The sequence below is a fragment of the Sciurus carolinensis genome, chromosome 5 (genome assembly GCF_902686445.1).
Source record: "Sciurus carolinensis chromosome 5, mSciCar1.2, whole genome shotgun sequence".
In the NCBI taxonomy this organism is placed as follows: Eukaryota; Metazoa; Chordata; class Mammalia; order Rodentia; family Sciuridae; genus Sciurus; species Sciurus carolinensis.
In genome coordinates this window covers 144,713,591-144,765,157 of record NC_062217.1, presented here as the reverse complement: position 1 = coordinate 144,765,157, position 51,567 = coordinate 144,713,591, and the positions used below count along the sequence as shown (strand labels likewise).

Below are 51,567 nucleotides of genomic sequence, written 5' to 3'. Positions count from 1 at the left end.
TAAATCCATCTCAAGTCTCTGTCCCTCTAAGCTGGCAAGAAATTCAATCTCAATTGTTGCTGGAGTCCCCTTATCTCCCTGACTTATACCAGAATCGAGGAAAAGTACAAATATCAAAAAATGGGGGAGGCTTTCTAATTTCTTCTGATATTCTCACTGCCCAATCTTTTTGTTTCAATGCTAAATAGGGATGAGGGGGCCCTTGCCCTAGTAGAGCCTGGAAGTCCTTGTGCTTAGAATGGAGCATCCCCAAGACAACACACAGCTTTCCTTTTTGTGATCATACCCACCATGACAAGACTGCAGAACAAACAAGGGACCCCACTATCCCTGAGACCACCAACTTTCATCCCCTTCCCAGTGCCCCAGAATTTCTGCTTTTTCCTGACCCTCAAAGTTACCCCCTTCATTTTTTCCTGTTACTTTACTGATTTAGGGAAACTTGCCATTTCAACAAGGAGCTAGGGTAGAATTGAAAAGCCACAATAATTAACGTCTGCCACTAATATTTGTGTTGTCATTTCTTCTTATCCCAAATTTCCCTTCACTCCTCACTCCACCCTCCATTAATACCAGATTTAAAATTCCATAGGGAAAGGGCCATTTATTGCTCATTTATATATTCTAGAATACCTAAACCAGGAACTCTCAACCAATGTACTTGAAAGTGCCAAATCCCTCTCAGCAGTCCTTCCAAATTTTTGATGCATAAAGGAAAATTTTTATTTTTGCCACAACTAAGTGTAAATATTGTCACAGTAATGCTTGAGATAAGAAATGAAGCAGATCAGGCAGTCTGGGGAGGAACAATTTTGTTGTAACTGGAGAACTTTGCCTCCAAAAGGAGCACAACCAGGGCAAAATGAGTTCTTCTCACCCTAGTGCTTTTGTTAATATTACAGTGGCAACTGCATTGTAATCATGCTAGCCTAATAGAGTTGCTTTCAAGTATTTAATTATCTCATAATATATATCAACAAATTTTAGTATTCAAACTGTGACTTTGTGGCAGAGACTGTAAGATATTCCCTCCACTTGTTCTCATCTTCCTAACTAAAAGAAGATCCAATGTTTAGTCACCCAGCATAAAAACTACATTGCCCAGTCTGTCTTGCAGCTGTCTGTAAAAGGGATAGTGAATCACTCTGGGGCTAGCAACAGTGTGTATCCATGATTACACCTGGCCTGAAGATCCATGGGGAGGAAGAGGTTCCTGAAATCTGCAGAGTAAGCTATGGTTGTAGGAAGCAGCTGTCTTACAATAGCTGTGGCTTTTGTTGAGATGGGTCACCCAGAAGCCAACCCTAAGATTAGGATTTGAGTACAAACAGTTAATTTGGGTGGCAATTCTAGGAGGCACTGAAAGAGGGTATGGTAAATGAAACGGTGGAGGGATGAAGGCCAATACAGAATATAGACCACTTAGTGCAATTGGGCCTTGGTCTTAACAGGGACTTCTGAGAGATGGTATATAATACAGCTCCTAGACATTCAGAGGAACAGAAGTAGAGGTATTTATCCATCAATTCCCATACTGTCCAGCACCCCTGGCCTGCTCTGCACAAGATCTGAGCATGTTTCCATAACCAGAAAAAAGTCGTCAAGTAGAGAGTGGCAAGTGTCTTCGAAGGGCATCTCATGCATAAGGAACAGGTTACACGGGAGTATAGCCACTACCAGCCCATGGCCCATTAGGGAAGGAATAAATACCAGCCCTCACTTCCATTCCAGCCCTCTAATCTCCTGCTGAACCTATCCAGAAATGCCTTGAATGCACTTTACTCTGGCCAGCCTCCCAGGACATTGAGCAGGGTACAGGAGGATGAAGAGTGAACAGAGACTATCCAGGACGACTGCCTTTAGACCTTCCAAGTTTCAATATTTAAAATCACAAGCAGGGCCGTTTGACTATAAAAAATGATATTTATATGTTAACCAAACCAATGAAACTGGAAAAAGATCTTGAAAAAGCCTGAGAGTCTAAGCAGTTGAAAGAAAAATCCTAAATGAGAAGAGACCTGAGTTTCAGTTTCTGGTTCTGATAAGTACTAATGATGTTATTTTGTTAAGTCCCTAGTATCTGAGGTTGTTTTCTCACTCCTATTATAGGACAAAGTCCCATTGACCTAAAGAAGCTATGGTGAAAATCAAAAGAAAATGAAAATGCTATATAATTACAAAAGTTATTCAAGTGTGAGGTGTTAGTATACCCTCATTGTCTAGATAGGTAAGAAGCAATTCTATTGTTAAACAGACCAGAAAGAAATGCCACTGATTTATTTCATTGTGTTTTTCAATTAAGAAGACATTTACAACCAATTAGAACAAATAAAAAATTTGAAAAAGAAGATATTTACATAAATATTTACCACTATACAACTTTTTTAAAAAATGAGTAAATGTTATTTACTTACCACTAAAAAATTACATTCTAATTATATGTCAGTTTCTAACAAATAGTCATATTTGTTTCTTAAACTTATTTCCTTTTATTTTTTGCACTGTGCTTTAACTCTTTCAACCACTTCCTCTTTTGTGCTTATATGCTTTAACATTTCTGATAATCCATTAACTACACCCAAGATCATGACTCTTTGTCTTTTCTCGTTTCACTTCCTTATTAATGAAGAAATTATATTAAATGGAGGAGGAGCTGTTAGCTTACAGGAAGAAACATCAATAGAATATATTTTGTGTGCAATAACCAAATCCAGTGAATTAGTAAAATTATTATTGTTGTTCCTAAACAGAGATTTAACTATTTATGCCTTATTGTAAATCAGGAATCAGGATACACTAATCCAGAGAAACTCATTAATTGAGAGGCAGTATTTCCTTTAGAGTTGTCTCAACTCATACTGCCTTAAGATTTCAGCCAGTGTAGAGTTACTCATTTGGCTAGCCAAAAGTTTTCAAAAGGAAATTTGGGAAAGGGGAAATTGATTGTTTTTAAATGTACCATCACTAGGAAAAAAAAAAATTGTTGATTCTTATCCATTCAAGACAGAGTAGATGAAGGTGGAGACTTAAAGTCATTAAGGAAACAAAATGAGAAAGTTCATTAGCGTGAGCGTAAAGCTGCCATTCTTATTGCTAACTATTGTTTCACTCTGAAGAGGGCAGGAGCTGGAAGATTTAAAAGCACAGGGAAGGAAAAGGTTTTGCCCTTTTCCTTAATGTAAGTCTACTATATTTTAGTCAGCCTCTGAGCTATTATCTCTTTGCTTCACATCAGGAACACTACCACACCTCATTATCACACCATCTTGGAGGAAACAGATATTGCCCCCCTGAACTTTTGGTAAGAAGCATAATAGATGTAGCAGCTCAGGAATGACAACTCCAGGAAAGAAAGCTTTTGTGTTGACTCTGTTCCCAATAAGGTTAAAGGAAATGACTTTCTAAAAAGTTCTATGAAGTGATAAGCCATTTTCCATATACATAATTTTCACAGTAGAGTGATACATAGTGTGCTTCTCTGAATATTATTGGTAGGAATTCCATTTAAAAAGCTAAAATATTTGATAATGTTTTAAAACAGAGAAAGACAGAAGAATTGAGAGTTCAATAATATAAAATAAACTCAGTAGTCTTTCAAGGTTATTATTTTTATATTCCCAAACTTGCTAAAGATTTCTCTGAATCACAGTACCTAAAATTAAAATTAGCTTATATTAGAATTTAAGTTTTTTGATGGAAATGATACTTAAATAATTTAATTTTCACAGAATATGTGTATACTCTGATGTTTATATACAAGTCACTTCAAATATGAAAACTCAGGATTAATTCGGGTGTTGGCATCATACTGATAGGAATAACCATATAGGTGAACGATTTCATTTCAGTATTTAAGATGCCACTAAAAGGAAATTCTTCTTCAATTTGCCTATTGATATCTTACATTTTTTTAAAACCATACACAAATTCTTTCACTTCACAATTAATTATAAATAACCATGAGAAACAAAACACCAATAGATACCATTTTTAGGTTAAAATAATAATAAGAAAATGTATTCACTTAATGGAATTTAAACACTGATATTGATATGAATTACATATATCAATCTAACCAATACATGGCGAAAGAGAGGGTAGAGAGATTACATTCTTCCCCACATGTTTTGAATTCTTCTGACTACTGATGAGTAAGAGGATTTTGTCCATGAAGAAATAGGTAATAATTTTTTAAAAATATTTATGATTGTAAAATATGAATTGTATATAAATTATCCAAAGGGAATTCTTAGATAACTCTCAAACAGGAGATAAAGACCTTCAGGTCATCTCAAGGTTAAATTTTTACTGCCATTCTCAGATATGGAGAAGAATTTCTAGAGGATAAATATGAAAGGAGGCCCTGTGTTTTGGAGGTTATCTAGATTTGTTAATAAAAGAGTTGCTCTTGATAAATGAGTCTCTCTCTTCCTTTTTCTCAAATAAATCGGAAAATTCAAAGTATCAAAACTATGACTCAAATCCAAAGATCAGGAAACACTCTGAATACCAAATGTGATCCCATCTACAAATCATAGAGCTCCATGTTTTGCCAAATAAATCTCACAACTTCACCAGAGTATTCAGATTAAGCACCAAATAGGACAAATTGTCATCTCATCCACTTGTGAACCTGCAATGCAGCATAATTTACTGAAGAAACATTGTTGAAGGAACTTCAGATTGTTGGAGTCCCCTGGATTATAAACTAAACTGGAGGAAGCTGTGAGTCAGTGACCAGACAGAATCCAAAAGTTTGTTCATCCAGAAAAGTGGTACCACCTTCAAACCCAGGTGAGAGACCCCTATTCTAAGCTTGTACCTTATAACTACCTATAAATTAGAAACCCACAAATGATGAATTTGTCAAAAATTATCATGTCTAAAAAAACATTTCTGTCATTCAGCACCCAGTGATCAGGAATGACACTGGCAACTCATAAACCTAGAGATAAATCCTAGGAAACCCATGCTAAGATACACCAATAATAAAACTTTTAAAAATTAAAGGCAAATGAGAAAACACTTTGAAAGTGAAGAGAGAAACTATTTTCTATAGGAGGAAAACAATTACAATTGTTACAATAGCAGATTTCTCATCAGAAACCACAGAGGTCAGAAGAAAGCAGCACATCATTTTTCAACTACTAAAAGAAAAGAACTATCAACATATAGAATCCTATGTTCAGAAAAAATATTTTTGAGAAGTGAGGAGGAATTGAAGACATTCTCAGATGAAGGAAAATTCAGAGAATCTGTCAGCAGCAACCCCACCATCAAATAATGGCTACAGGATTTCTCTAAAAAGAAAGAAACTTAAAGGATTTTTGGAACATCAGGAAAAACAGCAAAAGTATGAATAAAAATACAGTAGACTTTCCTTTTCCTTTCAAGTTTTCTAAAGATTGTTTGATGAATAAAGCAAAAATTCCCCAACTTTTCATTGTGGACCTAAATATATGTAAAGAATATATTTAAGAAAATTGTATTATAAATAAGGGAGGGTAAAGGGATGTAAGATTCCTATTATCAAATATAACCATTTCAGAGCACTGAGAAAACTGAGCAAAAGAAGGCAATACATTGAAAAGCATTTATTTTTGAAAAATCTCCAAAACTTTGGGTGAGAACAATGGGAACTGTGTGACCTGCTTTCCTGGATGTCTCTCATTTCCTCCCCACCTCAAGCACACACACAGTTTGGCAAGAATGGTAGTTCTGCCAGTACAGGGCTGGCCATGAAAACAGAAGCTTTCCTAAGAAAGCAAGCTCAGTCCAAGGTGGGAGGAGAAAACCAGCTTTGCCAGCTAATGTGGCAGACTCAGTTAGACATGAATGGGGAAAACCGAGTTTTGAAGTCCCAGTTGGGTCAAGAGTGCACCAGCTAGAAATTTAATGGGGTTGTCTGAGTTAAACTCTTCACATCAGTGGCTGACTGAAAAAGTATGCTTTGTATAGCAGAGACCCTAAAAAGATGTTAGCAAAAAGAAAGCCAGAAACTCAAGAACTGGTTGCAACTCTGAAAGCAAATTCTAATATACACACAGGTGGATCAATACAGGGTGGAAGCCCTTTTTTCTCCAGGATTTTTTTCTGCCTAAATACTGTCTGATATTGTAGTCTGTTTTCTGTTGCTATAACAGAATACATGAGACTTAGTTATTTATTAAGAAAAGAGATTTATTTTGGCTTATGGTTTTAAAGGCAGGGAAGTTCAAGATTAGGCAGTCACATCGGCAATGGCCTCATGCTGCAGCATAACATGGTAGATGGCATCACATGGCAAGACTGCATGTGAGAGTGGTGAATGAGTCCATTCCAAAAGGAGGAGAGGACAAAAGGGGCCAGACGTTTAACAACAACATGCTCTTATGAGAACTAATCCATCCTGAGAGAGTAAATCCAATTTCACAAGAAAGATAATCCTCACCTCCCACAACCACTATATTGGCAATCAAGTTTCAACACGAGTTTTGGCAAAGACAAACTACATCCAAGCCATAGCACTGACCACTAAACTAAAGCAGACTTGAGAGCAACTTGCAGGAAGTTATAAGAACTTAAACTGAGCATAGTTATCAGTGGCTGCATACCACAGAGAACACAGTCATGTTGCTTGTTACCAAAAAACGAAAAAATTAAAAAATAATCTTCAGAAAAATAAAACAGAATCCAGAGTTGCTATGATATTTTACCTCATTTATCCAGTATTCAATTTTAAATATCACTAAACATGAAAAGAAACAGGGAAATACTACCTATAACCAGAGGAAGGGGAAGGGAGAAAGTCAGTATAAAAACTCACTCTAAATGGGACCAGATATTGAACTTAGCAGTGATTTCATTAGGTTTTATAAATATGACCAAAAATCAAAGGAAAATATGATAATGAGTCAACAAATAGGAAATATCAATAGAGAAACAGAAGCTATAGCAAAGAACCAAATGAGAATTCTAGAGAAGTAAAGCAAAATAACTGATATGAATAATTCACTAGATGGGCCCAAAACTAGATTGAAGGTATCAGAATAAAGCATCAGTGAAATTAATAATGCATCTATATAATGTATTCGATTCAAAGGACAGAGACAAAAAGATTGAAAAAAAATGAACAGAGCCTCAGAGATCTATGGGACAATGTAAAGTGCTCTAATTAAATGTAAGGGAAATTTTAGCCAGAGAGAGAAAAAGAAACAGTTTAAAGACATAAGGACCAAAACTTACCAAATTTGATTTTTAAAACTTAACTTGCAAATCCAAGAACTTCGATGAATCCCAAATCAGTGAAACAAAGTGAACTATATCTAGGTAGACAGAAAAATTTGAAAATAAAGAGAAAGAGAAGGGTTTGGAATTTTAGCTTACTTGAAACTTAAATATTATCCTTTTAGTGACTCATAGAAACAGCCTAGAAGACTCGACTCCTGAGCCATAAGCACAAGACTTAATTGCTCACAGTACAGCAAGAAAAAGATACATCAGCATATTTGCACTCGTTCACCTTATGTCTAAGTTCCATAGGGCCAATGTTTGCACATACAATGGGCTGCTTTACAGAAGAGGAATCAAAGGCCCAACTTATTTTGAGTAAGTAGCAGAGCCAGTTTCCTTTTTCCTCCGCAGGCAGTGTGTAGTCCTATTAAACTTTGACCAACTTACTTGACTGACTAGTTGCAGAAACAGCTTAGTATCAGGAGATGGAAAAACTCTGCAATTCAGCATGCACAGCAAGAACAATTAGGAACCCTGAGGCCTACTTCTTCCAACACAAAAGCAAGGGGAGAAAATAGAGCTATTGTGGAGCAAAGCTGCTGTACTTTATCACAAGTAAATCAACAATAGCCCTAAGCAGATTTTGAGATTTAAAGATGCATATCATAATTCCTTGAGTAACCACTGAAAAATAAACTTTAAACAAACACTTTAAAAACTCAAGTGGTTGTCAGGAAATTGGGGAAAGGGAAATGGGGAAAGTCTGCCTAAGGATACAAGATTCCATTTTGGAGTGATTAATGTATTTTGAAAATAGTCATGATGGTTTCAAAATTCTGTGAATATATAAAAAAAACACTGACCTGTACACTTTATTTATTTATTTATTTATTTATTTATTTTGAGATGGGGGTCTCACCATGTTGCCCAGACTAATCAGACTTGTGATCCTTCTGCCTTATTCTCCCAGGTACCTGGGATTACAGATACATGCCACTACAACTATCTTAAATTGTACCTTTAAAAGGTACAATTTCAAAATTTATGGTATGTGAATTATACCTCAACAAATGAATTGAAATACTGATATAACACCAAAGATGGCAATTAAAGGGGAACACAGGAATAAAGCAAAAGACACTTAGAAAACAAATAGCAAAATAGATAAACCCAAACATGTGGGATAATTGCTTTCAATATAAATAAAATAAATGCTTGATTCAAAAGACAATCTTGAGTGTCCCCCAGAGGCCCATGTGGTTGGTGTCTAGCTTGGTACTATTGGGAGACAGCAGAAACTTAAGAGGTAGAAGCCAGTGGGAGGTCTGCGGTCATTGATGGCATGTCCTCAAAGAGGACTATAGGATGCTATTCTCTTTCTTTTTGCTTTCCATCTGCCATGAGGTAAGCAGTTCCTCTGCCACAAGTTCCTGCCATGATGCATGCCTCACCACAGGGCCAATCAACTACACACTAAAATCTCTGAAAACTATGAGCCAAAATAGACCTTTCCTCTTTTAAGTTGATTACCTCTGGTGTTTTGGTACAGTAATGCAATTTGACTAATATATTACATATAAAAAAAAAGTAAGATTTAACTATATATTGTCTAAAGAAAACACACTTTAGGTTAAAATATATAAATAGGTTGACTACCATGCAAATGAGGGCCATAAGAGAACTGGAATAGCTATATGAACATCAGAAAAAATAGGGTTTATAATGAAGAATATTAACAGATACATATATATTTCATAATTCTAGAAGAGTTGATATATCTAGAAAATAATATAAATACCTAACAACAGCCACAAAATACGTGACACAAATACAATATAAAAAGGAGAAGTAGACAGAGGGTATGACTCACTTCTCTGAAAGGACTCTTGCTTAAGTAATGTGCACAAAAATAAATACAGTTACTGTGGAGTTCCAGGAGAAATCAAAAAAGTGCAACAAGAATCACTGTACAGCCTGCATGAGGTGCACACCTATAATCCCAGCTAACCTAGAGGCGGAGGCAGGAGGATGGAAGTTTGAGGCCAGCTGCGCAACGAAGCAGTACCCTGTCTCAAAATAAAAAATAAAAAAGGGTTGGGGATGTAACTCCATGATGCAGCATCTCTGGGTTCAAGTCTCACTAGTAAGGTGGCAGGGTGGTCACTGTATAAACATTTGATTTTAAAAAGCTCATAAATTTCATAATTACAACATTGACACAAATATAAAAATTATATTGTCTTCAGATTCCACAATTCTTTCCAATGAAAACTTAATGATTCTTTTCATCTCTTCCTTTTGAGAATCAGTCCCAAGGCTTACTGAAACAGTAAAGTGGTAGCCAAAATATCACATGCTTACAAGCTATAAGAAAGTAAACCTGAAAATATTCTTTTTATAATGTGCAAGTTAATCTTATTTAAACTGTCATTGCTACCATGTTGTATTTTTATGAAGATTATGTATTATAAAAAATAAGATAATTTTGAAACTTCTGTTTGGAAAATAAATAAATGATAAACATATTCCTGGCTGAAAGTAATGTAATACACAAATAAATACATGAATGAAAGTATTTGTGCAAAGATTAAGAGGCTGCCAATTTAATTCATTTCAAAATGGATTCTATTTGGTATAACATATAAAACATCATAAATTAAGGTGTTTTAAACTACTTGGTCTATTTCTCAACATAAATCATGTACTCAGGAAAAAAACTAGCTTCTTTAAAGCTAAACTGTAAATTGGAAACTCATGGTATAATAAATAAAATAGTAAACTTATTAAAACAATCTGCCCCCAAAAGAAACAGTGGCTGGTTATACTCTAAAACTTGAGACCTGAAAGAAAATATGTTTTATTTCAAAATTAGTTTAAGACCCTTGTTTACAAGCTAAAAAGAAGGGTATAAAAAGCACTGCCCTTCTTTAATATAACTGATGTCAGTTTTGTTATTCCAAAATTAATAATATTTTAAGAATTTGATAATTTAATATTAAATAACAAACTATATGTCACTTTGAGGCTGGTACATTTTATTATTTTTAATTTAGGAGTGCATTACTAGTTAGAATAAGGAAACAACTAGTAAATTAAGTTTTCAAGCTTTAACTTTCTAAAAAATATATTTCATCTCTGGGATAATGGTGCCCTTATTATAGACTATAAACAAGTAAAATATCAAATTTTGATCTATACAAAAATTCGGACTTATGCTCCAAGTCCAAATAGCTGTTACCATTTAACTAAGGGTTAAAATGGTTATACCGTATAGATAATGGACTTTTTTTTCCTTTCTGCTCCTGCACTAAAGTAAAGCTAACCCAACCCACTCTCTTTCCCCAGTGGCAGCAGGTATCCTATCCACCGGCGCTCTTATCTCAGTCTGTGTAGTCTTGAAGACTTTCCCCTGACAGACCGAGGTTTTTTAAATTAAATTTGGATCAGAGTAAGGGGAGAGGCCTGGATGCAGATCATGCTTATTCTCTGTAATGAAACAAACTTGGGACAATTTTGCACCAAGAGAAGACAGTTTGCACCAAGAGAAGGGATGATGGAGGACTTTCTCTAGATTCCCTCTAGCCTCCCTAAACCCTGATGGGGTTCCTGCAGGAAAAGCCTGCAAGTAGAGGGGAACTCCCCAATAATTCTGACACCCTCCAAAATTTCATACTCTCAAGTTAGTGCACATTTGAATTATTCTGGTGATTCTTCAAATTTCTAGTTTAAATAAATCTAAAATAATCATGAATTGATTTTGAGAGTTTTTTAAAAATTTAAATAACTGGTATCTTTTATGAACAGTGTCAACAACCCAGATGGGAGCATGAATACTGTAAAATTGATCTGGGCATGGTGGTGTACTTCTATAATCCCAGTGACTTAGGATGCTGAGGTAGGAGAATCACAAATTCCAGGTCAGTCTCAGCAATTTAGGCACTAAGAAACTTAGCAAGACCATGTCTCAAATAAAAAAGGGCCAGAATGTGGCTCAGTGAGAAGAGGACCCTGGGTTCAATCCCTAATCCAAAAATAAAATAAAATACAGTAAAGTAAAAATATTTTACAAAGATTTTCCACCTAAAATTTATGAGCATACTATTTCTCTAATAATTCTTATTATATATATTGCAAATAAATACGATTGTATTTTCTCAAATTCTTAAGTAATTTTTGGGACTTTGATTATTAAGATGTGGTTGTTAAAATTATTCATATTTAACCAAAGTCTTTTAAAAATTAGGGTTCAGCACTACCGTTAGTCATAATGAAAATAAAATGAAGATACATAGTCACCATACAATTCCTGGATGAGTATTATTTATGTATTTTTCAAAATATGAAACATGCTGACTTTTCCCAAAGACCTAATGAAATATACAGGACTAATTAATGGATTATAAAAATTACCTCACTAATAAAATTTAAGTACATTACAAATTAATTTTGTTTTAAGTTGGCATCATTATAATTTAAATGTATTTTATGTAACTATATATTATATTATTAAAGTTAAAGAAAAAAGTGTTCAAAATGGGAGAAAAGCATGATAGGTAGGATGCTTTCAAAATTTAGGGGGTGCCATTAAAAGGACAAAGAAGTCAGCCTAAAGGGAACAATTATCAGCTAATTTTTGTCAATTCAAACATAACGGAAAAAAATTAACAAATTTTTAAATTATAGTTACTGGCCAATCCAACTGGGTTTCCCACCTCCACACCAAGATCAACTAGTGTGACAGTCTCCAGTGTGAGGCCATCTCAGACCATCCAGTCCTGGCAAGCCAGTCCAATCCAGAAAGTACACCAACTGACCCAGGAAATCACGAAAAATGTTTATTATTTGAAGCCACTAACCTTTGGGTGATTGTTGTGTAGCAAAAGACAACAAACTCATCATTCATATCTAACCCTAACTAGGATGAAGTTCTATAATTACAGCAACTTAGCAAGACCCTGTCTCAAATAAAAAAGGGCGGGAATGTGACTCAGGTTTTAGAAGTTAGGGTTACAACTTCTAAAACAAACTGAGTTATAGACACCTCTTCCCTGATTAAAACAACAACAACAAAAATCACTCCTATCCCTCACACTGGACAAAGATGACCTGCTCTAGCCTTACTCAAGGATAAAGACACAAAGTAATTTCAATAACAACCAGGCTGGTAGCTCATGAGAAAAAGGAAATAAAGTACTTTAGATTTCCAGTAATGAGTTTAATACACATGGTGCTACTGCTGATATACAAGGTTGTTTAAACTGTGTTGCAAAAAATACATATTATTTGCCAACAGTTGGGCCAGTAAAAGAAAATCACACACACACACACACACACACACACACACACGGAGTATATTGCAATAGAAAGGGCATATAGTTAAGCTACTTATAAAAGAATATCCTGAAAAAATAATAGCTTCAATAAGATAAAATTATTTCTTTTCCATATGAAATAAGTCCAGAGATAGGAAATTCTAGGTAGGTATGAAGGTCCCATAGCCATTAGGGATCCAGGTTTCTTCCATTTTGCTGCTTCTCTTTACTTAGCATGTCTCTTCATGTTCCAAAATGACTGCTGAAGTTCTAGCTATCTCATTCGAAATAAGCAGCAGTAAAAAAAAAAAAAAAAAAAAAAAAAAAAAAAAAATTAGCATTCTCAGTTAAAAAAAACGGGTTCTGGGCTGGGGAGATAGCTCGGCTGGTAGAGTGCTTGCCTTGCAAGCACAAGGCCCTGAATTCAATCCCCAGTACCACAAAAAAAAAAAAAAAAAAAAAAAACTGGCGTTCTGTTTGAGAAAAAAGGATAAATGGATATGTGGGGAGCAAGTAGCAGTTTCTTCAATAAGTGAAACACAATCTCTAAGGGATGAAACAAGGAAGAAAAGTACATTAAGTAATATGATTACATAAATGAGTTTATATTTAGGAATACCAGGAGTATTTAATCACCACAGGGCTTGTTATTCATATTAAATAGTTAAAATTCATTTTAAATGTTTTTTAAAGAATTTTTAAAACATTTTTTAGTTGTCGACAGACCTTTATTTTTTTTTATATGCAGTGCTGAGAATAGAAACCAGTGCCTCACAAATGCTAGGTAAGTGCTCTACCACTGAGCCACAACCTCAGCCCTTTTAAATGTTTTCTTTCATCCACAATGTATTCACTATTTATTAATCTCTTAAAAGTAAGGGGATGAATTCCACTAGAGCTACTAGAGTTTCATTTTCTGATAATATATAGCACCCCATTTATATGCTTGACTTAGACAAATGCTCTTGAACCACCGTTTGAATAAATTATATAATCATTTTGATCATGATTATTATAAGCATTAATGATGGTTAAAACTGCATCATGGGGAGGAATGCAGAAGAAAGGTAGGAGTGGTTACGAAAGGACAACAGGAGGGATCTTTGTGGAGATGGAAGAGCTTTGTATTTCTATGAGGGTGTTAGGTACAAGAAATTAAACATACCCAATCAACAAATGGTCTAAGGATATGAACAGACACTTCACAGAAGATCTAAAAGCAATCAACAAACACATGAAAAAATGTTCAACATCTTTAGTAATAAGAGAAATGCAAATCAAAACTACACTAAGATTTCATCTCACCCCAATTAGAATGGCTATTATCAAGAATACAAGCAATAATAGGTGTTGGAGAGGATGTGGGGAAAAAGGTACACTCATACATTGCTGGTGGGGCTGCAAATTAGTGCAGTCACTCTAGAAAGCAGTGTGGAGATTCCTTAGAAAACTTGGAATGGAACCACCATTTGACCCAGCTATCCCACTCCTTGGCCTATACCCAAAGGACTTAAAATCAGCATACTACAGAGATACAGCCACATCAATGTTTATAGCTGCTCAATCCACAATAGCCAGATTGTGGAAGCAACCTAGATGTTCTTCAATTGATGAATGGATAAAGAAAATGTGGTATATATATATATACAATGGAATATTACTCAGTCATAAAGAATAATAAAATTATGGCATTTGCAGGCAAATGGATAAAATTGGAGAATATCATGCTAAGTGAGATAAGCCAATCTCAAAAAACCAAGGACGAATGATCTCGCTGATAAGCGGATGATGACACATAATGGGGGGACAGGGGGGCAAGAATGGAGGAAAGAGGGACTGTATAGAGGGAAAAGAGGGGTGGGAGGGGTGGGGGGAAGGAAAAAATAACAGATTCAAACATCATTACCCTATGTAAATGTATGACTACGCAAATGGTATGCTGTTACTCATGTACAAACAGAAACATGTATCCCATTTGTTTACAATAAAAATAAAAATAAAAAAAGAAACTAAATGTGCATTAAAATTACATAGAATTACCAAATGAATACACACATACAAGTTAAACTGATGATTGTACCACTCATCATCAATATTCTATCAATATCAATGCCAATATTCTGGTTGTGATATGGTACAGTAGTTTCACAAGGTGTTACCTTCGAGAGTACACAGGAGCACTCTGAATTATTTCCTACAACTCCATGCAAATTTACACATATTACAAAGTAAAAACTCCAATTAAAAATATTTCAGTCATTGAAAATGATTCAACAAATATTTATACCTTTTCTTTTGAAAAAGCAGAGGGGACCCTCAATTTGTAATTATGGTATTGAGTGAGGTATCTTAACTGTTATTCTTTTGCTACCAGAGTAGGATTTTTAATGAAGTTTTCCCTGACTCTTTTTTAAAAATCCAAATACAAAACAATACTTATTTAACTTTTGTTTTGGATGTAGCTTGAAAGAGCCAAAATGTGCCTACTTATTTTTAGTGTAAATGACAGTATGCTCTGCGTATTGCTCTACAATTTGGGGTTTTTTGCATAATTATCTTGGAGATATTTTCATTTTAATAAATAACCACCTCAATCTTATTGCTGCACAGTATTTGATAGTGAATGAAATAGTTTTTAATATCCATTCTGCTAGTGATTAGGCACTTAAGTTCTTTCAAATGAATAATGCTTCTATTTGCCTATTCTGTACTTCTATGTATTTCTCTGGAGTGGATACCCCTGAGAAAAGGGGTATATGCATATTAAATTTTAACAGATGCTGATATATTATCCTCCAAAAAGGCTCTAATAGCTTATATTCCCACAAGCAGTATACCCATTTTTCTATGTCATTGATATTTGATATGATCAAGCTTCTTCATTTCAATGAGATTTAGTAAAAACATAGTCCCTTTTAAAGTAAATCTTTTTTGAAACATAATCATGAATACATAGTAATGCACCAGTTAAATGTATAGATAGTTCAATGACTCTTTACAAAGTGAGACTGCCATATAACCTAGTCCATCTCAAGACATCAAGACATGACCAGCTCAGAAACCTCCATTGCACTCCTCCTCAGACCTCTCAAACATAACCACTGTCCTAACTTCTAATAACAAAGTAGTTTTTCTATTTTGAACTTCATTTAAATGAAATCATATAATATGTTCTTTTTGAATCTTGCTTCCTTCTTTTTTTTTTTTTTTCCAGGAAGCAACATGGAGGAAACATGCTTTGCCCACTTGCCCCAGACATAAATTGCTGCGACTCAGGTACTGGCCAGCAATGCCCCTTGTAGACCCAATGCAGAGTTCTAAAGACAAACCAGAGACCGAAAAATTCTGAGCTTTCTTTCCGTATTTGTTAGATTAGCTCAAGTTGTTGTGCAGCAGTACTTAATTCATATTATTGAATTTTATTCATTTAATTTAATTTATTTTATTGCATGAGTATACCATAATAAATGTACATTTTGCTGTTGATGGATAATTGAACTTTTTTCAATTTGGAGCTATTGTAAATAATTCTATGTTATCAATGTTCTCATACAAGTGTTTTGGTAAATATTTATACACAAAAGCATATACTTTGCTGGGTCATAGGATAAGCATATATTTAGCATTTATATAAAGCCCAACAGTAGATGGTCACACCAATTTACACTATCATCAATAGCATATAAGAGATCAATAACCATATCTACTGACTGAAACTCGGCACTGTCAGTCTTGATGGGCACAGTGGCATAACCTGCAATCCCAGCAGCTCAGGAGGTGAGGCAGGAGGATTGTAAGTTCAAAACCAGCCTCAGAAATTTAGTGAGGCCCTAAGGGACTCAGTAAGACCCTGTCTCTAAATAAAATACAAAATGGGTGGGGATGTAGCTCAGTGGTTAAGTGCCCCTGGATTCAATCCTCAGTACAAAAATAAATAAATAAATGAAATTAAATTAAATTAAATAAAAAAGAAAGAAGTCTTTAAAATTTTTAACTGCTCTGAAAGTCATGTAATTGTATCTTAATGTTGTATTCATTTGAAATTTCCTGATTAATAATGATGTTGAGCTGCTCTTAGGTGTTTATTAGTCATTTGCTGCTCTTAGGTGTTTATTTGTCATTTGGATATTGTGATAGCCAGTTTTCTGTTCCTGTTAACCAATTACCTAAGATAGTCAAATTTTAAGAAGAAAAGGTTTATTTTGGCTCACAGTTTTGAAGGTTAGAGTCCATGGTTACTTGGTCCCACTGCCACTGGGCTTGTGACAAGGCAGTACATTATGACAGGGGCACCTGGTAGAGGAAGCTACATCTCACAGTAGCCAGGAAGCAAAGAGAAAGACAGAAAGGGGCAGAATCCCACTATCCCTTACAAGAGCACACCCCGCAATGACCTAACTTCTTCCCCTTGATCCTCACCTCTTAAAGGTCCCACCATCTCACAACAGTACCCCAGGCTTGGGACCAGGCCTTTAATACATGGGCCTTTGGGAACATTACAGATCCAAACTACAGCAGATATCTTCCATTATATTTTAAGAGCTTGGTCAAGTCTTTGGCCAATTTTTTTGGGTTGCTCATGAATTCTTTATATATTTTGGAAACAAATTCTAGAATTTATATATACATACACATAAAAACATATGTGTACATATGTATATATGAATATATTCTATCATTGAGAAGTTTGCCTTTTAACTCTTCTAATAGTGTATTTTTATTACAAGAAGTTCTCTCAGTTTTAATAAAGTATGATTTATGAAGCCTTTCCTTTATCATCAGTGATTTTTCTGTTCAGTTTAGGAAATCTTTGCCTACACCAAGATCATGAGGCAATTATATTATTTTTGTAGAAGTCTGGTCTATTTAAAGCACCCCTTCATGTTTCTCAATATCAAGGTGTATGCATGTATGCACATGAGTCCATGTTTACATCTAATTTGTGTGCAATTTTAGAGATTTAGGAAAGAGGGGAGAAGTGGGGAAAGGCTAGAATTTGTTCTCCATCTGACATCTTGATCCAATATCCTGACTAAATTTCCAAACACACATTGAAATATTTTAATTCCAAACACAAACAGCTGCTGGTATCACATGATCTAATTTGGAAACCTCTGCCTCTGAGGTGATGTCATAATAAACTATCTTAAGACTTGGTCCCCATGTTAAATTGTCATCTGCACGACATATGTGAATAAATTTCATTCTCCTTTAAAATTATTTTTCAGACTTTAATATTAGATCTCAAAATAATTGAAATTTTGTATTACAAGATTTCTACAAACACATAATAATACAATCTTTTTGACTGACTGTAACAAGAAAGAAAAAGAAAAAATAACTTTTCTAAATATTTTTTAAGTGCTAAACTTTGAAAAAAAGGCAAAGAAACTCAAGTGGTCCTAAAATATTATCTCCTTATCACTCAAACCTGAAAGTACTTCAATAAACAGACTCTGTCAACATCAATAAGTTCAGGAATAATCACACCGACTGAGAGTTGCATTATGAATTCTAAACTTTGAAATCTAAAAAGAGTATCCAATGAGATGTACAATAGGAATTTTATAGAAAGAAACTCAATCCTGCAATAAAATAAATTATATTCATAAGAATTAAATCCAAAGAGTTTATCAAAAAATATTTCATGTATATCTAACTTGGCCTATGTGCCATTCTAGGCAAAGGGATACATCATCAAATAAGAGGCAAAACCTCCTACTTTAATATGAATATCTCTCATAGCAGTTCATCACTCAAAGACATAAAAATATGTTTGAGAACGTTAATAACAGTTACATTTAACACTGACTTCAAAACATTAGAAAATCAAGATATTGTCAGAGAATGTGAGCAAGTTTGTGTATCTGAAAATTTATCTGCCTAAGTGATTCACTTGGAAATGGAGCAATTGGTTAGATTTTAAGTAAGTGTACTAGATTCACATAACTTTTAATAAATCTTAATTTATATTCCAAACCAAACAATTGTAATAATCCTGATGTCATGCCTGTGGTAATAGGAAAACACTAGGTTTAGCAGGAGAAAAATTTTTATAATTTAGAGTCCTACTGTCCAATACAATAGCTATTAATTATCTGTAGTTTTTAAACTTTAAATTAATTAAAATTTAAAATAAAAATTCAGCTCCTCAGTCACACAATGCACAGCTCTAGTATGCAATAGCCACACATCGCCTATGGCTACTATATTGAACAGTAAAGATACAGAGTATTTCCAACTTCAATTGGACAGCGCTGTTCTAGAGAATGGAAAGAGGCACACCACTTTTTTGAGAAAACAAAAACATTCTAAAGAGTATCACAAAAAGTGGCATTAACAATAGCAAAAAAAGTTTTCTTCTACTTGGCTCTTTCCATTCCTATATCTTATTTTCTCATCTAGAAAACCTGTTTCTCCGTTTTTAACTCTTTCTCTCTACTCCTCACATTTTTCCCTATTCTGTTTTCTTATTCCTAATCTCCCTTCTGTAACTACTTTTTCTAGGAACAAAAATGCAGTTCACTTTTAATAACATGATGCAATTTTTTAAGTTTAAAAACCATTCTCAACGTTAAAATTTAAGGAGCTGAATGAGCATTATTTCTAATGTGTCTCTCCCCCAAATACTATATTTACAGAAGACTCACAAAAAGGGGGGACGGGTAATGTGATTTTCAGTGTATTTTCCTTCCCGTACTGCCATAAAAAGAGTTTCTCACCTTGGCAGTCCGGGGTGTAAAAGATATGCAACTCTAGTTCCGCCTTCTGGGCTTTCTCTCTACCCAGGAAGGGCTCACTTCTCCAGGACTGCAAGTCCGCAGGGCACTCGGTTCTGTGGCGGGTCTGCCGAACTTCTGCTGTCATCTAGCGGAGAGAACCTGCAAAGGATTCCTTCGGCCCTGGCGGTTGCCAGGCGACGGAGGCAGCGCCTGGCCGGGCCAAAGGAGGAGGGCGCAGACTGAAGGATGCTGAAAGAGCCGTAACAACCCTGTCTCCTATTGGCTGAAGAACTGCTCGCGGTCGCCGTTAGCCAATGAGCGGGTGCATACGGATTACGTCAGACGCTGTGCGTCTCCTCCCATTCAGTTGCGCGTCTGGAGACCGTGGAGGCCCGGGTGGACTCTCCGGCACCTCGGCTGCCCCATGTGTACCCCGCAGTTCTTGATGCTGCCGGTGTTCGTCCTGATGCTCCCTAAGGGCGCCCGGCCTCAGTCCTCTTTTTTCCCATCGGGGGCGGTGCCCACACCTTCAGTCCTGGGGCCAGTGACGCCCGACGAGACCCCCCAGTCCTCTTCGGTGGAGACTGCTACTCCCCAGGACGTGCCTGGGATCTTTACCGTGGATCCTACTCCTCTGACCCCCTCAATGCCTGGGAATAAGACTACAGACCTCTTCCCAGGTAAGGGGAGGGATTATGGGGTGGAAACTACTAAAATTCTGTGGACAAAGTTGCCACAAAGCAGAGTGTGCAGTAGGAAGCGGGCGGGTCGGGGATTTAGCACCTGTTCGATTTTGGGCATCCTCTTCCCACTTTCTCTACTTCTTGTTGCACTTTGACAGTCTTACCGATTTGTATCTGTGACTTGACTCCTGGTGCCTGCGATCTAAATTGCTGCTGCGACAGGGACTGCTATCTTCTCCATCCGAGGACCGTTTTCTCCTTCTGCCTTCCCGGCAGCGTAAGGTGAATCCTAGAGGGAATTGAACCCTAAAATGGGTAATATTTGCAAGTGGAAAGAGTTAGATTTCGTGCCTCCTGCCCCTACTTTCAGTCCTAGGATGTTACCTTGGTTTTTCCCCGGACCTTCCTTTTCTAACTCTCTAGAACAGAGCTGTCCAGTAGAATAGGACCTTGGTATTGCACTGTGACTGCCCAAGGAGCCACTCTTTGGCATTTGAGATGCCAAAATATCTTAGGGACACCCTTCTTTACACCTACCTCTCCCCTCCTAAATATCCTCATCCTCTTTCCTCACAGGTCTTCAAGCTGGGTGTGTGTAGATAACTCTCTAATCTTCAGGAGTAATTCCCCATTTCCTTCAAGAGTTTTTACGGATTCAAATGGAATTAGGCAGTTTTGTGTTCTCGTGAACAACTGTGAGTAGAAACACGTTGACTGTTCTTATCACCTAACATTTTTTGAGAAGTGACTTTGGCTTTTTCATTTCTTCTTTAAATTGTTACTTTTATTCTTTGAATCTCTTTCACTCTCCCTCTCCCTCTGCCCATTCCTCTGCCCTCTTTCTTATTAGAGAATATTTTAAACTTCTTAGGCCCTGTTGATTGTGGATTAGATAATGCATGTGGAACTTAAATTTCAATTCTTTTAAGACTTGTAGCTCATATAATCACTGATAGACTATATCCCCCCACATGCTCAATCTCCACCAAATCGCTCACTGAATTAGCTTCTGAGACATCATAGGCACTGAATAATACTTAAATGAATGTTTTTGACAAGTCTGTGCCAACCTTGTTTTTATTTAATGAAGCAGCAGTATAGGGGAAAGAGCATTAGACTAAAAACTCAGAACTGCCATTTTCCTACCAGTTGCACACCTTGAACAGATCCCTTATTTCTAAGTTTGTTTCTTCAACTATAAGGTGAGAAATTTGTATCACTGCTACTGGGTATGAAAGTATTATCTAACTGTAGAGTTCAATAACTGTAGAGTGCAAGTGGTTATTGGGGTTTTTTAATGAACTTAAAAATTTGCTAGTGATGACTTTATCATTTCTAAAGATATGAAGTTACTATCTTTTTTACATTTCTTTAATGTTCCCACACAAAATAGATCTAAATGTCCCTTGAATCTTCAAAGTCAGCTTAGCCTGATTTTATGTGAATTTTAGAAAAGAAAACAACCAGTTTTTGGTTTAAGAGGACCTGAATTTGGAAGCAGTTATCAAGAGTCCTGTGGCATTTAGATTGTCCTCTCCAAACCTTCTGCTGCCTTCTAAATCCAGATTTATGATCATATGTTAGGACTATTGCCATTGGATCCAACTGGTGCTCCCTACATTTACTTTCTCCTTCTGTCTCCCATACCATCATCCTGCATACAGCTTCTGGACCAGAGTTTCTGAACTTTGTTTCCCCAACAATGCCTGATAAATATGGCTTCTTCGAATAGTAATAGGGGATCATTATATCAATGTACTCTCCCTGAATGAGGCTGGGAAATGGATTCATGTTTAGTATGATGAAGGCAAAAGATTTTTCTTGGTCCTCATTATTTGCCTACCTCTTTCACATATAGGTACCTAGCAAACCCACACAACCATAGAGAATCACTTCCCTAGATTATTTGTTCCATAACACTACATTATGTTGTTTCCTTATTCAGAAACCTCCAATGACTTTCCATTACCTAGTGAATAATGTCCAGCTTCTTTAGCCTGGCAGTTGAGGTTTTATAATATTTAAACCAACTCTTCTTTCCAGGCCTTTCTCCTTCATTCTCTACTTTGATCCTTTATTTTAGCCAAACTCATCTACTCCCTGTCCTCAAGGATATGCCTTGCATTCTTCCCAAGTTTGTTTACTTTTCTCCTTGACTCAATTTTCCTCTTTCTCTTTGCATTTTAAAATCCCTACTTCTGACAAGAATCTTCTCTTGCTCACTGCAGTTGGAAATAATCTCATGTTCCAAAGTTCTAAGCACTCATTAAGGTCATTCCCTTGGAACTTAGAGGATTCCTTGTTTGCTATCAATTTATGTGAATATCACATCACCTAGGTAAATTGTCAGAACCTGGAAAGTGTGAACCCCATCTTTATTTGCCTAAGTCTGTATCTCCTGATAGTGATCAGTAAATGATGCTCTTGGTCAAAGTCTGCATATCTTGACAAAGTGGGAAAAAAACTCTTGCCAGGAGTAAGGAGATCCTGTGCTCTACTCCTAGCTCTACTTTCTGACTGTGTGACCTTTGCAGCTCATTTACCTCTGAGGGTCCAAATTTCCTAATGAGATTGGTTCAGATGGTCTATAGGCTTCCTTCCACATCTGAAAGTACCTTAAACTCTCTTATATATGGTGGCAGACATTTTTAGCAAAAACTCTTATGTATTCTCCTTAAACTATATTTTTTGTATGTATTACCCTTGTTTACCATCGCTACTACCAATATCTGTACACTGAAGCGGAAGACAAAATGTTAATTTTTCTCTTACTGATTTAAGCCATGAAAAATTAGCCAGGTGGATATTTACCATCTCAGCCTATCTCCTTTCTTAGTTTTTCTTTTCATTTTAACTTTTATTTACAAGGATAGAAATAACTACATTTTATGTGAGGTAAATATTTCTTTGATGTGGTTTTCAGGGCATGAGTTCTGAAGGAAATGATAAATAGCTTCTGGAAGCTTCAGGCCCTAGAAGATTTCTGGTCTGTCAGAGTTGGAAGGTGGTCTGCAGGCCGGCAGAATCTGAGTCTCCTGTTTCAGAACAGGGCTTTTTAAAACTCTAATATGCATGTGCATCACCTGGAGATCTTGTCAACATGCAGATTTTAACTCCATAGGTCTGAATGCCTGAGAGTCTGCATTTCTGACAAGTTCCCAACTGATGCGGGCTAGTAAACCATGCACCTTACTTTGAATAGTAAGGATCTAAGAGAGGTATAGATAAATCAGTAGTCCTCAGAATTAAGAGCAACTGAAAAATCAAACAACTCAGATGTGATTATGGAGATTAAAGGTCAAACTTATTTAACATGGAATCCTTATTAGTTTTCAGTGACTTGTTCTTGTTACCTTTTTGATTCTGCTCTAATGACCATAGTCATATGAAGAATGAAACAAGTTTGAACATGTTTTTTCTATGTTCTTTTTTCAAGTTAATAGATAACTTGGAGCTGGGGATATAGCTCATTTGGTAGCGTGCTTGCCTCAGGTGTACAAGGCCCTGGGTTCAATCCCCAGCACCACGAAAAATAGATTACTTGGAGTGGAAATCATCTATCATCTGCTGCCCTCTGAATAGGTATCAGCACCAGGACCTTTTCTTATATCTCTGTTCTGGTTCTGAAGTGCTGTAAAGAGATGACTGCAGGAGCTTGGATAGATTTATACATTGCTATAATAGAAATTATAGAATTATTATAGAAAATACCTTTTTGGGTTATCTGAAATCTTGAATGTAGGAAATATAAGGTAAAAAATAAAGCCAACAAACCCATACACTTCAGAGTTAGAAACATTTTCATTAGAACTCGTCAATTGAACTTTAAAGGATTAACAACAAGAATGGGAAGAAAAGATCAGATATTATCTCTTAAGTTTGCCATGTTCCTATGGAAACAGTACCACTTTGTTACATTAGATATTCATCTGATACAGACCAAATAAAGATCTTATTGAGTTTCCTTTTTTCATCATAAGTTGCTAATCATACACATTCTTGGCAAATAGAGACTTGGAATTGACATTTATTGACTGTATTCTTAACTTAAGTCTTCATACTAAAACAGTAATCCAACGAGCAGGTTACAAATAAATTAGGAGGTATTCAAAATTTGAATTACTATCTCTGAAGGTGGAGGATTGATTTGGAACCTTCTAGGAAATATTCTATAACTAGATCTGGGTTGTGGTAATACCTGTATATGAATTTGTAAAAATTATTTTGAGTTTATGCTTCAGTGCATTTAAACACAAAACTATGAATATTATGCTTCAGTAAAAATATTTTTAAAAATTAGTTATTTGGCATGCAAGATATTTTAAATGTTTTTCTTTTAACTAAACTTCTTTTCTTTTTTTAAAAACATTATAGCAAAATTAAACTATTTCCAGAAGCTCCAAAAGGTCAACACAACCAACTTCCAGGCCCTGGCTGCAGAGTTTGGAGGCGAATCATTCTCTTCAGCATTGCAAACTCAGTTGCCACCACCTTTTTACAGAGTGAGCCTGGGGATAGGGATGGAATTGTTTAGTCTTTCCTCTCATAGTAGAGTATTGGCAGGGTATCTTTGTGATACCTCCCTGCAACAGAAAAACCATTGTCAGCTCTTTTGGAGGACAGTGCCAACCATCTAAATATAAACAAGCCACTGAATTAACCTTTGTTTCTAATTTTTATTTGCTGGAATTCAGTTCAATTTCACTGTGAAGAAAAATCTTCTATATTTTTATCCAGGCTGGGGACCCCATTCTGACTTACTTCCCCAAGTGGTCTGTAATAAGTTTGCTGAGGCAGCCTGCAGGAGTGGGAGCTGGGGGACTCTGTGCCAAGAGCAATCCTGCAGGTGAGTCTAGGGCAGAAGTACCAGCCTTATTGCTCAGTTCAAAACAGGCTTTCTCATTTTCCACTGCCTTATTTCTTTGTGTCCTAAGGTTTCCTAGAGAGTAAAAGTACAACCTGCACTCGTTTTTTCAAAAACCTGGCAAGTAGCTGTACCTTAGATCCAGCACTGGATGCTGCCTCTTACTATAACTTCACAGTCCTGAAGGTGGGTCCCTCTCTCCCCACTCTCTCACCATCATCTGAAGAAATATGAAAGAAAATAGGGATATATACCCATAAGACAACATTATCACCCTCCTGGCTAGTGGAATTTGCTTGGGAGGATAAGAGGAGGTGACATCTTATTATTTCACTAAACTTCTTACTATTCAGTAGAGCTCTGTCAGGGTAGGTAAGTATTGTAATCTATCCTACCTCCCATCTAGCTGTATTCCCTGTTATTTTAATATAAAGGAGAGTCAAGTGGGAGGGAGTAAGCAAATCATTCTAATATGTTGGTCTTCCCCAACCCCTCAATCAGTCTATTGATGATAATATGAAACTGCAAGGTCTGTATGTGTACACGTGTGTCTTCATTGTTCACTTTTTCTAGATTCCAAGAGGTATGACTGATCTACAAAATATAAAGGTATGGTGCCATTCAACAGGAAATGTAATGGTGGAAGAAAATGTAACCTTGATGTATCACAATCAAGTTTTTATCTAAAATGGTGCTTTCAAGCAGAGCATGGTGGCACAATCCTATAATCCTAGCCACTGGGGAGGCTGAGGCAGGAGAATTACAAGTTCAAGGCCATCAAGGGAAACCATACTACATACAAAAAAGAATTTTAAACAGTGCTTTCCAATGAGTGGTCAATATGGTTAATAGCTTCTTATGAAGTAAAGACTGATGAGGTGTTAAATAAGTCTGGAAAACACTGACTTAAAGTTAAATACTACATTTGGGGTTGGCTTTTTGGGGTCTTTTAACAGGGAAGAGGGCCTCAGTATCCGGAGGGAGTGTCTGATAGGATATTCCTAAAACTTGTATCCTTATTTTATATCTCACAAAATTAGTGTTTTGAGAAATGTTTTTTTAAATGTTCTGTCTTGGAGTGACTTGAACTTAAGTTATAGGCTGGCAGTGGAAGGAGAGAGAAAAGGGATGCTCAAGGGGAAGGAAAAAAATACTCATTTTAGCATGATATGTAGCTAAAAGAAAAAAATGTGTCTTTCAATTTAAGTTGATTTGCTTCTTTCTCTTGCTAGTTCCAGGTTCCTGTAACACTTGTTTCACAGGCCAGTCCTCCCCTGTTGGTTGGAAACACTTGTCAGAATGCTGTTTCCCAGGTTAGATGCTGGACTGATGATGTATGTTGACCAACATTGCCAGAGGTGCCTAATCTTGCATTAATTGCCAGACTGACCCCACCTGAATTTTTGTGCATTACCCAAAATTTAACATGTCAAGAGATGAGCCCAGTTCTTCCCTACCATTATTCAGTGATGTTCCTTACCACTATCCTCCAGTATTTCAGGTTCAGAACTTTTAAATTATTTCTTTTTTTTTTTTTTTTTTTTGCAGTGCTGGGGATTGAACCCAGGGCCTTGTGCTTACAAGGCAAACACTCTACCAACTGAGCTATATCCCCAGCCCTGCTGTGATTATAGACATCTGCTGCTGTACCTGGCTCCCAACTACTATTCTTATTTATAGTCAGATTTTGTAGGAACCAAGTAACTCAGTTTCTGTTCAGTGCTCCCCTCTGCCTCTGCTTCTAGTACTTGGCCAAAATCAAAACTTATTTTTCTTAAACTGACCCTTTCTAAGAACTCTTTTAAAAAGTTCTATTCAGTCTCTCTTTGTATGCAAATGTAATTAATATAAAATCCTCTTATTTTTTCATGGTATTTGTGTTTGGCATGCTTAAGATTACTTTTTCAGTTGCTTATTCAGTTTGAATAAAATAGGTATACATAGAAAATCTTCTGCCCTAAACATAGTCAGACCAATAACTATCTTATTAATTGATTCTTTTGCATTCCAGGTCATCTATGATATAGAGACCAATGGGACCTTTGGAATCCAGAAGGTTTCTGTCAGTTTTGGACAAACCAGCCTGACTGTTAAGCCAGATATTTCCTTACAGCAAGAATTCATCATTCACTTCAGGGTTAGAGCCCTTCTCTATAGGGGACTGTGAGGGAAGAATGGTCAGGTTAGAAATAATCCTCTGCTTCTATAATGTATGTTAAATAGAATAAGAATAGGAAAACCTTGTTCAATCTGTTGATTGAGGCTTTCACATTAAATATTTCTTAATTTAACTAGAAGAGATGGTATTCAACATATTTAACAACTTTCCTCTGATTCTCTGTCTGATGCCCAGCAAAGCAGTACTCAAGTCAGAACTCTTTGTTTTAAATAGTCATTTTGAATCATGAACTCAGCATCCTTTTAACAAGGTTTTCTCATATTTCCAAACATTTCATCATTTTATTTCCCACTACATTTAAGTTTCTAGTCTTGATCACCATCTTTTGGCTTGCTTCACTTCTCTCTTCTCTTTGAATCTGGCAGAGTTCTTTACCCTGTGGTCAACCAAGTCATGTGTTTCTCACAATTCATTCCTGGAACATCTATAGTTCATTGAAATAATTTTAAAATTACTTCTAAATTCCTCTGAGTATAGGTAGGATGAATAGATCCCTAAATAATAATGGTGCTGGGTACGATGTTGCACACCTGGATTCCCAGCAGCTTGGGAAACTGAGGCATGAGGATCACAAGTTCAAAGCTACCCTCAACAACTTAGCAAGGCCCTAAGCAATTCAGTGAAACCCCGTCTCAAAAACTAAAAAGGGCCAGGGGTCTTGCTCAGTGGTTAAGCACCCTTGGATTCAATTCCCGATGCCAAAAAATAATAATGGTAAGAGTAATTTTTGAGAAATGGAGTTGAGGAATCCTTGGTAGGTCCTTGTTTGTAATCCTTGGTAAAATTAATTTATAGTGAATTTCAGTACTTGGATCACTCATTTTATTTTAGTGAAAAATAAATAAAGGAGACACTGGAATATAAATTGCAAAATGGTCTGTAGAAGGAAACCAGATTGTTCAGTGCAGTTCATTTATTGCATTGCCTTAAGGAAAGATACGAAGCTAGGCAGTGGAAGATGGAAAAGCATACTTTTCACAATAATTGACTTTTCTTTCCTTCTGCAGGCCTCTCAACAGAGCATATCTACTACTCTTACTGGTCCTAGAAGTGGGAATCCAGGCTATATTGTTGGGAAGCCACTCTTGGTTCTAAGTGGTGATACAAGTCACTCAGTATCCTTTTTGGAGCTGGGTGGCCTGTTGCAGCTTAACAGGAAATGCTCCAGTGGCTGATCTTGTGAATTTTCCAATTCTCAAGGTTCCTTCAATTTTAGGTATTCACCAATTTTTTACTCAACAATTAATACACTGTGTTCCCAATTGCCAATGCTACCAAAGGTTTTAAAACTTCCATTAGATGTCTCATGGTGAGAATTACATTAATTTTTGCTCATTTTGATTAGATATATATATATACCAATAATATGGTTAACTCTTTTTGGAAAAAGAATAATTACGTGTGTTTTTTAATTACTGGAGGATAAAAGCACAAATTTATAACAAATGATATCCTGATACTAATAAAATTCAAATAGTGTTAAGGGAACAATAGAAGCATACATTTTCCAATCCTGCATATATCAATTCCTATTTTCCATTATGATCTCCTTGACCATCACTTTTGTACCTCAGATGACCCTCTTGCAGAGCCAAGGATATGGAACTTGCTCTGTTAAGAGACATGAAGTACAGTTTGGAGTGAATGCAATATCTGGATGCAAGTTCAGGTAATTCTTTACATCTGTAACATTTCCCACAATTTTGTCTCTGCTTGTAGGGAATATGTTGGATGGTAACTTATTAATATTTTAAATGACAGTTCGGGATAATACTAGTTAGAAATAGTCTTTAAATCTAAATAATACTATATTGCTAAGACTTTACTGATAATCCTAATGCTTACCAAGTGTTGTTTCCTCTAATCTATTTTATAATACTATTTCTAATGTTTGGATTCATATACTAATATGGTTACATGTTAGCATTGAACTCCAGCCTCAGTGGTGTTTAATTACAGGCTGATGGAGGCAGACTGCAGCCGCTTGCAGCAGGAGATTTATCAGACCCTTCATGGAAAGCCCACACCAGAGCATGTTGCCATCTTTGGTAATGCTGACCCAGCCCAGAAAGGAGGGTGGACCAGGATCCTCAACAGGAGTTGCAATGTTTTGGTAAGGAGAGAAATCTGACAGTGACTTGTTTTCCTACTTTGTAAGTTATGAAAAGTAAGGTTAAAATCAGCCTTGTTTACATAGATAATGTGTTTGTCACACAGAAAGAGTGTAAGAAAGTATACTTATTTGAAGTCATTATTTCAGGTTAGTTTACACCTAACTTATTTTCTTTACTTAGAAAAAATTTGAAGGTAGAAAACTAGAGATTTTCCGTGGTTCAAAATCATACCATATATTTAAAATTTCCTCTTATATTCTTAAATAGTTGGTTAGTACAACTTCTTTCATGAGGTTGAAATTGAGCTCTTTCTGTTGTGGTTATAAAAATTTACATTTTGTCGGGTGAGGTGGCACATGCCTGTAATCCCAGTGATTTGGGAGACTGTGGCAGGAGGATTGCGAGTTCAAAGCCATCCTCAGCAAAAGCAAGGCACAAAGCAACTCAGTGAGACCCTGTCTCTAAATAAAATACAAAATAGGGCTGGGGATATGGCTCAGTGGTCAGGTGCCCCGAGTTCAGTCCCCAGTACCCGCCCCCTCAAATTTACATTTTTATATTTGCATAAAAATATATTAATATGTTAAAATTGAAACCATATAAAATCATGTTTTTCCTGCATCTTTCAATGAATTCTCCTAGAGTACTGCCTTAATGTGTGCCATATTTCTACTCTAGAAATTTCATGGTTCTCTGATGTCTTCAAAACAGACTGCTTGAATGAACTTCATGATCTACATCTAATGTGTCTTTTTTAAAAAGATATTTTTGTGGTTTTAGATGGACATAATACCTTTATTTCTTTTTTATGTGATGCTGAGGATTGAACCCTGTGCCCAACACATGTGAGGCAAGCACTGTACTACTGAGCTACAATCCTGCCCCTGATGTGTCTTTAATCTTTCACTGCTTCTGTGTTCAAATCCTTGACTTCAGCCAAGTGGTCTGAGGCCATTGCCTCACACATGCTTGGCACATAGGAGATACTTAGTAACTATCATTTAAATTAATTACCAACTCTCCCTCTACATGGCATTATGTTTTAGCTGTATGCCTTTTTAAATTTTTTCTTTTTAATAAACATGTAATAATTGTACAGATTTATGGAATATAATGTGATATTTCAATACATGTTACAGTGTGTACTGATCAAATCAGGGTAATCAGCATTTTCACATCCTTTCTTGATGTTTGAAGCCTTTGAGCTCCTCTTTTCATGTTCCTCATAAATATATAATAGGTTATTGTAAACTATAGATACCTACCATGCTATAGAACACTAGAAATTAGTCCTCCTTTTTAACTATTTTGGTATTGGTCTAACCTTCCTCTCTGCATCCACCCTTCTTAGTCTCTAGTAATCACTATTCCATTCTCTTCTGTTTTAAGATCAACTTTTGTAGCTTCCACACATGAACCAGAATATGTGGTTCATATTTGTCTGGCTTATTTCCCATAACATAATATCCTTTAATTCTTTATTCACCCATCAATGAATACCTCAGTTAATTCCTTATCTTGGCTATTGCAAATAATATTGTAGTAAACATGGGAGTGCAGGATTGTTTGATATGTAGATTTCATTTTCTTTGAATATACCCAGAATTGAGATGTCTAGACCATATACATATCTACTTTTAGTTTTTTGAGGAACCTCCATACTATACGTCACAGTAGCTTTAATAATTCACATTCCCAACAACAGTGTAAAAGAGTTTCCCTTTCCCTACATTCTTGCCAGCATTTTTGTTTTCGTGAGTGTTTTTTTTGGGGGGCGGGGGGATGTGAGGCCTTTTTTTTAATACTAGCCATTCTAACTGGGATGAGATGGTATCCCATTGTGGTTTTGATTCACATTTCCATGATAGCTAGTGGCATTGAGTATATTTTCATATACTTATTAGCATTTCTATTTCTTTTGAGAAACTTCTGTTTAGATCTTTTGCCCATTTTTAATCAGATTATTTATTTTCATGAGTTCCTTATACATTGTTTCTTTGATTATGCAGAAGCTTCTTAGTTTAATATAATCCCATTTGTCTCTTTTTGTTTTTGTTGATTGTGCTCATACCAGTGTCTTGAAGTGTTTCCCATTTGCTTCTAGTAGTTTCATAGTTTCAGATCTAACATTTAAGTCTGATCCATCTTAAGTTGGCTTTTGTATAAGGTGAGAGATATCAAATTTCATTATTCTGCATATGAATATCCAGTGTATGTTCTTGGCACCTTTGTGGAAAATTATTTGTTTGTAGATAGGTGGATTTATTTCTGAATCTCATTCTGTTCTATTGATCTATGTATCAATTTTTATACCAGCCACACTGTCTTTCTTACTATAACCCTGTAGTAGTATATCTTGAAATTGGTATAGTGATGCTTCCAGCTTTGTTCTTTTTGTTCAAGTCGCTTTGGCTCTTGAGGTGTTTTGTGCTTATAAAAATTTTAGGAATTTTTGTAAATCTATGAAGAACATCATTGTTTTTGTTTTTGTGGAGGTTTTTGTTTTTGTTACGTTGTTGTTGTTGTTGTTGTTGTTTTGGTTTTGTCTTTTTTCTTTCTTTCTTTCTCTTTTTGTTACTAGGGATTGGACACAGAGCCCTTTACCACTGAACTACATCCCCAGCCCATTTTTTATTTTTTATTTTGAGACAGGGTCTTGCTAAGTTGCTCAAGACTTCCCTAAGTTGCTGAGGCTAGCCTCGAATTTGCAGTCCTCCTGCCTCAGCTTCCCTAGTTACTGGGATTGTAAGCATGTGCTACCAGGTGTAGACCCTTTGGTATTTTGATAGAGATTGCATCAAATCTGTAAATCACTTTCAGCGACATGAACATTTTAACAGCATTAATTTTTCCAATCTATGAATGTGGGGAAGTCTTTTCATTTTTGTGAGTCATTTTCAATGTCCTTCATCAATGTTTTATAGTTTTTATTGTAGAAGTCATTGCTTCCTTGGTTGAATTTATCCCTAATATTTTAATTTTTTTGTAGATACTATGAATGGGATTGTTTTCTCAACTTTTTCTTAGTAAGTCTGTTATTGGCATATAAATATGCTACTGATTTTGGTATATTAATTTTGTATGCTGCAACTTTACTGAATTTGTTCACTAATTCTAACAGTCTTTTGATGGAGTCTTTAAATTTTTCTGTTTACAGACTCAAGTGTCTGAAAGCAAGGATAATTTTACTTTCTCTATTCCTATTTGTAGGACTTCTGTATCTTTGTTTCAAATTATTCTGGCTAAGACGTTTGGTATTGTATTGAGTAACGATAGTAAAAGTAGACATCCTTGTTTTAATCCAGGTTTAGGAAAAATGCTTTTGACTTTTCCCTGTTCACTGTGATGTTGGCTATGGGTTTTTCATATGTAGCCTTTCTTATACTGAGGTACTTTCCATCAATATCTAATTTGTTGAGCGTTTTTGTCAAAAAGGGATGTTGAATTTTATCAAATGCTTTTTCTGCATCTATCAAGATGATTGTATGGGTTTTGTCTTTAATTCCATTGATGTGATATATTCCATTGACTTTCATATGTTGAACCATCCTTGTGTCCATAGGATAAATCTCATTTAATCATGGATATGGTCCTTTTGATTTGCTCTTGGATTCAATTTACTAAGTTTTTTAAATGAGAATTTTTGCATCTGTGTTCACCAGGGATATTGGTGTATAATTTTCTTTTTTTATTGTGTTTTTATCTGATTTGGCATCAAGGTAATACTGGGTGAGTTTAGAAGGGCTCTCTTCCCTTCGATTTTTTGTAATAAATTAAAAAGAACTGATGTTAGTTCCTTTTAAAAAGTTGATAGAATTCAGCAGTGAGATTGTATCTTTGTTAAGAGACTTTTTAATTACTGATTCAATCTCTTTATTCATTATTGGACTGTTCATGTTTTCATTATCTTCATGGTTCAATTTTGGTTGTTTATATGTGTCCAAAAGATTATCATTTCTTTAGGCTTTACCATTTGTTGATGTATAGTTAAATGTCTTTTGTATGTCTGTGTATCAGTTGTAATTTTCGTCTCCTTTTTTGTCTCTATTTCTATTTATCTGGATTCTCTCTCTCTCTCTTTGTTAGCCTAGTGAAAGGCTTGCCAATTTTTTTTATCTTCTAAAAATAATCAACTTTTCATTTTGTTGATCTTTTATATTGTTTTTTGGTCTATCTTTCATTTCTGTATCTGTTCTAGTCTTTGTTTTATCTTTCCATTTAGTACTTTGGGGTTTGGTTTGTTATTATATCTCTAGTTCCTTGAGTTGTATCATGAGGTTGTTTTTTGAAATCTTTCTGCTTTTTTTTATTTTGACACTTATTGCTATAAATTTTCCTCTTCGTACTGCTTTTACTCTATCCCATAAATTTTGGTACATGTATTTCCATCTTAATTTGCTTCAGTAAATTTTTTAATTCCCTCTTAATTTCTTCAGTGGACCCATTTTTGTTCAATAGCATGTTGATACATGTATCTTCTAGTAAGACAGTTTCTAAAGTTCCTCTTGTTGGGTTCTAGGTTTATTCCATTGGAGTCAGAGACAATATATAATATGATTTTAGTATTTTTTTAATTCATAGAGATTTATTTTGTGTCCTAACACATAGTCTGTGCTGAAGACTGTTCTATGTAGTTGAATACCTTTTTATATGCCCTCTTTCTATCCAAATTGGTCTGTTCCTCCTGGTTGCATGTTATTCATCTTGCTTCCACAAAGCCATTCCCAGCCAGAAATGGCTTTCTTCTAACATTTCACAACACTGAGTATGCATCACTCACTGAGCATTTCTTTTTTTTTTTTTTTTTTTTTTTTTTTTTTTATGGTGCTGGGGATCGAACCCACGGCCTTGTGCTTGCAAGGCAAGCACTCTACGGACTGAGCTATCTCCCCAGCCCGCATTTCTTATATCCATTGCATAATTTATTAATTTATTAGTTATTTCCATTTTCAAAGATAATTTTTAAGATTAAGAACAATATTATTGTCTATTGTGAACTTTTTTGTGGTTACTCTAAGCCATACTGTTTTCTGTATTATTCTATAATGCTTAAGAAACAGTGGCTACTTAATGAATGTTGACTGACTATAGACAGGCATCAGGTCATTCAGGCATTTGTTTTTTTACCTTCTGCAGGCTATGAATTGTACTTCCTGCTGTTTCATACCTGTTTCCTTGGAGATCCAGGTATTGTGGGCATATGTAGGCCTTCAGTCCAATCCACAAGCTCAAGTGTCAGGAACCAGATTCCTATACCAATGCAAAACCATACAGGTAAGTCATGACTCATAAGAGAGACCACATACCTTGTGAAGTATAGATTGACTTAGTAAGCTATTTGATGAGGTTTTTTTTTTTTTTTTTAACTTCTGAGAGTCAATTTATATTACCAAACAATGTTTGTTTAGAATGAACTGACAACAATTAATTTTCAAATCTATCCTCCCCACCTGGTTACCAAAATTAACATTTTGTCAGGGTGAATGCAACTTACATCCATTTTTCGACAATTTTTTTTTTTTTAATTCTGGTCCCCAGATTACAGCCACTCTTTTATCTAGATATTTTAGCTAGTATATTTTTCAAGTAGTTAACAGATGTTAACAAGTTAGTTTTTCTCTCGACAAAACCACACTTTAACAGTTATTCAATATGCCTGGCCTAAGTGGGTAACTGTTGAAAGTTTCAACTGTGCTTCAGTCATGCATAACTGAGGAAACATTACCTATTCCAATGATAAAGTAAATTGTCAAAACTTATTAAGAGGTGGTATGGTATATACTAAAGAAATGTAAAGGCGACTTAAGGAATTTGCAAAAGTAATTTTGATTACATAAAAATTTTAACTTTATAGACTAAAATGAGAAGCTTATCTCCATGAAAGATGCCATGCCCCTCTAAAAGCCTAAGGAGTTATGAAGCAGTAGTGTTATATCAAAAAAGTTAATTACATGCAAGCATTTCCTTCTATAGTAAAGATAACTTTATCATCTATATAGAATGATTTTATTTTTCCTCTTCAATCTTCAAAGGAAATTTTCTCCTGAAATCTCATAAACATACTTACTTTTTCCTTATGCATTTAAGATTATTTGTTCTTCACTTTAAATTATTTCTCTATCCATACAGACTTGTCTCTCAGAACTTCCTGTGGAATTTTTTCTCAGAATAGCGATAGCTTATTCAAAGAAAGCTGGCATCCATATTTCAAAGCTTCGAAGAAAAAAGTTATACTTGCAGAGTATATATATTCTGAGATTCTTCTTCCTACCCCACTGATCACCCTTTGAAAGCTCATAGTTGATAATGTTTTTTTTTTTTTCTTTTTTCTGCGGTGCTGGGGATTGAACCCAGGGCCTTGTGCTTACAGGGCAGGCACTCTACCAACTGAGCTATATCCCCAGCCCGATAATGGTCTCACATAGACTGTCAGTCAGCTTATGTACCTGAAGTGATGGCCTAAAAGTAAACCAGAGTTAGGAACTGGCAGCCTAAGGCTATAGTTACCTGGTAGACTTGTTTTGTTTGGCTCACAAAGTGGTTTTTGTTGTTGTTATTTTAATTTGTACCAACATGTAAAAATCAGGAGACATCCAGATTTCTGACTTTCCTTGATAAATCTGACAGTAGACCCTAAAATATTCCCGCATGGCATAAAATCTTCTCTCTGAATCATAATGTCTAATTTCTTTTAAATAGTGTATCCCACTGTCTTCATGCACACATTTCACATGCCTACTCTTGCCCTTTCACCTCCCATTCAGGTTATCTACTTGGGCTGCCAAGCATTGGGCTTTTTGAACCTTGAAATCAAGCTGCTAGATAAATCATTTGTACATGATTTTTCATCATATAGTTGTGGCTTTAGAAACACTTTAAATTCCTTTTACTATAGAATATGAACTAGCAAATTTGGGGAGAGTTCCTAAGGGTAAACTGTAAAGTAGGGGAAAATTTAAGCAAAAAACTGTAGGTTTCCCTGTTTTCTTATATGATAAAATAAAAGCTAGATGTTTATTGGACCCTGAGAGGTTCTTTTGGTAGTACCTTTATGTTTCTTATAAGGTTCAAATTCTCACAAATACAAATTAAATAGCTTTACTTATATGGTACTCTACTGCTTATAATTTTATATAAAGTAGGTCTTTAAAGAGATCTTTAAGCTTGGGGATTGATAAAATACTTCAGTCACGTGTCTGCATATAAACTTTTTTTTAATTTAAAAAATAACTAGTTTTGTAGAATATTCCATAGCAATTTGAATTTAAACAAGTGAGTATAAAGAATAGTATAGCATCATAGAACAGAGGCTCCAAACCTATCTAAAATTTTAATATTCAATTCATGTTTATCAAGCGAATCATCTGGTTTTTAGATTTTCTAGGAGACCTATTGCCTGAGGTTGATGTGGTAAGCATGGGCTTTGAGTCAGAACTAGGTCTAAATCAAGGTATATTACTTCTTTAAATTTGTACTCTTTTCTAAAAAATAGAGGAAAATTGATGATATTCATTTGGTTTCTTATAAAACATTTTGCATAGTTCCTGACACAGTGAATACTCAGTATATATTGATCATCATATAATCATTATTATTTTTATCATTATAACCTTTTTTGTTCCAAGCTTCCATAGAAATGTCATGTAAAGGAGGTTTGAGACAAAACCGAAAAAAGCAGGTATTAGAGCAGCAGTTCTCAGTTTTGTTGGCTGTCACCTATAGTAAGAAATGTGTTTTACATCTTGACCCAGATTATAGTACACATAAATATAAAACTGAAGTAGCATTTTATAAAACAATACTTTTATTGTATACAGTGCACTCTGTGATATTTTCTATTCTATATTAATTTATTGCATTGTTTTTGTTTTCGTTTTCCCATATACAATTTGCAATTTGAAAAACACTTTCAGAAAATTCATTGCTGACCAGATTGCGAAGATAAAATGTGTCTTTTATTCATCATGATTGAAAGTTGGCTGTGTTTTATACTTCAGTCAAATATCAAATGCTAGAGAAACTGCTGACCTAGCTACCTGTCAGATTTAGTGGTTTTTAATTTTATGAAACCCATTGAGAAGCCATTGATAGTTACTGACTTACTAGAAAAATACATACACAACACTCCCTTCAAGGAATTTATCTATGTCCTGAAGCCAATCTAAGAACCTCTAACATAATCACATAATTAAACAGGCAGTATACTAAGGAAAGATAAGGAACACAAATCAAAATACTTGGGCTCTGGAGATATAGCTCAGTTGGTAGAATGCTTGTTTTGCATGCACAAAGCCCTGGGTTCAATTCCTGGTGCTACCAAAACAAAAAATAAAATAAAAAATAAATAAAAATAATTTAAGAATATTTCCACATCAGATATTAGAAATAATTGCTACAGGAGAAAGGATTAAGAAGTGGCTGGCTTGGTAAGAAGGCATTCTGTTTCTCCCTTCTGGAGACTTCATCACCATGACTGTCAGTAGTTTCTGTCTTTAACGTCTTTCCTTTTCAGCATCAATCAGTCACTATTTACCATTATCTCATTTCATGAGTCATTAGATCATAAAAGTACTTTGCCCCCTTCCATAGTTCTTTTTTTTAATAAGCTGTGGAGAAGAAACTCACCTAGATTATTGGGTTGTTTTTAAAGAACTTTTTAAAGTTTGCTCAGTGTTCCATATGTTAAGTATATAACCACTTGAAATCTTTTCCTGATACATGATCATTCATTCTTTAACTTGTTCCCTATGACTCATTTGAAAATCTTGATAACTTCATTGACACTCACTTTAAAATAAGTAAGGAAATTTAAAATTTTTATTGACTGCTCTCTCAAACATGTTTGTTCCTAAGGAAAAAAATGGAGAAGTAATATGTACCTTCCCTGGAAAATATTATATATAAATAATTTATTAATTATTTTCCAGAGATGATTATTCTCCTTAATTTAACTTTCTTTAAATCAATAGTTCTCCAAATCATAGTGTTAATGCCAGAAGTCAGGTGACTTCTTAAAAATAATGTGCTTATTTGAAGAAAAATTTCCTTTACATGGGCCTTTACAAAATTATTTATATTTAAAGAAATTCTAATGAGTCTAATAAAAATCACCATATCTGATTGTAAAAGAGACTTGTAGAGATAACAGATATGTTTCAAGTTTCCAGGTGGAGTCTAATTGGACAATTTAAAGCACATTTTGGGATACTTGGGGAAACCTGGATGTGGATTATATTTTAGAGGGATTAAAAAATGTTATTAACATGAAAAGGTAGAGGTTACTTTTCTCCAGAGGAAGATTACAGAATATCCTGCATGGTATAATCTCATATGGCTAAAATGTAAATGTAGGTAATTGTATATATAGATACAGATATTAATAATGGTATAAATGATAGAAATAAAATATTTGTATGTCTTGTTTTTACTTATCTGTATTCTTTAACTCTACAATTTAGTTTGCACTTAAAATTACACTTTCTTAAAGTTATAAGGAAACAGCTAAAAATAACTAGATGTTATTCTAAAAATGAATCTATTCAGATTCATTTGCAATAGCATGACAAAACATAAACTAGGAACATTTAAGCAAAAACGAATGCAAGACGTCTTTGCTATAAAACATTAGTGAGAGAAATTAAAGGGATCTAAATAAATGTTTAGTGAGAAGACTCAACATAGGATGTCTGTCCTCAGATGAGTGTACAGATGAGATGAAAACCCAATAAAATCCCAGCAGGCTTTTTGTAGAATTTCACAATCTGATTCCAAAATTTACATGGAAATTCAAGACTTACTCAAGACTTTAAAACTTACCCTGATTCTCAGACGATGTGGTATTCTAGTTTAACAGTAGACAAATAGATCAATAGGACAAACTGAGGAATCCAAAATTAGATCCACAAATCAATCCAGTGTGAAAAGGAAAAGAAGTTTAGCAGTCAGTGCTCAAATAACTGGATAAAACTGGAATTACTGGGTGGACTTATGGGGGAAGAAACAAACTCCAATTCCTATCTCACTCCATATGCAAAAAGAACTTAACACCGGAATCATAGATCAACACATAAAATACGAAGTCATAAAACTTAAAAAAAATAGGAGACTTTGTAAATTGAAAGTAAGCAAATATTTCATAGACAAGTAACAAAAATTATTAATTATAAAGTAGAAAAATATATATACTCAACAAAAGATATCATTATGAAAGTGAAAAGTCAGGCTAATTTGGGAGAAAATATTTCTCAAAATATTATCTGACAAGGCTCATATCTAGATTGTAAAAAGAACTACAAGTAAATAATGTAAGAACCAAAAAAACTAATGATGGGCAAAAAATGTGAAAAGATACTTCACAGGAAAAGATAAACTAATATCTAATAAATAAGGTATTCAATATCATTAGTCATTAGATGATGAATACTACTTCATATTCACTAGAATGTTTAATAGTGAACATATTCCAAGAATGTAGAGCAACTGGAATTCTTATACATTGCTATTAGAAATGAAAAATGGTACAACTGCTCGATCTTGTCTATGATTTGAAAATTTTAGGCTTTTATCCAATTGAAATTAAAACATATGTCCCCCGAAAATACTTGCACAAGAAAGTTCATGGCAGCATTATTCATACTAGCACAAAAATGGAAACAACCAAGATATCCATCCTGAGGACAATGGGCAAATTATGGTACATTAACACAAATGAATGCTGCTCAACAATAATACATAATGAATAACTGGTACACAAAACAACATGGGGGGCATCCCAGAAATACTTTGAGTGAAATAAGCCCCCTACACATAAATATATTGTGAGATTCCATGTATGTGAAGTATAAGAAAAAACAAAAATAATTTTTAATGATAAAAATTAGAAAATAGTTGCTTCTGGAAGAGGGATAGGAAGTGGACTGGAAGAAGGCACCAAGGAATTATGAGATGATGGACATATTCCAGATTTTGTTTTGGTGTTAATAGGTAACATAGAATTATCAGATCTCACTGAACTTTTAAACACTTAAGGTATGTTTTTTATTGTTTATAAATTATACCTCAATAAAAATATTAAAAATGAACAAAAATGTTAAGAAAAATAAAGAGAAAAGCCAGACAGTGACTAATGGAAAATATTTGTAATACACATACATGGCATTATTGTTCTTTTACATAGAATAAAGAACTAACTCTTATAGCGTAATAATAAGTCGCACACTCGAACCAAAGATATATTTATTCTAGTTCATAATCTCAGTGTAGTTATTTGAAAACCTAAATCTAAGAGAGTACCTGTGACTTTTTCTTTAATAATAGTAGTTTTCATTTGTAATGATTTGTTATAGAGGAAATGTTGTGTAATTGTTTAAGAAGTTGTGGTTTCAAAGGTGTAATATAGTATGTGGGGTGTACTTCTTTTAAGTCAAAACCAAATCCAAGTTCTTTATGTTGTTACAAAGTAAATCTTATTGGGGACAAAGGATTTTGCTGCATCATAAATTGAATTGTAGCAAATAAATCTCTCAAACATCACAAAGAATTAAAACAATGGTTGGTAGTAATTTCTGAAATAAACATCATAAAATAATAACGCTTAAAATATAAATAAATTAAGTCAACCATATGTAACAGAACTGGACCCATAGTAAAAGAAATGTGCTGACTTGCCTGTGGGTCTTTTGTCTGACTGATAAAAGGAATGAGGCAACCAGACCTTGAGAGAGTTGTTTTTGCAGTGCTCACACACAATTTCTTTAATTTTGTCTGTACGTAAGTTTAAAAATACAAATGGAAAAACTTTAGACTTCAGAACTCAACTGAACATAACTCAAAACCTTGTATTGCATGTAGTATTAAAACTCAAATTCTAAAATGGTTCAACAACAGTCATTATTATCCAGTGACCCAGTAAGTGTAATTCAGTTCCCTTTAATTGGACCATCTACTCAGCTGCATTTGTTCTATACCTCCAAACAATTATAGAGGCAATTTATTTTTATTTTTAATTGATACATAGTAATTGCACATATTTATGGGGTTCAGAATATTTCAGTACATGTGTACAGTGTGACATGATCAAATCAAAGTAATTAGTATTTCTGTCACTTCAAGCATTTATCATTTCTTTGTTTTTTATTGTAAACATTCAAAACCTCTCTTCTGGCTATTCTGAATATACAGTAAATTGTTAACTATCATCACCCTCCTGTACTGTACAACACCAGAACTTGTTCCTCCTATCAGTTGCATTTTGGTTCCCATTACCCATTCTCTCTCTAACCCCCTTTCCCTATTCTTCCCAGCCAACACATTTTTCTTAAATGAAAGGTAAACATTTAATAATAAGTGTTAGCACACAAAGACCGGGCAGGACGAAAACGCACGAATCATTTCAGCTATATATTCAGGAACAAAGTTCCACACAGGAACAGGGGATTCAGGGATGAAATGGCATCAGTGGACCCACCTTCCTGGTGGAAAATGAATCACTGAACAAAAAAAGGGACTGGGTTTTTATAGCATATCATTTTGGGTATGCAGGAAACACATTTGTGAGAATTTGAAATTTTGTTTTTACTGGGTAATATTTTTACTTGGAGAAGAATGGAGGATCTGGGGTCAACATTCAGTGTTTATCTCTTTCCCTTCAGGGTCCCATTGTACTGTCACTGGGAAAGGTTTTATTTGGGGAAGGATCAATGCTTTGGTTCCTTTCTGGGGATTGTCCTGTCATTGGAATGCACTGAGAAAGCTATCAGTGGATGGCTTTCTTTTTCACTCCCTTTTCTCAGGCCTCCCTGTGTTGGGGTTTTTTCATTTTCCATATCTAATAGTAAGTATATGAGTTAATTAATTAGGCACAACCCTTGGGGATCCTAATTATAGTGTGGCGGGAAGGGTTTAGGGGTCAAATAGTTCTGTGATTGCTAACTATCTTTTTTCTTTTTGATGCCAGGGATTGAACCCAGGGGTTCTTAGCCTCTGAGCCACATCCTCAGCCCTTTTATTTTTTTATTTTAAGACAGGGTCTCACTAAATTGCTTAAGGCCTCACTAAGTTGCTGAGGCAGGCTTTGAACTTGGTGATCACTTGCCCCAGCCTCCTGAACCACTGAGATTACAGGCATGTGCCACCACACAGGCTTAATTGCTGACTCTTAAATAGCTATGACACATGCTTTCTACCTTGTGGTTTTTTAATCTCTTGTTACTTTATATTAGTTCCATACTTTCAAATATACTTCTACTGTTTATTAAAAAAAAAAAAAAAAAAACTCAAAACTTTTCCTTGAGTGCCCATTCTTGGCCTAGTACCATGCTTGAAGCTAAAGCAATGAATAAGCTAGTCATCATCCTGGTCATTGTGAGGCAGTACTGAAGAAGGTATTAGAACACTGCTGTGGAAATTTACCAGGAGGGACAACCTGGATTGTGAAGGCTGTAGGGAACTCAGGGGTACCACAGGTGGGATTTGATTGCTTGGATGTGGTGGTTGAGGGGGAAGGAGTCAAGAATGATGAATAAGTTTTTAATTGGGGCATTTCATCCAGTTCTTTTTTATCTTAAATGTGATACCCTGTTGACTCGTCTCAAATGTAGTTTTGCTTTTTGTATTAACTCTTGTATTTTCATCACCCCTTGCATTTTTTGGTGGCTGTAGCTGAGGCTTTCCTTCCTTTTTTGCCTGCAAAGCACCTGAGAATGAATATTCATTCCCAAATGGCCCTTTAACAATGACTTAAGGGTGAAGGAGTATGAAAACCCAGCCTCCTTATAAGTTAAAAAAAAAAAAAAAAAAAAAAAAACCCAGGCAAGAGAATCTTTTAAAAAATAGTGGGCTAGGGAGATAGCTCAGTTGGTAGAGTGCTCGCCTCGCAAGCACAAGGCCCTGGGTTCGATCCCCAGCACCGCAAAAAAAAAAAAAAAAATAGTGTCATATCACCCCTCATCATCCTTCTCTTCAGAATTTACTGTACCCATTTAACTCTTTTAGCTGTTTATTCTAATATTTACTTTACTTTCTAAACAATATATGTACTTAGTTAACCCATGAAGCATCTGTTACTTTCCTCCAACCCCTACCACCATTCTCCCAATGTAGTTACATTAAATAGTCTATTAAACCAATATTCAGTGTTTCATTATTATGATTATGTAAATGTTCATGCTAAGCCAGATAATTCAATTTTTGTGAAACCTTGTATTTTTCTTGATATTATACTTAGCTCATATTTTATTCTTAGTTTTCTTTGAACTAATAACTAAGACTTCTCATACTCTCCAACAGCTCTGTAAATTTCTCTCAATGCAGTTTTCAAAACAGGTGAACTTACTGTATAATCTATCAGTTCCACTTTTTCCCACATATTCCCTTCATAACCTGACGTAATGTGGACTAGTTGCTGCCCAACAAATGTCATGGGACTTTATTTCTCACTTAAGTTAACAGATTCACTGTTTCATGGGTGCTGCTTTTTTCCCCCCTCTCTTTTTAGCTTACTGTCTTATGTTGGTAGAGTTCAAATTCTAACAGCCTCTTTGAACAAAGATTCATGTAAAGTACATTTTTACATTAGTTCATATGTCTGACAATATTTTTATTCAACCCTTATCATGATGTTTAACTGATCATTGTGCTAGATACAAAATTCTAGATTGAAAATTATTTTTACTTGGGATTTTGAAGACATTCTTCCACTATCTCTCAGTTCCTAATACTATACAAAAAAGTTTAGAAGCCATTTTAAGATTTTTTTTATTCTTAGTAGTTTGAAATTTCTACAGTATTAGCCTGGGGTAGGGCTTTTCTTCATTCAATACACTGAATAATTTGTGGGTTTTTTATTCTGGGAACTCAGCTGTAAGATATCAGTTATTAAATGTTTAATAATTTCTTCCTTACTACTTTCTCTGTTCTTTTTGGAACTCTTACCAATATTACAGGAACACTAGATTGATTCTGCAATTAGTTTTCCTTGTTTCTTATCTTTTTGCTCTTCCTAGAAAGTTCCTTGACTTTCTGTTAACATTTTCATTGACTTTTTTATTTTTGGTGAAGGGATGGACCCCAGGCTTCAAGCATGTTAGGCAAGCACTCTCTCACCGAGCTGTCTGTCCATTCTGAACTCTTTTCTTTCTGTTACTTTTTAAGAAAAAAAATTTTTTAGTTGTAGATGGACACGAAACTTTTATTTTTATTTATTTTGATGAGGTTCTGAGGATGGAACCCAGTGCCTCATGCATGCTAGGTAAGAGCTCTACCACTGAGCCACAATTGCAGTCCCTATGTTAATTTTTATTATATTTTTTTCTTACATGTCTTTGACAGTATAATTTTACATCTTCATCTTTCATTGTCTCTGTTTCCTTTGTTTATTCTGTTCATTTTATAGTTTTTAAGTGAGAAGCTTTCCCCATGTTTGTCAACTCTAGCTGTTTATCCAAAGTAAGTGTAGGCTGTTGAGCTGTTTGAAAGCTTAGTAGTAATCATGGATGAGACTTACTAACTGGCCTTCACTGAAGGCAGTTAGGTGGGTACAATTGCTTTTGGGGTTATGGAACTACTAAATGTTAGTATCTTTTGTATCTTCACTGTGACTATTAGTGTTTTTCCAAAGAAGTCTCTCCAGTCTAAGACAAACTCAATATTTTGGAGCTAGATAAGAAAAGAACTTTTGTGATTCAGGGTAATTCCCCTGTTTTTAGTTCCATACCTCATTCTGTCCTCTATGCCTAGTATCTCTAAGACCAGAATTTCTCTGGCTTAAACTGTCCAGTCTCTTGTTGAGATGGGCGAGGGATAGTTTGCCTGACTGCATGGAGGGGATATCATTCAGTAACCACTTTCCCTAGCTCATCCCTGCTTCCTTCTTATCTATTATTGAGGTTTTTTGTTTTTTTTTTTTTGTTTGTTTGTTTTTTCCAGTGCTGGGGATTGAACCCAGGACCTTGTAAGGCAAACACTCTACCAACTGAGCTATCTCCCTAGCCTTCTTATTGAGTCTTTAAGGGTTGTAAGAGCCACTTGCATCTGGTCTCTGAGGGCTTTGGGTGGCCTTCATTCCCCCTGTGAAACCTTGCCTCCATCTTGTTTCTGTTTTCATATGTTGTCATGACTCCTCATTTTAGAGAAGATGGAATTTTTGTATCTGCTTCTCATTGTATTAAAGTGGTTTTGATGTATAGAGGGAGAAGACATGGTTTTACACTGCTGCCTTAAAATCAATTCTAGTAGTAGCTTTAGATGAGCATATATTCTGGGTGAGTCTGAAAGAACACTCTGAACAATTTTTGTTATATGAAGTTTCTAGCCATCGAAACGCCACTGTGGATTTAAAACTATGTATTTGAGTGGACCTGGGCCTAAGGGTATCTTCTTGGGCTTGTAGTTATCTTAGAGTCAGTGCTGAGTATAGGTTCACCTCAAGTTTTCAGAAATTCCCTGTGTTTAGAGATTGAGTAGGATAATGACACTGTTTTCCCCACCTCATTCTGAAACCAATTAAAAGGAGTCAGGCACAACAATTATTGTATATTTTAAAACAGAGAAGATTTTGAACATTCCTAAAATAAATTCTAAACATTTGAGATGGTAGATATGCCAGTTACTCTGATGTGATCATTATGCATTGTATATATGCACAGAAACATCACACTGTACCCTATAAAAATGTACAATTATTATGAGTCAATTAAATTTTTAAATAATTTTTAAAGGAGTCAGGCCATTAGAGATTAACATACCAGTTTTGTTACTGATAAATACTAGATACGTGGATATGTTTTAGGTATTTAGCAGTGGGTTTCCTAATGCAATACTTCACTCTTCCATCGTGAGGCCTCTATCCCAATTCCAACCATAGCTCTTCAGAATATCCTTCTGGAACTGTTAGTGACCAATTAAAAATCCACCCTCCTCCTGAAGGTTCTGAAATGAGTTTGAATAGCACATTGAGTCAGTCAAATCTAGGCAACACTGAACTCAAAACTGTACTCAAAGTATTTCTAACCACTGTGGTTCATCAAGTATTCTAAGTGAGATAAAATAACACTCTAATCATGCTTCAATAATGTCACATTTGCTCCAAAATTTCCATATATACCCTCTTGTCATTGTAAAGTTCCTGAGGAAATATTAAAAGTCCTAACCCTAGATCCTTTTGCAAGTTAAAATCCAAAGGTTTATTACTTATTCTTTACTACTTAAAACTTCTAATTTTCTTTGGTTGGTCTCAGCAAGTTTTTGATGCTTGGTTGTTATCAGAAGTCCCTTGGCAACTTCCTCCCAAGGTGGTTGTCCTTGAAACGTGTGTGGTTCAGCATCTCAGAAGTTATATTAGCTCTATGCCAAGTTTCTAGTGAGCCTCACTGTTTACAAAACAACAACGAGTCAATATAACATGTAAGATTATTACAGCGCTAGCCCTACACCCATTTTTAAAACAAAGTAAAATAAATAAGTACAATTCCAGTCCCTAGAAGGGTGATTCCAGGTAAAAATCACATTTCTAGAGCAAGGTGCTTACTGTTTTTAGGTGCCACAGTGGAAGATACGTACATCAGAGTTATGAAAAGTAAATAACAAACTCTCCATTCTAGGTTCCACAAGGTAGTTATTTTCTGTCAAATTATAATCAGACATTTGCTTGGTAAGCACAGAATCAGAAGAAAATGAACTCATTTTAGATAAACATGACTCCAGTGTTTGACATCATCACTATAGCCGTATCAACCAAAAGCCATGTCCGTTAGATCAGATATTTGCATCAAGCTGATAAGGTCCTTTCTCCTGGGAACATCCATCTTATTTGAGTTGAATTAGTATGTAATTGGGAGGATTCTTTCTATCTTTCTAACCCAAGAGTGTGAACTTGATTGGTTTTGTTTGTTTTTTGTCTACATTACTGAGTTCTTTGCTTTTTCCATAAAATTTTACCTTTTTTTCTACAATGAAATTTCACCTTTTTTGACTGCTTCCACTTGCCTATGTGTGCTTTCTCAGAGCCTGCAGCCTTCTGGGACCTGATAGGATAGAGCTGCTCAGCACATAACAGCAGTAGTATTGTCATCTGGTCTCTCTGATATCAGGCAGCTCCTCAAATGGGGTCAGCTAGAATCAGTCTTTAGGTAGGTGTAACTGTTCAGTTCTAGTGTCTTGGACTGTTGCTATGAAATTCATTTCCTTGTGTCTCACACACACACACACACAAAGAAAGAATTACATAAAACCAATGTGAGAAAAAGGTATATCTTGCTTAGAGTGTTTGGGGTCTCTCTTCAGGGAAAATAATAAGAACCAAGGTGGAGGATTTTGTGAATGGATACTGAATACTGACCTATCATTGACTTTCCTGCCATAGGATTACCAGCAAGTAACAGAAGTACATTTGACAACTCTTGTGAACTTTGTGGACATTACTCAGAAGCCAGAGCCTCCAAGGGGCCAACCCAAAATAGACTGGAAATTGCCATTCGACTTCTTCTTTCCCTTCAAAGTTGCATTCAGCAGAGGGGTAGACTCTCAAAAAGGTTCAGTGTCTCCCATCCTTATCCTATGCCTGTTTCTACTTGGAGTTTTCAACCTAGAGACTATGTGAAGAAAAAGAATAATCAAATTTCAATTTTCCCTATGGGAAGCTCTGAGGCAGCCTACTTCTCTTGGCTAAATAAATCCCTACCTGCTCATTACTAAAGGAGAGCATTTGGGTTAATACTCAATTCCTATATAAGGTATAAATACCTTATATAGAAGGTATTTCAGAAAAGCAATAAAAATATTTCTTTCATCATAGCTCTCTGCAGGCCACCAGGTACACACTAAGTTTCTCTACTTTTTAAGCTGGGGAGACAAAGGCCCCTCCTCCAACCCTTTCAGCTGTGTTTTGCCTGACTGAAGGTTTGCAAGGTCTTCATCCATCTGCTCACAGGCACATCAGGCCCAGCAGGAAGAGGAACTCCTGCTGTCTGTCACCCAGAGTGAACTCAGGAATGGCTGCCCTCTGGACTTCAGAGTAGCTGACTGTTCAGGCCAGAAAACTGCTGGCTATGTATTTGTCTGGCTCCTCTGCCAAAGTCTGGCCCCACCCTTTGCCCAGGGATGAGTAGAAAAAGCAACTCTTTCTACTCAGTTTCCAAAGTGAATGTTGGAATGCCAGCTCCCTTTTCCACTGGCAAATGACCTTACCATTCATTTCTGCTCATTCCTTCCCTTCACTGTGTTGAGGGGAAATAAAACCCATTGAGAGCTTTGTTGCACCAAGTCCAGCAGGACAGGAGAAGTTAACAGCTCCGTGGTATGCTTCATGATGATTGCTCTTGTGTGTATGAGGTTTATGAAAGAAAACTTTCATAAATTAGCACAATAGCATGCAAATCAAGGAACTTGGATTCTTTTCCTGGGATATACTCTCTGAAGACCCCAATTTTATGCTAGTGACATTAGTAGTGGGTTCAGCATGAAATCTGTTTTTATAAGCATAAGAATGGCACCTTACAAAGAGCCCTGACTGCCTGGAAAAACCGGAGATTCTGGCTTGCAGGTAATACTCCTGAAAAGGTAATTTCCTATTATTATTATTTTTTTTTTTTTTTTTGTGGTGCTGGGGACCAAACCCAGGGCCTTGTGCTTACAAGGCAAGCACTCTACCGACTGAGCTATCTCCCCAGCCCTCCTGTTATTCTTGAGTGGAGAGGAACTGGTTTAGAATTATCACAGAAAACCTGACAGCATAAAAAGGCTGAGGCCTGCAGCAGACTCATGTTATCCTTGTAATTAAACTTTTTATGAAAACTACATCATTAAATATAATTATTTTAAACTTTAAACCTCTTTAGTATAAGGAATTTAATATAAAGAATAGGATACAATGCTGGGCATGGTGGCATATGTCTATAATTCCAGCTTCCCAGCTACTCGGGAGTCCAAAGCAGGAAGATCACAAGTTCAAGACCAGCCTGTACAATTTAGACCCTTCTTCAAAATAAAGAATGAAAAGGGATGGGGATGTAGTTCAGCGGTAAAGTGCCCTTGAGTTCCATACCCAGTACTACCAAAAAAAAAAAGGAGGAGGAATAGGATGTAATAGAATAAGTCCAGTGAAACCATTGGTATAGAAGTACAGCTCCTCTATGACCTGACAATTCAGTGGGGGAAGACTGACATGTGACACAGGAGACACATTTGTTCCAAGAAGCAGATGATCATTGTGGCCTAGACTAGTGAGGGGCAAGATTCGAGGAGGTGGTGAGATTGACCCCAATGTGGTGGGATGGGTAGGATTGAGAGAATGAGTGGAAGGGAGGAGATGATTTCAGGAACCTAAAAAGCCTGAGTGAAGGCTCAGGGGTTCCCATGGACCAGGCCAAGGGACTAAAGTGATTGTAGTAGAAACACTGAGTAGACAAAAAAAGTATGGGAGCTTATTATTTGGGGACTTGAAAGCCAGGCAGAAAGGACTGGGAGACTTTTTTAATATGCTCTGAAACTAAAATTGCTTTTTAATAAAGCATATACTTTGTTATAATAAATCCTACTTCTTGAGAAGAAAATACTAATTGTAAACATCATCTCTGACTGGTTTATCACTTTGTTCCACTCCAGAGTCCCTGGAAAATAACCAGTTTCCATGGAAGAAAGGCAAAGTTCTAGGGCAGTTATCACTAAGCCAGAGGAAGTGCTTCCATATAGGGGTGATTCTGCACAGTGAATTCAGAAACTGGGAAGCCAAAGACACAGTTGGCACCAGTGTCCATGTGTGACACAATAGTAATATTGAATTTGGCAATCCTGCCTGTAAGGAGGTCTTGGTAAAACTGATCACAAAGCTGGTAGAATATTTAGTCTCCAGGTTTGGTCTTTAAGGGAAATGGCCTTAAGTGACTATTCATCCTAGGTTATGGGGTAGCAGACACCCAATCCACTCAAAATGGACTCTTGAGTCCTTTTCAGTGTCTGGTCCCTCTGTTCCTTTATTCAGATCCTTATTCCCATGAGACTGTTCCATAACAAAAATATATGTAAGTATAATTCATTTACCTTAAAATTTGCCTTCTATAAAAAATTCAGTGTTTTAAGTATATTCATAGTTACCACCACTAATTTCTGAATGTTTTTATCACCTTATAAATAAAAGTATACACCCATTAGCAGTCACTTACTGTTTTTTCTCTTTCCCCCACCTGCTGGCAGTCACTAATATCCTGTTACTATAGGCCTACCGGTTCTAAACATCTTTTATAAATGTGGTCATACACTATGTGATCTTTTGTTCCAGTCTTCTTTCACTTAGCATGATATTTTTAAGGTTCATCCATGTTGTAGCATGTACAGTACTTTGTTCCTTCTATGGCGGAACACTATTCCACTATATAGATATACAGATATACCACATTTTATTTATTCATCTATCAACTGATGAACATTTAGGTTGTACTTACTCTTTGGCTGTTATCACCATTCATATACATTTTTGTGTGGACATGCTCTTCATTTTCTTGGGTATATATATAAAATAGTGGATTTGGTGAGTGAAATGAAACTCTGTTTAACTTACTGAGGAATTCCCAGACTCCTTTCCAAACTGATTGTAGTATTTTACAGTTCCACCAGCAGTGTGTGGGGGTTCAAATTTCTCCTAGACGACAAACCATTTGTTACTTTTTTATTTTAGCTATCCTAATGGATCTGAAGAAGTCTCTCAATATAATCACCCTGCCATTTGTTTTGTTTTGTTTTGTTTTGTTTTGTTTTGTTTTGGGCAGTGCTGGGAATTGAGCCCAGGGTCTTGCATATGTTAGGCAAGTGCTCTATCACTGATCTATTCCTCCTTTTTAAATTTTATTTTGAGATAGGATCTCGCTAAATTGCTGAGGCTGGCCTTGAATTTGTGATCCTCCTACCTCAGCCTCCCAAGTCACTGGAATTACAGATTTGCATCATTGCATCCAGCCATCGTAATTTTTTAATCTGTAGCATACAGAGATCTTATGCCAGAAATAAGCACATATGTTCTTGCAAAGTGGAGGTACCCCAACAGTGTTAGTTTTCATCCCTACCTCTGCTAATAAACTATTTTCCAAATACAAGGCTGTTTGTTGAACATACCGTAGATAAGATTTTATGGCCATATTATCTCCACTGTCCTTGTAACAGAACTTCACAATGATTGCCTTTCATCAGGTTCTACACCTAGTTTTCTCTACATTTCAGAAACTATAGAAAATGCCATCTTCTTAATTCCTTCCCTTTATCTACACAGGTAAGTTATCAACCATATACCTTCCTGTATAAAAGGTCTTTATTGTGATCATGTATTCAGTTTAAGAACAAGGGACATGTACAATTTGGACAAAATAAAATTGAAATCACAGCCAACTCACTGCAGGTCTGGGAAACCTTACTCTCAAATATTTCTAGTGGGACTGTAAATTGATAGAAACTTCAGAAGAAGGGCAGGTAACTATTTGATAATATGTATCAAAAGC

The 51,567-nt window shown here is 35.5% G+C and overlaps 1 protein-coding gene across 2 annotated transcripts; it reads left to right on the top strand.

Moving 5' to 3' along the window:
* Positions 1 to 19,629: 19,629 nt before the first annotated feature.
* Positions 19,630 to 51,311, top strand: Tctn3 (tectonic family member 3). 2 transcript variants are annotated; one of them, XR_007108814.1, is made up of 15 exons: positions 19,630 to 19,926; positions 20,088 to 20,211; positions 20,506 to 20,624; positions 24,304 to 24,431; positions 24,667 to 24,775; positions 24,864 to 24,979; positions 25,367 to 25,402; positions 26,026 to 26,106; positions 26,805 to 26,930; positions 27,980 to 28,087; positions 28,547 to 28,641; positions 28,932 to 29,085; positions 34,223 to 34,360; positions 47,445 to 48,623; positions 51,293 to 51,311. XR_007108814.1 is itself a non-coding variant. In XM_047553651.1 (14 exons), exons 1-14 carry the CDS (start codon positions 19,671 to 19,673, stop codon positions 47,679 to 47,681), a joined length of 1,827 nt encoding a protein of 608 aa, XP_047409607.1. In that variant the 5' UTR covers positions 19,630 to 19,670; the 3' UTR covers positions 47,682 to 49,006. The 2 variants fall into 2 exon arrangements, 1 of the variants encoding a protein (XP_047409607.1); XM_047553651.1 differs by lacking the exon at positions 51,293 to 51,311 and having other exon boundaries at positions 47,445 to 49,006.
* The last annotated feature ends 256 nt before the right edge of the window (positions 51,312 to 51,567 follow it).

Bases quoted from the DNA above. Each gene is read 5' to 3' on its own strand.
- Tctn3 (XM_047553651.1), top strand. From the start codon at position 19,671: ATGTGTACCCCGCAGTTCTTGATGCTGCCGGTGTTCGTCCTGATGCTC. The intron at 26,107-26,804 runs GTTAGATGCTGG...TTTGCATTCCAG, and splicing joins GTCAGAATGCTGTTTCCCAG to GTCATCTATGATATAGAGAC. The intron at 34,361-47,444 runs GTAAGTCATGAC...TTCCTGCCATAG, and splicing joins ACCAATGCAAAACCATACAG to GATTACCAGCAAGTAACAGA.